Below are 58,131 nucleotides of genomic sequence, written 5' to 3'. Positions count from 1 at the left end.
GCAATATCAAACATGATCTTCTTCGTCTTTTCGGTGAAATGGCGTCTGGCATTAACAAACCGTGACCTTTGAAGTCTCGAGGGATTTTGTGAACTTGTGAGTCCAGTGAGGAGGATGGCAGAGAAACTCCCCTGGTGTGGATTGACATTCCATGGAGCATGGGAATAAATCATCCCGTTGTTATTCAGCGCCACCCCCACCCACCATGAGCAACCTAACGGAACAAACGTATAGATAATGACTAATAGAAGTATCCATATCCACCTTATTCCTAGCCCCCAAGATCCTTTGCATGAAATATGTACCTATGTACAGCATTTGTTTACATTGACACCATAGTTGGGTGATGCGATTTGAACTTAAGCTCCAAAGCTTATCAGTACCTACATAGTAATAGGGTTGGCTGTGTTTTATTGAAATAGGTGGGATACATTCTCCTTTTCTTAAAAGCAGACATTCGTCTTCGGTCCCTCGTCATTACCAAGCCTGAGTTCTAGTTTCTACATCAGATGAAATAAAAACAGCAGGTTGTTTTGTATTTTACGATAATTAGAATATGTATAATGTTAAACACTGAGTTCTACTTTAACCATCTGCCTGCGTGTTAAAAGCATAATTCAGTCTTATTTTTAGACTGGGTCTTCAACCACTGATGTACAGCGAAAGTAGAATGTCCACGGCGCTCTTGGCTCCACAAATTTAACTTTCGCCGGATGCTAGTGCAAATGTGAAGAATGCAACATGCTCTCGAGCCACGCGAGTACATTTATCAGGGGCAAATGGTTTTTAAAATCTTGAAATGTTCAAATGCACTGCTGCAAGAAACGAAACCTCACCATGCAAACCAGTGGCTATGCGCTACAGAGGTTGCACCCAAAATCGTTTCTACTTGAGCCGGCCCAGGAAAAAGGTGAGGTGTGTGTGTGCGTGTGTGTGTGTGTGTGTGATGGCAACAGTCCAGGCCACACTGGTTCCAGAGCATGGGGGCCATGCGTACTCCTGCAGCCGACAGGCCCCAGAAGACCTATAGAAACCTGTGATACTAGGAGATGGACATGAGCCCATGAAAGAACACCAGTCTCCAGCCAGAGGGAACCGACTTGGAGCCACTGAGCCAGGATCCCCCAGTCCAGCACATTATTCCTGTAATTTATGCAGACCATCCAGGAGCAAGGCCATGCTGGCCCTAACAGCCCACAACATGCAATGTTTTGTGTTTTTGGTGGAGCCAAAAGCAGCTAGATATCATCGTAATCACACTAGGATTTGATTGGAGAACATCAGTCGTTTGCATCATTACAGCATAAAGTTCAGCCTTTATAAACAGGAGTTGCATTCTTTGGAACAAGAAGATAAGTTTTGTGAATACAATAGTTTTATTTAATAATGAGTGATTACATGCATCTAATTTCATTAGTTGTGATTATATTGGGAACTTTTGGAGCAGAGGGTGAAGATTTTTCTTGTGAGATGCTGGGCAGCCCAGATTTTCCTCTGCTGTCTAAGAAAGGAGATGTTGCTATAGGAGGAACATTTTCCCTCTTCTCCCAAATCTCAAAACCTTCACTCTCCATGAATGAACCGCCAGAGCTTCTAAAGTGCACCAGGTAAAAAACCCTTTTATCATTTTAAAGCTTTTAACCTTTCCTACAGAAAAAAAACAATAAAAACTTTACTTTTTTTTTACTTTTCACCAGGTTGAATTTAAGAGAATTTCGTTTTGCTCAGACAATGATATTTGCCATTGAGGAGATCAACAATAGCAGCTCTCTACTGCCAAATATAACAGTCGGTTATAAAATATTTGACAGCTGTGGTTCAACGCTTCCTTCCACACGTTCCGTCATGGATCTGATGAGTGGAGATGAGAAGAACTTTGCAAAAAATTGCTCTAGTCAATCATCTGTTCATGCAATTATTGGGGCATCTGAATCATCCTCAACTATAGCAATGCTGCAAATTTTGGGAGTCTTTCAAATACCAGTGGTAAAAACGTTAGATATTTGTTATATTTAGAAATACTCTGTCGCATAAAACAATATTTTACAGTTCTAGCGTCACTTTTGCTGAAAAGTTTATGATAAAGATGTCAACTTGTGAGCTAGTTGAGTTCAAACATGCATGCTTGTCTGTTTTTCTTTCTTTTCTGACAGATCAGCCACTTTGCCACATGTGCTTGTCTCAGTAACAGAAAGGAGTACCCCTCCTTCTTCAGAACCATTCCCAGTGACTACTACCAAAGCAGAGCACTGGCTAAACTGGTGAAGCACTTCGGATGGACGTGGGTCGGTGCAGTGAGAAGTAACAACGACTACGGTAACAATGGGATGGCAACATTTATTACAGCCGCGGGTCAGGAGGGGATCTGTGTTGAGTACTCTGAGGCCATCTCAAGGACTGGTTCTACGGAGCAGCTTCAGAAGACGGTCAGAGTGATCCGTGGAGGAACATCACATGTTTTAGTCGCCTTTCTAGCTCAAGGAGAGATGGATGTTCTGCTTGAGGAAGCTCTGAGGCAGAACCTGACTGGGCTGCAGTGGGTGGGCAGTGAATCCTGGATTACTTCGAGTCACTTGGCTGACCAGAGATACTCCGGTCTCCTAACAGGGTCGTTGGGCTTTGCAATAAGAAAGGCTAAAATCGAAGGCCTGAAAGAGTTTCTTTTACAGGTTAAACCAAGCCAGGACCCCCAGAGCAACATGTTGAAAGACTTCTGGGAAACAACCTTTGGTTGTAGTTTTCAGTCCGGTTTACGTGGAACAGAACAGTGTTCTGGTTCTGAGAGACTCCAGGACATAAACAACGTTTTCACTGACGTTTCAGCACTCCGGATATCTAACAATGTGTATAAGGCTGTGTACGCTGTTGCTCATGCCATGCACAGCATGTTCAAATGTGGGCAAAATGGTGAATCAATGAATCACTCTCGCATTTTAGCCGATGACATGGAGCCAACACAGGTAGGAGGAAACTTAAAAAATGTACAGATTTTTTGTTTCATTTCAGAATCAAGTGATTTACCAGTGGTTTGCACTGTTAGCTTGTGAAACACCTCCAGGATGTTAATTTCACGCTCCAGTCAGGAGAGAGAGTGCATTTTAATGAAAATGGAGACCCTGCAGCAACGTATGAGCTTGTGAACTGGCAGAGAAACCCAGCAGGAGAGACTGTGTTCATGACTGTAGGGAGCTACGATGCTTCACTACCAAATGGAAAACAGTTTACCATGAATGGAGTTAATATAACATGGGCAGGGACATCTTGGGAGGTAACACTTCAAATGTGTAAAATATTATCTCTGGTGGTTCAGATTCAGTGGATGCCAAAATGCAGATAAATTTACGACATAATAAAAAAATCCATGAATTTTATTTATTAAACAATGAAAAAGGTTCATGTAAACAATTAATTGTACATTTTTATATTTAGTAGATAAAATAATTTATTGATTGACCTTTTTGTCCTCTGAAGCAGTTAAACCAATGACGATTGATCTTAAATAAAAAATAAAACACTTCCTAATAGTTAAATATTTATTCACACAGAGAATCAGCTAACTGACTGAACTTTGTTCATGTTGCAGAGGCCGTTGTCTGTCTGCAGTGAGAGTTGTCTGCCAGGCTTCCGACAGGCGACGATTAAAGGCAAACCGATCTGCTGCTTCTCCTGTGTCACCTGCACTGCTGGAGAGATCAGCAACTCCACCAGTCAGTAGACCAATTAGTGCCATTAATCCTGTTATTGGTTAAGAATGAAACAAGCATTCCAATCTTGATTTAAAATTCAAGCAAACCTCTGCACAACACAAACACACAATTTTCCTGTTTTTCCATCAGATTCTGCAGAATGTTCACGGTGTCCATCAGACTTCTGGTCCAACGATGACCACAGCAAATGTGTCCCAAAGGCGGTCGAGTTCCTTTCCTACGGAGAGACGATGGGGGATCTTCTCGCTGCTTTCTCCTTGTTTGGAGCCAGTTTAACACTGGTGGTCTCTTTGGTTTTCTTATGGTTTCGCCACACTCCTCTAGTCAAAGCCAATAACTCTGAGCTGAGCTTCCTGCTACTCTTCTCCTTGACTCTGTGTTTCCTGTGCTCTTTAGCTTTCATTGGACAGCCCACTGAGTGGTCCTGCATGCTGCGCCACACAGCTTTCGGCATCACGTTTGCTTTATGTATTTCATGTATTTTAGCTAAAACCATAACCGTAGTGATGGCCTTTAGAGCTAAAAGGCCAGCAAACCCCGTTCCTCAGTGTTCTGCTCCTCTCCAGAGAACAAGCGTTCTTGTTTGTACTTCACTTCAGGTTCTGATTTGTGTGTTATGGTTAGTGCACGCTCCACCATTTCCCCTCAGAAACGCACTTCACACTAACAAAAGGATCATTCTAGAGTGTGATTTAGGCTCACCTGTAGCATTTTGGGTAGTGTTGGGATATATAGGATTCCTGGCTTTTCTTTGCTTTATTCTTGCTTTTCTGGCTCGAAAGCTGCCTGATAATTTTAATGAAGCTAAATGCATCACCTTCAGCATGCTGATATTCAGTGCAGTCTGGGTGACGTTTATCCCAGCTTATATAAGCTCTCCTGGGAAATTTACTACAGCTGTAGAAGTGTTTGCTATTCTGGCCTCAAGCTTTGGGTTGCTTTTCTGTATTTTTGCCCCAAAGTGTTACATTCTACTACTGAAACCTGACAGGAATACTAGAAACTACATAATGAGAAGAAACCAGTCAAAAGCATCATAAACCTACACTGTCCCTAGGAATTTGGGGTTATTAATTTAAGTTTAAAGCCTAATATAAACTACACGTCAAAACTGGACATGAAACCTTTTCTGTCAGTTCTGAATCATCGAAACGGTAGTCAGAGTTGAGTGGAGGAGTCAGTGTTAAGTAAGGGACAGAGAACTACTATGTTCTAAACAATGGCCTAAATTAAGATGGACAAAGCCTCCTTGAATTTTTTTTTAAGATAGGCTATAGGTACGGAAGCATAGAACTGCCAGTGCGGGGGAAAATACAAGAGTAGTATCTCGTAATAACAAAGAAGTTTCTCGTTATAATGTAACAAAAAACTAAGAAATGTTTTTGTGAAAATGAGAAATAGTTTTGTACTGTGTTGTAATGTAGCCAACAGGTCATTTATCTTTTATTTATTTTTATTTTTTTGCTAAGCCTGTCCCGTAGGCCAAATGCTAAATGAACTGAGCGCTGTTCAGCACCAACAGATAGGCTGGACATTTGTCTCCGTAAGTTCTTGAGGACGTACCTTGACAGATGAAGGGTTGGTGAACTTTCTCATGTAAATGTCTTTAAAAAAACACATAAAAAACATAAATAAATATATATATATATATATATAAATTATATATATATATATATATATATATATATATATAAACAACATGAAATAAGAATAATACTAATAAAAGAATGTGTTTTAGCTCTGTTTGCCAGCTAGAGGTGCACATTCATGAACGAGAGGCGTGGTTTTTATATGGAAAAATGGAAAAGTTGCTGCTTAAGCTTTTATAACAGCAATTTGGAAATACTCTAGAATGTTATGAAGCATGATCAGATGGATTGCATAGTCCTTCTTTGCCATGGAAATGAACTTCATCCCCCCAAAAACTTTCCACTGCATTTTATTGCTGTCGTTAAAGGACCTGCTGAGTTCAATTCAGTAATCATCTTGGTGAGAATGTTGACGAGCACAAGGCTGGAGATCATTATGTCAGGCTGATTGGGTTAGAATGGCAGACTTGACTTGCTAAAAGGAGGGTGATGCTTGAAATCACTGTTCTTCCATTGGTAACCACGGTGAGCTGCAAAGAAACACATGCAGCCATCATTGCGTTGCATAAAAATAGCTTCACAGGCAAGGATATTGTGGCTACTAACATTACATTTAAATCAGCAAATTATAGGATGGTCAAGAACATCAAAGAAAGAGGTTCAATTGTTAAGAAGGCTTCAAGGCGTCCAAGAATGTCCAGCAAGCACCAGGATCGTCTCCTAACGAGGATCGGAGTGCCACCAGTGCAGAGCCTGCTCAGGAATGGCAGCAGGCAGGTGCGAGCGCATCTGCATGCACAGTGAGACAAAGACTTTTGGAAGATAGCCTGGTGTCAAGAAGGGCAGCAAATAAGCCAATTCTCTCCAAAAACACATCAGGGACAGATTGATCTACTGCAAAAAGTATGGCGAATGGATTGCTGAGGATAGGGAAAAGTCATATTCTTTGATGAAGCTCCTTTCCGATTGTTTGGGGCATCTAGAAAAAAGCTTATCCGGAGAAGACAAGGTGAGCGCTACCATCAGTCCTGTGTCATGCCAACAGTAAGCATCCTGAGACCATTCATGGGTGGGGTTGCTTCTCATCCAAGGGAGTGGGTTCACTCACAATTTTGCCCAAAAACACAGCCACGAATAAAGAATGGTACCAAAACACCCTCCGACAGCAACTTCTTCCAACAATCCGACAGCAGTTTGGTGAAGAATTATGCATTTACCAGCATGATGGAGCACCGTGCCATAAGGCAAAAGTGATAACTCAGTGGCTCGGGGACCAAAATGTTGAAATTTTGGGTCCATGGCCTGGAAACTCTCCAGATCTTAATCCCATTGAGAACTTGTCGTCAATTCTCAAGAGGCGGGTGGACAAGCAAAAACCCACTAATTCTGACAAACTCCGAGAAGTGATTATGAAAGAATGGGTTGCTATCAGTGAGGATTTGGCCCAGACGTTGATTGAGCGCATGCCCAGTTGAATTGCAGAGGTCCTGAAAAAGAAGGGCAAACACTGCAAATACTGACTCTTTGCATAGAGTAAATGTCATGTCATTGTTGATAAAAGCTGTTGAACGATGTGAAGGGCTTTCATTTCAGTAGATCACAGAAAGAAAGATCTAAAACCAGTTTAGCAACACACTTTGTGAAAACTAATATTTGTGTAATTCTCAAAACTTTGGCCACGACTGTAGATGTGTTGGGTTTCAGGTTGTTGCTGTTGTAGCAGAATGCATACACACTTAAAATGTGCAATTCATGTGCTGCTTCTTTGAAATTTGGTTTAATTTTTAAACATTCAAGAATAAAGATTGAAGATCTTTTATTGTCATTGCACAGGTGAACGACAAAACGGACTTAAACATAACCTCAGAATTAAAAGTGAGTGAACTTGGTAGTAGATGCAGTAATAATAAAAATTGACAACCACCTGTTTAATAGAGCAACATTTTTAATATATTAAAATATACCTCTGTTATATGAAAGAAATAGTGTCACCAGAGTATGACTTTTTTAGACATTGCATTTATTACATTGAACTGATGCCGAATTTCAGCTGCAAAAATTCAACATGAGAAATTCAACAGCAAAATTCAACAAATGAAATGACCTCCTGGTGACCCCAGCCAAAGTAATCATCACTCGATGGAGTTGAGTGGCTTTAAGCCAGTCAAATCACATCTTCTTGATCCCATGACACCAATGAGGTGTCAACTCGAGTGATGACTGCATGGCTTGGGTCGCCAGGAGGTCACTCTGTTTTTTCTGAGAACTTAAATTCTGCAGTAAAATTCTTGCTGATGAAATTTTTACATTAAATCTGTCGTAACACTTTACAATAAAGTACGCACAGTTGTGCTTTGTTACTAGGGAATGCCTTGGGGGCTAATGAGTAATGAAGCAGGGAAGAATAAGTAGTTTTAGGGTGTTTTTACATGTTGATATCAAGGTTTATAAATGTAAAAGTAAATGTTTGTGTATTTTTTTTTTGATTATTTAAAAAAGTACCCTAAACATTGAACATTTTGTTAGTGATTGATTTGAGCCAGGTAATACTGTAACCTGCAGGATTTTGGTCACCCATCTCTGGAGTGTTAAAACACACAAGATGAAAGAAAATGATGTGTGAATAAGCTCAATGTCTTTATGGTTAATGGCCATGTAAAAACATAAGTAATGGTTAAGTACTGAGTAAGTACAGATTAGTTCCTGGGTAGGTACTTGGGAGGAGCCTTAACTTTCCATCATCTCCAGACAAATGGACGCCAACGATGGACAACGAAGTGACAGACGAGTGAAATCAAAATGAAACAGGGATGTTAAATCACTGTGATGTTGCAAATTATCTGCATCCTTCATGAAGTTTACAAAAGAGAGTCTACAGGCACTTCATTCATCTGGGATTCATTCCTTATTGCTTTAATAGATAACCACCTATTAGTCCCTGAAAAAACTCCTGGGTGTTTACCAGTAAGTACTGGTTAACTATCTATTAGTCTCTAGAAAGACTGATGAGCATTTTCACCAGTAATTACTCGTTAACTATTCTTCCCTGCTTCATTACTCATTACCCCCTAAAGCCGGGCGGACACTGTGCGACCTTTTCACTCGTAGCACTCAGCTTCAGCTCAAACTGTACGACTTCCTCGCAGGGCAGATCTCACGAGTCATGTGCTCACACTGTACGACCCAGTTCTCAGACGCGACCTGACTGCTCACACTGTACGTCTGGTAGCAACACATCGGACCTATGCTAAAAATAGCAGTTTTTACACAACACGTCAGTCTTTTTTGTCTTGCCTGTTGTCCTTCAGGAGTGCTGCAGGGGGACACACAGGGATTTATGGGGGTTGGATGAGGAAAACGAAATAAAGAAAGTAAATCTGTGTTTTGTGATCAGCTTAATTTGACAAGAACACGACAAACACGCTTTCTTGACAATCTTTGTGAGTAAAAAAACGTGTAGAAATTAAAACGAACAACGTGTTATTAGGGAAATAGCGGGCGAGCGGCGTTGATGCAGGATTGCGCATGCGCCGTGAGCGTTTCTGGTACTTTTTGGGTCGCAGCTGCTCGCAGCGCCGCTTCAACGGTGGGATACCCTCACGAGGGACGAGCGAAATATCAAACACGCCAGAAGTCCGTGCGAGCTCACGATTGCTGATTGGTAGCTGGTCGCGTGGTGTTAATCGCTTCTCGTAACCCCCTGTACACTACACGATGCTCAGCGGAAAACTCGCCCCGATCTTGTGGATTCTCACACGGGTAGATTATCGGCTCAAAAAAGTGTAAAAGTCGCACAGTGTACGCCCGGCTTAAGCCGTTCCCTAGTAACGAAGCACAATTTTGCATAGTAAAGTGTTACCTACAGGGTAACAATTCAATGTCATAAATCCAATGTCTAAATAAAACCATATTCTGGTGAGACTGTATTTCTTCCAAATATAGTTTAATTGTTTACATGAAATTATGATTAGATCACGTCTTTAAATGCCCAACTGTAAACTTTAAATGGAATATTTGTGCTTTTCATATATTTATAAAAAGCCTTTTGCTGCATTAAAAATAATCAAATTGATACATTTGTAATAAAAGCTCATTTTGCACTTGTAGCTATTGCATCCAGTTGAAAGTTATTGATGTGATGGAGTGAAGGGAGATTGCAACGTAACAAGTATGCGATTAGATGAACTGCATCATCATCACATGCTGAAGTATAAAGCCTGAGAGCAGACATGTTTTAGTCAGAGCAGAAAATTATAGATTTGAGTTCATGTGTGCCTTAAAAACAATGTGTGACTGGATCTGTGTTATTTTGTTGTTTGTGGTTATTTTGGGGGAATCAGAACAGGATGATGTTGTCTGTGAGATGCTGGGGAGCCCAGAGTTCCCTCTCATGTCTAAGAAAGGAGATGTTGTCATTGGAGGAGCTTTTTCTATTCACAGTCACATTTCAGAGCCTTCACTCTCCTCAGCGGACGCGCCAGGTCTTCCCATATGTTCCAGGTATTTATCTCTTCTGTTCACAGTGTAATAACATTTGAAATTGAAGATTGTATTCATAAAATTAGGAATTGCTTCCATTTTCAGGCTAAACTTAAGAGAATTTCGTTTTGCTCAAACATTGATATTTGCCACCGAGGAGATCAACAATAGCAGCTCTCTGCTACCAAATATCTCGGTGGGTTATAAGATTTTTGACAACTGTGCATCATCATTACCCACAACACGTTCAGCAATGGGGCTCATAAATGGACACAAGAAGAAACTGGGCCAAACTTGCTCGGGCCAGTCATCTGTTCATGCCATCATTGGAACGTCTGAGTCATCCACAACGATTGCAATGCTAAAAATGTTATCCGTTTTCAAAATACCACTGGTAAGTTGAAGTAGAATTGTAAATTGGCGTTCACACTGTCAGCAGATGAACTGCATGATAAATTATTAGCTCAAATTCTGATAATACAAATGTTGGTTACGTGCATGATGTCATTTCTGTGCAAAGGTCTGTGCTCTTCATGTCTGCTTTTCTTTTCTGACAGATCAGCCACTTTGCCACATGTGCTTGTCTCAGTAACAGAAAGGAGTACCCCTCCTTCTTCAGAACCATTCCCAGTGACTACTACCAAAGCAGAGCACTGGCTAAACTGGTGAAGCACTTTGGATGGACGTGGGTCGGTGCAGTGAGAAGTAACAACGACTACGGTAACAATGGGATGGCAACATTTATTACAGCCGCGGGTCAGGAGGGGATCTGTGTTGAGTACTCTGAGGCCATCTCAAGGACTGGTTCTACGGAGCAGCTTCAGAAGACGGTCAGAGTGATCCGTGGAGGAACATCACATGTTTTAGTCGCCTTTCTTGCTTATGATGAGATGGATGTTCTGCTTGAGGAAGCTCTGAGGCAGAACCTGACTGGGCTGCAGTGGGTGGGCAGTGAATCCTGGATTACTTCGAGTCATTTGGCTGACCAGAGATACTCCGGTCTCCTAACAGGGTCGTTGGGCTTTGCAATAAGAAAGGCTAAAATCGAAGGCCTGAAAGAGTTTCTTTTACAGGTTAAACCAAGCCAGGACCCCCAGAGCAACGTGTTGAAAGACTTCTGGGAAACAACCTTTGGTTGTAGTTTTCAGTCCGGTTTACGTGGAACAGAACAGTGTTCTGGTTCTGAGAGACTCCAGGACATAAACAACGTTTTCACTGACGTTTCAGCACTCCGGATATCTAACAATGTGTATAAGGCTGTGTACGCTGTTGCTCATGCCATGCACAGCATGTTCAAATGTGGGCAAAATGGTGAATCAATGAATCACTCTCGCATTTTAGCCGATGACATGGAGCCAACACAGGTAGGAGGAAACTTAGAAAATGTACAGATTTTTAGTTTCATTTCAGAATCAAGTGATTTACCAGTGGTTTGCACTGTTAGCTTGTGAAACACCTCCAGGATGTTAATTTCACGCTCCAGTCAGGAGAGAGAGTGCATTTTAATGAAAATGGAGACCCTGCAGCAACGTATGAGCTTGTGAACTGGCAGAGAAACCCAGCAGGAGAGACTGTGTTCATGACTGTAGGGAGCTACGATGCTTCACTACCAAATGGAAAACAGTTTACCATGAATGGAGTAAATATAACATGGGCAGGGACATCTTGGGAGGTAACACTGGATTTGTGAATTAAAACATTATTTCGGTGCAATGATACATTTCTGGGAGAACCTTTACTCTAAAATCATCTGTTATACGATCTCAGTCTGATAAGCGTAACAGAATGACTGTTTGGACTGTATTCATTTTAACTGTATTTGCTGAAATTGTTTGTCATCTTCACATTGAATGTGATTTTCTACGATGGACGTAATTTTGGGGGGGGGGGGGGGGGTGCACATGTCCCCCCCACTTTTTCCAAAGTCAAGTTTTGACCCCTGCATTTTTTACCATGCCAAAACAATATTACGCTATATTAAATTGACACTGGTTGAGCTCTAGGACCAAGTGGAAAACAACCGCTTGTGTTGAAGCCTGTTTCCCATTAGAGCATACTCTAAAGATACCCCCCCACCCCCACCCCTCCACTTCTAAAGTGAAAATTACGTCCATGTTTTCTACAGATTCCAGTCATGTTTGTTGAAAGCTCCAATTCTGCAATAGCTCATTGAAAAACACATTTCACTTGAATGTGTCATATTGATTCATACAATTAAGCTTTGTTCATGTTGCAGAGGCCGTTGTCTGTCTGCAGTGAGAGTTGTCTGCCAGGCTTCCGACAGGCGACGATTAAAGGCAAACCGATCTGCTGCTTCTCCTGTGTCACCTGCACTGCTGGAGAGATCAGCAACTCCACCAGTCAGTAGACCAAATAGTGCCATTAATCCTGTTATTGGTTAAGAATGAAACAAGCATTCCAATCCTGATTTAAAATTCAAGCAAACCTCTGCACAACACAAACACACAATTTTCCTGTTTTTCCTTCAGATTCTGCAGAATGTTCACGGTGTCCATCAGACTTCTGGTCCAACGATGACCACAGCAAATGTGTCCCAAAGGCGGTCGAGTTCCTTTCCTACGGAGAGACGATGGGGGATCATCTCGCTGCTTTCTCCTTGTTTGGAGCCAGTTTAACACTGGTGGTCTCTTTGGTTTTCTTATGGTTTCGCCACACTCCTCTAGTCAAAGCCAGTAACTCTGAGCTGAGCTTCCTGCTACTCTTCTCCTTGACTCTGTGTTTCCTGTGCTCTTTAGCTTTCATTGGACAGCCCACTGAGTGGTCCTGCATGCTGCGCCACACAGCTTTTGGCATCACGTTTGCTTTATGTATTTCATGTATTTTAGCTAAAACCATAACCGTAGTGATGGCCTTTAGAGCTAAAACGCCAGCAAACACCGTTCCTCAGTGTTCTGCTCCTCTCCAGAGAACAAGCGTTCTTGTCTGTACTTTACTTCAGGTTCTGATTTGTGTGTTATGGTTAGTGCACGCTCCACCGTTTCCCCTCAGAAACGCACTTCACACTAACAAAAGGATCATTCTAGAGTGTGATTTAGGCTCACCTGTAGCATTTTGGGTAGCGTTGGGATATATAGGATTCCTGGCTTTTCTTTGCTTTATTCTTGCTTTTCTGGCTCGAAAGCTGCCTGATAATTTTAATGAAGCTAAATGCATCACCTTCAGCATGCTGATATTCAGTGCAGTCTGGGTGACGTTTATCCCAGCTTATATAAGCTCTCCTGGGAAATTTACTACAGCTGTAGAAGTGTTTGCTATTCTGGCCTCAAGCTTTGGGTTGCTTTTCTGTATTTTTGCCCCAAAGTGTTACATTCTACTACTGAAACCTGAGAGGAATACTAGAAACTACATTATGGGAAGAAACCACATAAATACTCCACAATGAATTTTATTCCTTAAAACTCCAGGTCACATGAATGTGTTTTGTTCTATGGGCAAGATGTTGCAAAATTTTATTTTCTGCAGCGTTTCTATTTGCACCAATATACAGGAAGTTTGACCTAAAATGATTTGTTTCAAACGCATTGTTTATTTATTTATTTGTTTATTTGTTTATGATGTGACATGGAAGCATTTTATGTTGTGGGCTACATAGCTAGGTTGTAACATAAATGGGGGCTCATCCGGGATAATCTTTTGAACCATTGACTGAACCTTGAATTTTTAAGAGCAGGTTCGTTGAAAAAAACATTTTACCTAGTTTATATTTTTTTGAATGATCAGTTGAGTTTGTCAATACAGGCTAAACATGAAAAGAGTAATTTACCCCAATTTCCTGTGTTAGCTTCTCTTTGAAAACCGACAAAAATACGTTCCGTTGACAAAAGTCTGACAGATCTACGTCACACTGTCATTCAGCGTTCATAGACTTACCCACCTTGACTTGCGACAGAAGCTAACTGTTATCATTAGCAACTCCACCACATGGCAGAATTCCTTCAGACTTGTGTTATTTGTGGAGATAAAACATCAGCGTTGCAGAGCAAGCACAGTTAGAGGTGGAGTTGCGTTGCTGTTAACCAATCAGAGGTGACATGTCCAAATATCAGGAAATACGACTAAAATCCTTTTGTCTGAAGCTACTTTCTCCTCCAGATGACTTTTACGACCTGAAACAAGAGCATGTGAACTTTTCCCCAGAGATTGACTTACAAGGCATACATTCTTACAAGAAACCACTGCCAATGCATTACAAAAATGAGTTGACCTATAATTTAATTTTCATCAAGATTGAAACATGTATTTTTGTATCTGTTAGATAAAATAATTGACATTTTATTAAATTAATCAAACATATGTTTAGACACACAATCAGAAATTTCATAAAGCAAGTAAATCACATTCAAGTACCTTCTGTTTTTGGTAAAAGCAGAGATTAAACAAACACAATGAGCCTCATAGGCCTATTCACCTGTCAGTCATGCCATGAGCAATATCACTGGTAGAGGAGAAAAAATAATTAAAAAAAATACTAATGAGCCCCTCTGGCTTGGTTGAGGTAACTGTTATATACTGCAGGGAGTTTAGGGATATTACAGTTAGGATTTACATAGTGAACAATAAGGTCAGAAACTATGCTGCTTGTATGCCATCTACTGTTATTTTTGCTTTCAAATATGAAAGGAGGGAAATCTGTGTGTCAAACATATGGAACTGAAAAATTATCTCAGTTTTCTAAGGAGGGCGACATCATCATTGGAGGCATTTTGCCCTTCCACCAATATCCAGTCATGCTTAATCAAACCTTCAGAGTCAACCCAGGAGCAATCCAGTGTGATGGGTAAGAAAAGGATGAAAAATTTTGCATGCAAAAAGTGTTGTTTTTTCCACATGTGAACTGTAGCTCAAAGTGTTTGTAATATTTCATAATTTTTACAGACTGGAAATAAGTGAGCTTCAGTATGCCCACACGATGATGTTTGTGATAGAGGAAATCAACAACAGCTCGGAGCTGCTTCCCAACGTGACGCTCGGATACAGGATCTTTGATTCATGCCCCAACACCCCTCTTTCCATCAAAGCGTCGTTAAATCTGATGAATGCCTTTCGAAGCACAGATGGGTTTTGTGACAAACTCTCCAGTGTGCATGCTGTCATTGGGGAAACGACTTCCACCTCAACGATAGGTATTGCACGAACAATGGGGCCCTTTCATATACCTGTGGTGAGTGCTATAGGCATGCTCTAAATACAAACAAAAGGAAATCCATGTTGGTGAAATTACATATGCAAACATTTATCTCATACAACTTATTTTTTCCTCAAGATCAGTCATTCAGCCACGTGTGCATGCCTCAGCAACAGACAAGAGTACCCTTCGTTCTTCAGAACCATACCTAGCGACGTATATCAAAGCACAGCACTAGCAAAGCTTGTGAAACATTTTGGCTGGACCTGGGTGGGAGCTGTCAGGTCTAACAGTGATTACGGAAATGATGGCATGGCTGTTTTCTTGGAAGCAGCAAAAAAAGAAGGTGTATGTGTCGAATATTCAGTGGCTGTTGACCGAACCAATTCCAAAAAGTGGTTTCTAGAAGTGGTGGATGTTATAAAACAGTCCACTTCTAAGGTAATAGTTGCGTTTGCTGATGGCCCAGACCTTGATATACTCATCAAAGAGCTTCATGCTCAGAACGTTACGGGCCTGCAGTGGGTAGGAAGTGAGGGGTGGATAACATATCGTTACTTTGCCACTGACGTTCACTATGCCATTGTTAAAGGAGCTGTGTGCTTTGCATCCATGAATGCCCACATCCCTGGGCTGAAGGAGTTTCTAGCTAACAGCAGGCCTTCCACCACACCGGGTAATCAGGGACTTGTCAAGCTATGGGAGACTCTATTTCGATGCACGTTCCCTCCCCAAACAAACATGAATGTGAAGGATCGTGTTGCAGCCTGCAGTGGGAAAGAGACTCTGTGGGATGTAAACACACAATTTACTGATGTATCAGATGCCAGCTTGATGAATAATGTCTACAAGGCCACATATGCTGTCGCTCACGCTCTGGAGATGCTGTTTAGTTGTGAAGATGGACAGGGGCCTTTTGAGAACAGTACATGTGCTGATAAGGAAAAAGTGCAGCCATGGGAGGTAAAAGTAGAAAACGTTGTTCTTGAAATGCCACAATAAATTCTATAGTCCAATAAAACCATTATTTCCTTGCAGGTGCTCCATTACCTAACACAAGTAAATTTTACCACAAAAACTGGTGAAAGGGTGTTCTTTGATGAGTCTGGTGGTCCAGTGGCACACTATGCACTCATTAACTGCCGGAAGGATCAAACTGGGTACATACAATTCAAAACTATAGGTCACTATGATGCTTCTCAGCCAGAAGGTCACCAGTTTCAGATGAATGAAGAGGTACAGCCTGTCTGGGCCGATGAAAATACTGAGGTGAGTCATCTCAAAATGTTGTAATTTCATTGCCAGTTGTCTTTTTTGTTTAACCATGAAACAATATTTTACTATTCTAATGTTTTTAATTTATGATTGTGCAATAACTGTTACCTCTGTGACTTAGGTGCCAAGATCTGTTTGCAGTGAGAGCTGTTTACCAGGGACTCGCCGGGCTTTCATTAAGGGAAAACCTATCTGCTGCTTTGATTGCATTACCTGTGCTGATGGGGAGTTCAGCAACAGCACAAGTGAGACAGCAGGATTCCTAGTCTTTGGCCTTGTGCTCATTGTGTTTCTGCTGGGTAGAATCACTGCCAGCAGTTTACTGGTTTATCTGAAGATGTCCACCATGTGCAGCTTAAATGTATTTATGCTTTCAGATGCAGTGAAATGTGACACATGTCCTCCTGATTACAAATCCAATTTGGAGAGGACTGATTGTGAAATGAAAGCTATTGAGTTCCTCACCTTCACAGAATTCATGGGAATGCTGTTTGTGAGCCTCTCTGTCTTTGGTGCTTGCTTGGCGGCGGCCGTGGCCTTGATATTTTTCCTCTTCAGACAAACTCCGATAGTCAGAGCAAACAACTCAGAACTGAGTTTCCTGCTGCTGTTCTCCCTGAGTCTCTGTTTTCTCTGCTCCCTGACCTTCATCGGTCGACCTTCTGAGTGGTCCTGCAAGCTGCGACACACAGCTTTTGGCATCATCTTCGTCCTCTGCATGTCCTGTGTTCTGGGGAAGACAACAGTGGTTTTGATGGCCTTCAGGGCTACATTACCTGGCAGTAATGTGATGAAGTGGTTTGGACCCACAAAGCAGAGACTCAGTGTTGTAGCTTTCACTCTTGTGCAGCTTTTAATTTGCACACTTTGGCTAACAGTCAGCCCTCCATTTCCATACAAAAATTCTAAATATTACACAGAAAAGATTATTCTAGAATGTGCTCTGGGATCAGCTGCAGGGTTCTGGGCTGTGCTGGGATACATCGGGGTTTTAGCTCTGTTGTGTTTTGGACTTGCGTTTTTGGCACGAAAGCTCCCGGACAACTTTAACGAGGCGAAGTTTATCACTTTCAGCATGTTGATATTCTGTGCCGTGTGGATCTCCTTCATCCCAGCTTATGTCAGCTCTCCTGGAAAATTCAGTGTGGCTGTGGAGATTTTTGCTATTCTGGCTTCCAGTTATGGACTGCTGTGTTGCATATTTTTTCCCAAGTGCTACATCATCTTAGTAAAACCTGAGAAAAATACAAAAAAATATATGATGAGCAGAGGGACCATGAGAGCGATCTGAAAATGTTCATAAAACACCATCATACATTTTTATTAATGGGTTATTTAGCCATGAATCAATTTGTTATGTATTAAAATCTATTTACAGTGTCAGTTTGTCAAATATTTGGCTGATGTCACATTGTCATGTTTGTCCTAATTTTTATGAATAAGTGCATGTAATCTTCTCTCATCTACGTTTGAGAAGTGATATTTTAATAAAAGTCTGAAGTTGTACTTTTTGTTGAAGTCATTTTTTGTGAGTGCGCGATGAATCCCAAACATAAAGAATAAGGTTTAAATAAATAACTGAAAGCCAGAAACTAAGTACAATAAAAATGGCTACATACACAGAATAAAAATGGAATTAAAAGCATCATGTAAGTAATAAATACGATACTCAAAACAGGGTCACTAATGGGCATTAACAGAAGTGACAAGAGGTGCAAAAAATGTCTATCTTAGAATTGTTGTATTGAGGGAGCCAGTTTAACCTCGAGAGGACGTTGGTTCCTGGGTTAAGGGGCAAAACTCGAAAAGGCACATCATCACCCCTGGCTTTCTCTTTTTTCCTCGAATACCAAGAAATCATGATTGACTAATCGAAGAGGTCTTGAGAGACATGCTTGGAAAGAAAATTGAGAAGTATGCAAGAGCGGTCCTAGCAAGAGCCTTCTAGACCTGAACCAGGGTCTGGCCATGGATCCAAAGCTCCATGGGAAGCCAGTGCAGAGATCAGAATAGATGTGATCCCATCTCTTTGATCCAGAAAAAATCTAGCTGCTGATTTTTAAACCAATTGCAGCCTCATCACAGATTCACTAGGTCCGGCATATAGAGTTGCAATAGTCCAGTACTGACAAAACGCAGACATGCATTACAGATTGTAGATTAACTATGGACACGGACACTGACTTAATCACTGACAAGCGCCAGAGCTGGACGTAACAAGACCTAGTCACTGCATTAATTAGAGCATTCATCTTTAGTGTTGTGTCCAGTTTTACCATCCAAATCAGTAACATCTGATTTTTCACAAAGAGTCAATGACTAGGTCTTTGGGCACTATAAGCATACAACAGCTGCATATTTAAAGGGACTATATTATGCAAAATCCACCCTTTAGAGCTTTTTTCATATTTCCTCATGAAAACACACACCCAAAGACGTTTTGGCTTCACATGTGCATTTCCCTGTCTCAGTTGCTTCTTCCCTTCAACTCTACATTTTTTGCTAGGCTACTGCATGCTGTTGGATGTAGTTGTTTCTATGTCACAATGGCCCACTCCTCCCAAGCCAAGTAGTCTCAAATCTACATCCCTCTTTCCCGGGACTGTAAACACTAACACCTAGTCTCTCTATGTAGCAAGCAGAGAGTCTTCCTCACAGTTAGGGTGCCACCTTTTAGAAATGAAAATCAAGGGATGCCCCCCCACAGCTTCTCAGGGCCATGTCCATCATGGCCCAAGTCTCCGGATTCTCGTGTAGTGGGAGACTGTGTTGGTTTTGACAAGAAATGTTAATTTATTTTTAGTCTTTGTCTTTTTTGACAAAAATAATTTAATTTTAGTCACAATTTTGTTGTCTAATTTGTTTTAATTTTAGTCTTATTTTAGTCTTCTAAAATATACAGTATGTCATTTCTTCTGATGCATAAATTTTAATTTTCTGTAAAGGAAATGTTAACTGCACTTGAGACTGTGAAACATTATGAAAAAAAATCACAATTCACACTTTGGACTAATAAAACTCTATTTATAATGGTTATAAAGGTGTGGCTAACTGAGAACCCAATTTTAATGATTGATGGTGATCTGATAGCAAATAGATGGTGAAAATTTAGGATTTGAAAAGCCTGACAGATCCACGAGACGGCGGTGACACAGGAGTTAAGCACTCACCCCGTAATTGGAAGGTTGCAGGTTTGAGTTTCCCTCAGTCTGGTGCTGTTGTTGTGTCTTTGGGCAAGACACTTAACCCACCTTGCCTGCTGGTGGTGGTCGGAGGGACCGGTGTACGGCAGACTCACCTCTGCCAGTGTGCCCCAGGGCAGCTGTGGCTACAATGTAGCTCATCTCCACCAGGGTGTGAATGTGTATGTAAATGGGTGAATGACTGATTATATTGAAAAGTGCCTTGGGGGTTCCAGGGCTCTAGAAGGCGCTTTATCAAAATACAGACCATTTACCATTTACCTACATCACATAACATTCATGGACTCACTGACCTTGACTTCACGGGGAAGGCTGTTTTAGCATTAGAGATGGCAGTGAATGTCCAGACTAGGTTATGGTTAGCATTAGCAACTTAACCACATGCCAGAAGCTCCTCCAGGTTTGAGTTATTTGTGGAGATAAAACATCTCAGATTTTCAGATTTCAGATTGATTGGCCAAGTAAAAGTACATTTACAAGGAATTTGTCTTCGGTAGATGTTCGCTCTCTAAAACATACAACAACCACAATAAATGAGAATAAAAATACCTAAAAACACATAAGAACATGTATACCCGCACACATGTTCATTTACACACACATATATACATATATACACACCCAAGTATTGCAAGTCAATGTTAGTTGCGCTGCTGCTATTCAATCCAAGGCGAGATGTCCAAATATCAGGAAATGAAACTTCAAATCCTGTCATCTGAAGGTCAGCTGTGATGTGGGTGACTGTAGATCCTAGAAAGGGTGCACCGGTGTACACAAAGGGTGTCGTAGACTCAACAGATTGCGTTGGATGGATTTATAAACAAATATCTAGCTTACCAAACATACAGTCAAATTAATTTTACAACCCAGACTCCACAAACTTTTTCAGATACTTAAAAAAGGCTTTGCTAAAACATCTAGCTTCCATTCCAGCATTCCACACATCACAATAAATCACTTCATATCTGTAGAGACATGAATGGCCTCATATTTGTGACCCAAAGGTCACACTTCCCCTGCTAGGTCGAGCTGGGTCAAGCTGTAACTTTTGTTCCACAGATTATCCATCACAGGAGCCGTGCAGTCTGCTGAACACCATCTTTTATCTGTGCTGTTCCTTCGCAAGATGAAGGACACTTCAAGATTTAAAAATAATCATTTTTAATAAACTCTTTTTACTGTTTATTACAAGGTTTATTATAATCATCATAAATAATCATCATGGTTCAGTATAAATGTATTTAATTACTGAAATGACTAATTATTCTTTGGGTTAATAATAATTATTATTTATGATAATCAGTATTGTTTGACAGTGTGAAGGATGTCATTTGCACGTGTACACATCATGCAGAACTGAATCCAGGGTAAAGGTAACCACCTCACATGTCTTTGCTCCAAAACAACAAGCTTTCTGATGCTGAGAGGGCGTGTTCTGAGGTTTTGTTAAAATCAAAAACTCTTCAGTTCAACTCCAGTTCTTGAACCAAGCAGATAATCTCCATGGTGACGAGAGTACCAGAGGACGAGGGTCGGCCTCCTGAACTCCTCAGACTTACGGTTGGTAACTCTGAGCAAGTGGGAACACCGTGTTCACCACCTAGTTCAGAACTTTTGCCACCACAGAAACTCAGCTTTGAAACTCGACTTCCGCCAGAGAACTTCCTTAACGGCCATCTCGACAACTTGACAGACCCACTTGCCGCTCAGGGTGAGAAGGTGGACGCATCATGGGCCCTAAAACCCTTGTGGCCACCTGACGCGTACAGCTTTCAGCCACCTGATGGGTTTGTGTCGGTTCAATTTGCCTTTTCTCTAAATGACCTTGTCAGTCTTCAGGTCCAGCATCCTGCTGTCAGCAGGATGATCTTGCACCCTTCTGAGCCAAAAGCCTCACTAAGCTGTTCTGTCACGCCGATAGAATTGCTCCGAATAAACACACCTGTAACCAGCTGACCAAAACTCCTTCAGAGTTATTGATTTTGAGATGCAGCTAGTTTCATCAGTCGTTGTGACCCGGAGACATCTCAGGACCGATTTGAGTCGCACCGAGGTCCTTCTACCAACCTCCTGCCAGGAGGACACCATCTCCACCTGACATCTCGGATCCACCAGAGGGTCTCCTGAACTGGGTGAGGTAGACACTTTCCGACAGATGGCGTCTGTATGCTGTTAGCTCTAAGAAACAACTCAGTTAGTTGCAAAACAACTTTTTCCACCCAGAACGCATTTCTCTCTCTGAAAGAAATCTTCTGAGATTCATCCACGCATCCAAACATTGCATTTAATTTTACTTTTCCATTCAGACACAGGTTTGCTTTTAATAACAAGTTTTAATATCAAGCTGTTACAAATTGCCATTTTTAAATAGTCATTTCTAAAATTGTCATCTTTAAATTGTTAGTAATAAATTCTTAACTTTTTAAACTTGACTCTTCTTTGAAATGAAACACAGAATGGTATATATTTGGTTATTGAATAAGCAAAGATTCCTTTAAGCTTCTGATTCAATAAATAAACTTTTGATATTAATTTTAATATCTTAAATAAAAAAAAGAATCTTTGGATTAAATATAGACCAAGCCGGTTGGTGTATGAACTTCTATCGATTACATAAATATCCTAGATATTTATATATGATAGAAGCTTCATTTGTTAACTTGTTTGATCTTTCTCAGAATCTAACAAAGCTGATAGCAAACAGCGTTAATTCTAGTATGTAGATTGTCTACGATACATATCCATTACATTACATATCATCATTCAAACTTTGTCATGTATAATCATTAGTTTAGGGAAATAGAAATAAATTCATTTTTATAAACTATATAAGTGACTCTGTCTGAATTAATATGAAGTGTTTATGGTCCCTGAATAAGTAAAAGTAACTATAATCTTCTGATTAAACATTCAAATATAAATCAGGTCAATATTTCATATTTATGTGGAATTATCACATCTGATTAATCATTTGTTACATATGTAGCCACTCCTTAAAAGGAACCCAGGTTACAAAATCTTGTGGTTCTTAAAAAATGAATGTTAGTATTAGTTATATTAAAATGGTGTAAAAAGCCTTGTTCAATTTTATAAAATTTGTTAAAAATTGTTTAACTCGTAGGTCGACATTGTTGTTAGCATCGCACTGCACTCTGGGTAGTGCCGTCATATGGTTGTATCTTGATTGCACCAGCCGGCTTTGCGACCCTATAGTGACTGTTCAGTGACATCAACATGTCATCTGTTCAACCTTGTCAATTTGAACCAGAGCGAAACATTAATGAGGACATCACTGACCATGTTTCACAAAACAAGCATCAAAATGAAGAGCAAGAAAGACGGGATTAAGCGAGTGCAGGACAAAACCGGTAGTGTGTGTGGCAAATGCATCTCCATAGTAACCGAGAGGGTGAGTGCTCACATTTTTGTCAGCAGAAGTTAACGGTAAGCTATCGTGTGATCAGACTTATTCAATTATGAATGATTTAGGAGAATTTTAGCATCCAGAGCTTTCGTGCGCTTTATAGATTATTAGGATATTCAGTGAAACGACTTGAATCATTTTTGCAGATATTGGATAATTGGAGAACACTGTGTTGCTACACTTACTGCTTGTTTTACTGACGGGAGAAATTAATTTTCAGCTTCATCCGTGACGAATGGTGTGTCCGATGGTTCGCTGAACGTGACAGCTGCAGGAGCGGGTGTCGGCTCAAGAAAGCGTCCAGCACCTCTTGTATTGCCGAGGGCGTTTGGGCTCCTTGTGTGAGAAAATAGCCGGTAAAGCATTTAGTTTCCACCTTCTCTTATACCCAGACGCTCTGGTGAGCTCTTTAAGTTGTTGTGGTCGACTGTTAGCCTCAAACGCATCAGGAGAAAAGTGTCAGGAACACAGCCGCAGATCTATGGGAAGTTGTGTCCATCCACAAGCATCTTCCCACTGCTTTCTCCTCTTCTTGCCAGTGGGAAAGCTGTGGCCATTTCCTCACTTTAGACATAAACTGTTAAACTGTTACCGGTGTAGACATCAATATATGATGTCTGTGGTTACATCATCCGGCTCCGGACTCTGATTATTCTCTCATCTAATCCCGCCTGTTCTATTTGCTGATTGGTTTTTATTTCTGTTCTCCCATCTTTTCCATGTTTGATTGGATTTTTATTACTGTCAATTATCGTTGTCGTTTTAATTGTTAATCAATACTCGTTATAATTCAGTCTTTATAGAAGTATAAATAGAAGTTTTAGTTTTGTTTACATTTGCAAAAATTATATTCATCACAAAAAACCCTAAATATTTTGTCAATGATTTTGACACTGCTGGAGGGCTGCAGCAGAGGTGTTTTTATTTTACGCTGAAATTTCTTCGTGTGTGTCACCATTAACAGGCTTGCCCTTGTCTTTTTTAACCCAGCTTTCCATGTACAGTGGGGACTGATGACAAAATTTGTCCAATCAATTCAAAAGTGAGCCATCCAAAAGAAACATTGGTAAATGGTAAATGGCCTGTATTTGATATAGCGCCTTCTAGAGTCCTGGAACCCCCCAAGGTGCTTTGCAACATAATCAGTCATTCACCCATTCACACACACATTCACACACTGGTGGGGATGAGCTACGATGTAGCCACAGCTGCCCTGGGGTGCTGCCCTGGGGTGCTGCCCTGGGGCGCTGCCCTGGGGCGCACTGACAGAGGCGAGACTGCAGAGCACTGGCGCCACCGGTCCCTCCGACCACCACCAGCAGGGAACGTGAGCTAAGTGTCTTGCCCAAGGACACAATGAAAATGACAGACTGAGCGGGGCTCGAACCTGCAACCTTCCGATTACAGGGCAAGCTCTTAACTCCTGTGCCACCGTCGCCCCACACATTCTATAAATAAAAGAGTGATCTTTTTAATCATTTATTGTCTTTTTTTTATGGTAACACTTCCATCCCCGCTGGAGGAAAAAAACATTTGATATAAATCATGATTATTTTAACCTCACACAAGTCAAAACTTTATTACACTTCATAAGCAAAAAGAAACATCCTGCAGATTCCTTTCTGCATTTATTCCTGTAACCATGGGGTCATGGGCCAAAGCAAAGGTGGTAACGCCTACAGGTCTTTGTACTTGTCAGTCACACAAGAAGCAATATCATTGGCATGGCCATGTTAAAAGACTGTAGCTGACTGGTTTAGATCTCTGGACTCCTCAATTACTAAATTCCTTTGGCAGGATAAACCTCCACGAATTAGCTTAAAAACGCTTCAGAAGACTAAAGACAGAGGAGGACTGGATTTACCCAATTTTATTATTATTTCTTAGCCAACAGGCTGCAATATATACCAAAATGGTTGCAAGATAACCCACTAGGTGAGTCCTGGTTAGATATAGAACAGACACTTTGCAATACGATAGAGCTTTCAGACTTACCATTTATTAGCTCAAGCATAAGAAAACATGAAAGCTTTAAAAGTATTAGTATCAGCACTTCTCTGACAGCATGGTGGGAGTATCTTAAAATGACCGAGTCTTCACTAGTACCATGCAGACGCACACCTATCTGGAACAATCCTGACATTTTGCAAAACAACAAAATGATGAACCTTCCGGACTGGAAAAATAAAGGAATCCTATACCTGGAACACATATATGAAGGATTGGACTTCATCCCATTTAATCAAATAGTCTTCCAATTTGGAATGGATAAGAATAGCTTTTTAGAATATCACCAAATTAAATCTGTAGTCAAACAAAAATTTAAGCTCAATAAAATAGAATTACAAACACCACCAAGGGTATTTGACTTTTATAATCTCAAACCCCCCAAACTACTGTCTAAAGCATATAAGACACTGTCCAAAATAGACGATAAAATTGCAATCCCCATTGAAAAATGGGAGGTGGATCTATCAGTTAGCTTTGACCAGGGCTTCTGGTCCCAAACTTGTTTAAAAACTTTTAAAATGATCAGACACCCCAATTTACAATTAATTCAGTACAAAATTCTACACAGAGTACACTATACAGGTCATTGGATGTTCAAGATGGGGTTTGTGTCGTCTGACACCTGTACACACTGCACAAACAACATTCCTGACAATTACATTCATGCACTGTGGTCCTGCCCACCTGTCCAGGAATTTTGGGGTAGAGTATGTGAGGATCTGTCAAAATGTCTGAAATGTCATATCCCAACTTCCCCCTCTCTTTGTTTACTGGGACAGCTGCACAATGTCCCGATTGCAACATCTTTGGTTCACGTGGTTCTGACTGCCATGTGCATCGCTAAGAAAACTATCCTCTTGAATTGGAAAAATAGAGAAACTCTCTGCATTAACCAGTATAGAAATCTTTTGTTAGATCATATTGCACTTGATATAGCCTCTGCTTCCACTTCAGATGAATCTCTCTGGGCTCCTTTGATCGGTTCCATCACATAGCGAGGGTGAGGGGCCATTGATGTTGTCCTGCGGGATGGTGTGGGTGGGGGGGTGTGGAGTCTGAGTTTGGAGTATCCGGATGTTCCCTGGAGGTGGGTTCACTGGGGGTGTCTGGGACTGGGGGGCTGTTGCCCCCCCTCTGGAGGTGCTTGGGTTGCCTCGGGGGGGTGGACTACTGGCGGTTGTGAGTGGGGCCCCTTGGGGATCTTGGGCGGCGGCCATGGGTCACTGGCTGGCGGCTGCAATACCCCGGGGCGGGTCTGGGTGGGGGCCTGGGGGCTCGGGGTTTGGGGGTGGCCGGCCCCGTGTGGGGATCTGGGCGGGGCCTTGGGGGTCAGGTCCTGACATGTATGCTGCCGGGAAGAAGGCAGGAACACACAGCAGTGCTTGGCCCGGGTTCGGGGGCATCAGGAAGACCTTGGCTCCTCTGCCGTTCCATCACAGGGGAGGGGGAGGTCCAGGACGGGGAGGACCAAACCTTACCTGGATGTCCCATGTCTTATATATTCTGGAAGTTGTGCAAATGCAGGGGTGGGCATAGATATTCTGCTGGGATGGGGCTGGGTTGGTGCCCTCGGACTCCGTGAGGCTCTGTAATGCTGCTGCTTTGGGCCCTGGCAGGATGGGCTGGGGTCTCATGCCCTGGGTGGCAGTTTGACAACAGAGGTGCCTATTGGGGCCAGTAGGGGAGCTGGCTCCCTGGAGGGCTAAGCCCAACCAGCCATTCCTCCCCATCCCCGCATATTTCTCTCCTCCTGCTCCCTCACATCATCACACAAACATAGACATAGGACCTTGGGGGGTGGGCAAGTCAGGGAGTGTGGGTATGGACCCCATTTCCGCATTCCTGTGACAACCTGCCCCCCAATTTTATTTGCACCTTATACACTTCCACTGACAACATTCCACACAAACACACACTTAGGGCCTTGGAAGTGAGCACATTCAATGGCATTTGGCAGGGGGATATTTCAGCCTCCTCCCGAGTGCCGGTGCCCACTTCCATTTTTAAACCGCACTTAGACACTGATGGCTGAGGGTGTAAGTGGGGTGGTGCGGTGGCATCAGCTGGCATATGCCGGATGATGCCCGCACTGCCCACTCACCACAGCCATGGAATACACCTCATGATCACACAACACTATATTGGAGCAGGTGGAGGGAGACTAGGGGTCTTAGCCACCTCTGTTGTTGCTAGGCTTCCTGGGGCTGGAGGCTAGGAGGGAGATCTGGCCGTCTGGTTGGGGTCTGGGGTGGTGGGTTGCTGTGCTCAGCGTTGGGCGGGGAAGCCTGCTCATCAGCACCCCAGCAGAAAGGGTCAAACTCTGGTTACCGGTGATGGTTGTACCCCATGTGCAGCAGTACCGGGACCAGAGTTAATAGGGTGTGTATGGGGAACATGAGTGAGTGTCCGGCGTGCATTTTTGTAAGTCTTGGGTTGTATGTGCATGTGTGAGCATGAGGGAGGGAGTGTATGACTGTGTTTGTGTATGACTGTATATGTCAGGTGGGGCCTTTGGGTCCTCCCCTCTCCTGGAACTTCTCTTGATGATATAGATCTTTGTCCCCCCTCCCCCTGCCACACCTGGTGTGGGGGCTTGTGCCATGGTCTGCCTGAGTGTTCGTGGCAACCGGGTCTGGGGGTTTAAGATTTTGGCATCTGCCTGATAGATCCCGGTGGCTGCCTGTTGGGGTCTGCGTCCCTGGGCTCTGCTGGGTCCCCGGCGGGGGTGGTCACCCCTGGGTCCCGGGTCGCTGGGTCCCGGGCTCGGCCGGCTAGGGGGTGGGAGGCTGCGGGCGGGCCTGTGGGCTTGCCGCTGATATCTCCAGGGACTCTGCCGGCTGCTGGTTGTGGCCCCCCGGGGCGATCCTCTGTGCCTCTCGAGGGGGGCGGGGGCCTTTCTGGTGTCAGTCTCCTTGGGGTTCCTGCATTCTGGGGCAACGCCTGGATCTCTGGGACTTGGAGCTCCCCCCGTCTCCTACGCATCTTTGGGGGGCGGATCTGTGGTCCCTCACACTCTCTGTTGGACTCTCCTATAGAGAAACCTTAAATAAACAAGCTCGTGTACACACACAGGTGCTCACATGGTGCTCTCAAAAGTATGGGCTTGGGCACGTTCAACACATGTCTTAAGACTATGGGGGCACTTAATGCATTGTGATTTATTATCGTGATTCTTCAGTTAAGCAATGTTGATTTTATATATATATATATATATATTGTTTTTTTTTTGTTTTTTTTTTCATCAAGTTGACGCAGTGATAGGTAGATCTTGTTGTATTGTTGTTGTGTCCCTTTTTTGTGTCCTTTTGTTTTGTTTTTTTTGTCTTTTTCTGCAGGTCTAGAAGCAGACTCTTGTTCATTGTTTATTTTTGTGGAACCCGCCCCCCCTTCTCTCTCTCCACCTTCTCTTCCTTTCTCTTTCACCTCTGTCTCCGTGTCTGGTCGGAATTACAAAGCATTCAACAACAATAACAATAAAGTTTTAAGTATCAGGCGTGACATTAAAAGCAAACGCTTTGAGGCTCCACCTGAGAGTAAATCTGTAAGGCTTGTCACCAGCATTCAGACATCAATTCTGCTTGCTTCACAGCCAGACAGGACACGGTAAAAAAAAAAAAAAAAAAAAAACATGGGGTTATGGGCCAAAGCAAAGGTGGTAACGCCTACAGGTCTTTGTACTTGTCAGTCACACAAGAAGCAATATCATTGGCATGGCCATGTTAAAAGACTGTAGAAAAACCCTTGTAGCATTGTGACAGGGGCAGGTATAAGAGTTAGAGTCCAGGGTGCTTAATGTTGTTTATGCATGCTAGATGCTTGTGTGAGTAACTATGCTGCTTTTACACCATCTGGTGTTAATTTTGCTTTTAAAGGCAAGAGAAGGAAAGTCCCTGTGTCAGACATATGGAACTGAAGAACTGGCTCAGTTTTCGAAAGAGGGAGATGTCATCATCGGGGGAATTTTCCCCTTCCACCAATATCCAGTCACGCTTAATCAAACCTTCAGAGTCAACCCAGGAGCAATCCAGTGTGAAGAGTAAGAGACATTTGGAAAACATGCATGATCTTTGTGTTTTACTCTTTCTGTGTTAACTGTATATATATCTAATTTTGACAATATGTACAATTTTACTTGTTTTTCCTCCAGACTGGAAATTGGTGAGCTTCAGTATGCCCACACGATGATGTTTGTGATAGAGGAAATTAACAACAGCTCTGAGCTGCTTCCCAACGTGACGCTCGGATACAGGATCTTTGATTCATGTCCCAACACCCCTCTTTCCATCAAAGCGTCGTTAAATCTCATAAATGCATTTCGAAGCACAGATGGGTTTTGTGACAAACTCTCCAGTGTTCATGTTGTCATTGGGGAAACAACTTCCACCTCAACGATAGGTATTGCACGAACAATGGGGCCCTTTCATATCCCTGTGGTGAGTGCTATAGGCATGCTCAGAATGTGTCTAAAAACTAAAGAAAACTAAAATTGGGTTAATTTGATAGATTAGATTTGTTAACATTCTTTGTCATGGCATTTCTTCTTTTCCTTAAGATCAGTCACTCAGCCACGTGTGCATGCCTCAGCAACAGACAAGAGTACCCTTCCTTCTTCAGAACCATACCTAGTGACGTATATCAAAGCACAGCACTAGCAAAGCTTGTGAAACATTTTGGCTGGACCTGGGTGGGAGCTGTCAGGTCTAACAGTGATTACGGAAATGATGGCATGGCTGTTTTCTTGGAAGCAGCAACAAAGGAAGGTGTGTGTGTCGAATATTCAGTGGCTGTTGACCGAACCAATTTGAAAATGGACTATCTAGAAGTGGTGGATGTAATAAAACGGTCCACTTCCAAGGTAATAGTTGCATTTGCTGACGGCCCAGACCTGGACATACTCGTCAAAGAGCTTCATGCTCAGAACGTTACGGGCCTGCAGTGGGTAGGAAGTGAGGGGTGGATAACATATCGTTACTTTGCCTCTGAAATAAACTATGCTGTTGTTCAGGGGGCTGTGGGCTTTGCAGCAACGAATGCCCACATCCCTGGGCTGAAGGAGTTTCTAGCTAACAGCAGGCCTTCCACCACACCGGGTAATCAGGGACTTGTCAAGCTATGGGAGACTCTATTTCGATGCACGTTCCCTCCCCAAACAAACATGAATGTGAAGGATCATGTTGCAGCCTGCAGTGGGAAAGAGACTCTGTGGGATGTAAACACACAATTTACTGATGTATCAGATGCCAGCTTGATGAATAATGTTTACAAGGCCACATATGCTGTCGCCCATGCTCTGGAGATGCTGTTTAGCTGTGAAGATGGACAGGGGCCTTTTGAGAACAGTACATGTGCTGATAAGGAAAAAGTACAGCCATGGCAGGTAAAAGTAGACAACACCATAGTGTTGGGATGAACACAAAACTGAATCTTTATTCAAATGATGGCATGGTTGTTTTCCTGCAGGTGCTCCATTACTTGACACAAGTAAATTTTACCACTAAAGTTGGTGACAAAGTGTTCTTTGATGAGTCTGGTGACCCTGTGGCACATTATTCACTCATAAACTGGCAGAAAGATCAATCAGGGCATGTGCAGTTCGAAACAATTGGTCACTATGATGCTTCTCAACCAGAAGGTCACCAGTTTAGGAAGAATCAAGAGTTACAAGTTATTTGGGCAGGTGGGAATCTTCAGGTGAGGTAATCCAAGTAAAATATTTAAATATGTGTTTATTTTAATATTTATTTAACAAAAGTTTTGATTAGTGTCTTGTATTTATGATTGTGCATTGCGCATTTCCACCTGTAACTTAGGTGCCAAGATCTGTTTGCAGTGAGAGCTGTTTACCAGGGACTCGCCGGGCTTTCATTAAGGGAAAACCTATCTGCTGCTTTGATTGCATTACCTGTGCTGATGGGGAGTTCAGCAACAGCACAAGTGAGACAGCAGGATTCCTAGTCTTTGGCCTTGTGCTCATTGTGTTTCTGCTGGGTAGAATCACTGCCAGCAGTTTACTGGTTTATCTGAAGATGTCCACCATGTGCAGCTTAAATGTATTTATGCTTTCAGATGCAGTGAAATGTGACACATGTCCTCCTGATTTCAAATCCAATTTGGAGAGGACTGATTGTGAAATGAAAGCTATTGAGTTCCTCACCTTCACAGAATTCATGGGAATGCTGTTTGTGAGCCTCTCTGTCTTTGGTGCTTGCTTGGCGGCGGCCGTGGCCTTGATATTTTTCCTCTTCAGACAAACTCCGATAGTCAGAGCAAACAACTCAGAACTGAGTTTCCTGCTGCTGTTCTCCCTGAGTCTCTGTTTTCTCTGCTCCCTGACCTTCATCGGTCGACCTTCTGAGTGGTCCTGCAAGCTGCGACACACAGCTTTTGGCATCATCTTCGTCCTCTGCATGTCCTGTGTTCTGGGGAAGACAACAGTGGTTTTGATGGCCTTCAGGGCTACATTACCTGGCAGTAATGTGATGAAGTGGTTTGGACCTACACAGCAGAGACTCAGTGTTGTAGCTTTCACTCTTGTGCAGCTTTTAATTTGCACACTTTGGCTAACAGTCAGCCCTCCGTTTCCATACAAAAATTCTAAATATTACACAGAAAAGATAATTCTAGAATGTGCTCTGGGATCAGCTACAGGGTTCTGGGCTGTGCTGGGATACATCGGGGTTTTAGCTCTGTTGTGTTTTGGACTTGCGTTTTTGGCACGAAAGCTCCCGGACAACTTTAACGAGGCAAAGTTTATCACTTTCAGCATGTTGATATTCTGTGCCGTGTGGATCTCCTTCATCCCAGCTTATGTCAGCTCTCCTGGAAAATTCAGTGTGGCTGTGGAGATTTTTGCTATTCTGGCTTCCAGTTATGGACTGCTGTGTTGCATATTTTTTCCCAAGTGCTACATCATCTTAGTAAAACCTGAGAAAAATACAAAAAAATATATGATGAGCAGAGGGACCATGAGAGCTATCTGAAATATTTGGCAATTGCTCCTAACTTTTTATTAATAGGTTATTTGTTTAAATTCAGGCATTAAAAAGCAATTTAAAGTTCTATTTAGAAAATTTACAGTTGTTAGTTCATCAAGTACTTGGGTAACTTCAAATGTTATACCTAAATATGTATAATAAATATGTGAAACAGCAAGATGTTTTTACATCACATTGTCATGTTTTTATTTTTTATTTTATTTTAATAAATAATTTAATCCAACCAACCCTGACATACATAGCCATTTTTTGTGATTTCTTAATGAATCACACATACAACATGAGGTATGCATTTCCACCTGTAATAGAATAAATGTGAAAAGCATGCAACATCTGTGGGCAGTGACAGTGAGACCTGTGGAGGTGTGGTTGAGTGGCTCCCCCAGTCTGAGGCCTAGTCCACACGTAGCCGTTTTTTTTTTAAATGAATATCCGCCCCTCAAAAACTTGCATCCACACCACCTCGTTTAAAAAAAAAACTGTCCACACGTACCCGGATAAATACGTTGTTAAGGACATGCCAGACCTGTAGGTGGCAGTACTTCCCCCGTTCTTAACCTCGTCCTTCGTCTGTGGTCTTCCGCAAGGAGCAGTAATTCCGCTTGCAAAAACAAACAAGCAAAAAGCGCTTGGACAACTGATAAAGCGAGCGCAGCTCTGAGGGTATCCATGCTGTCGGCTAGTGTAAACACATGTCGCACATGTGATGTCACCATTTTTTGTCGCGGAAAGTGACGTTGCGGACCTCAAAACTCTGGATTTGTCTGTCCACACGCAGACACCCAAAACGGAGAAAACGCAGATCTTCACTTTGGCCGGAGTTTTTCAAAAGATCCGTTTTCATGTGAAAAAACAGTTTTTGTGTGGATGACAGGCCAAAACGTAGAAAAATATCTACGTCTTGGCAGATCCCCGGCTACGTGTGGACAGGGCCTGAATCAGAGTGGTGATTTGTTTTTGGACTTCTGTGCTCATCATGGATTGTCCATATTGAACACCATTTTAAGCATAAGGGTGTTCATATGTGCTTTTGGGATCAGGGTTAGGATTTGGGGTAGTTGGTGTCCAATGGTGGGGGAGCATGCCAATCCCAAATGTATTGTAAAGGTCTGCTGGGAATGTCTGGCGGAGTCTCCCGTCCTTCTGACGGTTATGCTACATATCCCTGGTTTGACGCTTCCTGACTTTTTAGCCAGCTCATTCACTTCCAGGTTAATGTGTACTGCTTGTATTCTTTAATGTTTTTTTAAGCGATTGTTGCAGAACCTGCCACGGATAATAGTCAACAGCATAATCCAGGCTTTATTTAAGATGCCACATTCAAATAAATACAAAGGTTTTAAATAGGTTGTGTCCACCAACATTCGTTATAATAGTAAGTTAAGAAACTTTAGATTTTCCTTTGCTAAATGAGAATACATGCTAGCTCTTTGCTAGCCAGTTGTGTTGAGGCAACTCTAACAACTTTATCAGAGAGTATCAAAAGTCTTTTTGTTTCTTAAATACTAACTCTCTATTAACGTTGTTAGCGTTGCTTCCCCACTGTGCTAGTAAAGAGCTTGTATGTATCATTTAACAACCCAAGGCAGAAGCTTGTTTACTTACCTTAAAAGTTATGAATGTAGGCAGACATATGAAATTTAAAACCTTTGTCTTTATTTGATTGTGGCAGCTTAGATATGACCTATATTATCTGGTGTTTGTTGTTGATCGTTATCCTTGGCAGGTCCTGCAGCAACAAATGCCATGGAGAGCACTAATGTTATGTGACCCAGAAACTACTAAAAGGAAGTGTCAAACAGGTGTTCGTGGCATATAGCTCATTCCCACCTCCAACAGAACTTTGAATACATTCTGGGGGAGGCGGGACACATTGAGCTCAAGTGGGCCATGTTCCATGCCTCCTTTGTCGAGGCAAATGACCAGAGCTGTGGTCAGTAGGGATGAGCGAGTACACCACTATCTGTATCTCTATCTGTTTAACCATCTAAATTACCTGTATCTGTACTCGGAGTGGGCGTGGCCTAACCCGGAAGTGGGTGTAGTTTAACCGGAAGTGGGTGTGGTTTACAATAAAACATTATTTTAAGTCTGATCAGAAGTTGCTATGTGTATTGTTTATTTTAAAACTATTTACAGAGCAGCCTCAGAGTTGAGATTAAATGTTTTTGATCAGAATAGTAAAGGAACTATTACAGAACAAGTTTTTCAATAAAATCAGAACATTAATATTTAAGTGCATGAATTAATAGAGAGAGAGAGAGAGAGAGAGCAAGAGCGAGAGAGAGCAAGAGCGAGAGAGAGAGCGAGAGAGCAAGAGCGAGAGAGAGAGCGAGAGAGCGAGAGAGCGAGAGCGAGAGAGCGAGAGAGAGAGAGAGAGCGAGAGAGCGAGAGAGCGAGAGAGAGAGAGAGATCTAGTTTGCACTTTATAGAAATAAACCAAATGTAAAATATAAAAAAGAATTTAGAAAGCGATTAGAATATATTTAAAATGAGCAAAAAATGGATAATTGTGATTAAAAATGTAAAGAAAGAAAGAGAGTGAATAGGAAAGAGGGAGAGGGAAAAAAATAACCCGACCGGAGCGGAGGCAGTGACTGACGCATGCACGAGCCATTTTCAGCTCTGTCTTGTCAAATGCACCACGTACGTTACGAAAAAGTTACTTTAAAAAGAGGCGAACTGAAGAAAACCTAGGGAGTACTGAAGAAACGTGAGCAACAGTGAAGCAAGCACAGAGAGATCCATTACTGTGTGTGTGTGTGTGCGTGTGTGTGTGTGTGTGTGTGTGTGTGTGTGTGTGTGTGTGTGTGTGGATGGAAAGGACACGGACAGAGCTCCCGGTGCAGAGTTTTGTGTGTAGGGAGGGGCGGGCGCTCTATTTGACTGAGTCAGTTACCCAATGAGGATTTTCCTTCAGCACGATTACAGATATTTACGAGTTTTACTCGTTTCATGCTCGTACTCATCAAAAATGCTTTATCTGTACCAGATACTCATCTGAAACGAGTTTCCGGCTCATTCCTAGTGGTCAGTGCCTGTCTAAGCAGCGACACCCCCCCCCCCCCCCCCCCCCCCCCAAAAAAAATCTGCTGGGGGACATTTGCAGTTGGGGATGTTGTCAAGCTGAAGTAAGTAAGTAAGTAAAAGTTTATTTATATAGCGCCTTTCACAGACATAAATCACAAAGCGCTGTACAACATGATAAAGATCAGGGCAAATACCTCTAACGAATAAAAACATCAGAAAAACAATAGCAGTGATAAACGTAGAAAATAAAATCATGAGTATAAACAAAGTGAAGGTGTGAACCCAAACAAAGCCATCATTCTGAAACATTTAGGGAGGGAATGCCTGGATGAAAAGGTGAGTTTTTAGATGATTTTTAAAGACCTCTACAGTGTTAGAGTGACAGAGATTTGAAGGTAGACTGTTCCAAAGTCTGGATGCAATAGTCTGAAAGGCCCTGTCCCCTTTGGTTTTCAGTCTGGTTCGAGGAACAGCCAGGAGGTTTTCAGATGTGGATCTAAGGTTCCGAGAGGTGGTGTGTGGGGATAAAAGCTCAGATAGGTAGCTTGGAGCCTAGTTGTTAAGAGCTCTATAGGTCAGGACTAAAACTTTAAACTGAATTCTATATTCTACCGGGAGCCAGTGGAGGGACTGTAAAACTGGAGTGATGTGAGTGCGTCTGCTGGATTTGGTTAGGAGTCTGGCTGCTGCATTTTGGATGGCTTGAAGGCGTGAGAGGGAGGTTTTGCTGAGACCAGTAAAAAGAGCGTTACAGTAGTCTAAGCGTGATGACACAAAGGCATGGATAATTTTTTCCAGAACTGCAGTAGAGACCAGTTTACGGACTTTTGAAATGTTTCTCAGTTGAAAGAAACAAGAGCGGGAGATGGTTTTGACATGTGAGTCTAAACTTAAAGCTGGATCAAAAATAACTCCTAGGTTTCTAATGTTGGCCTTGGCTGATGGGCAAAAAGATGCAATTTCTTGCTCGATTTTTGTTTGAAGTTCCGGGGGTGCAGCAATCAGGGTCTCTGTCTTGTTAGCATTTAGGACAAGAAAGTTGCTGGACAGCCAGTTACTGATCTGGGTCAGGCAGAGTACAAGTGTGGCCAGCCTGTCCAACTGGTGTGGCATAAAGGACATATAGAGCTGAATATCATCAGCGTAGATGTGGTAGGAGATGTCTGGGAAAGACTGAATGATGCCAGCTAGGGGAAGAATATAGAATGTGAATGAGGCCCTAGAACTGAACCTTGTGGGACCCCGCATGTTAGAGAGGCAGTATCTGAAGAGAAGGTTTCGGACTTCACTGTGAATGTTCTGTTTGTGAGATAAGAAGAGAGCCAGTCTAGAGCAGAACCTGAAATCCCAGCCAGGGCCTTTAACCTGTTTAGTAGAACGTTGTGGTCTACAGTGTCAAAAGCTGCACTGAGGTCTAGCAGGACCATGACAGAGCATTTCCCTGCATCAGCAGCCATCAGGAGGTCATTATGCCCCCTTACTAGAGCAGTCTCAGTTGAGTGCTGCTTCAGAAAGCCAGACTGGAAGGGGTCAGAGATCCTTGACTTAGAAAACCAGGATCTGAGTTGGGTTTCAACAACCTTCTCAAGTACTTTGCTGATGAAAGGTAGCTTAGAAATGGGCCTAAAGTTACTGGTGGAGCTGGCGTCAAGGTTGGGTTTCTTTAAGAGAGGAGTCACTACTGCATTTTTAAAGTAAGATGGAAGGAGTCTTATCAGGTTCTATTTGGCCTGTGGGTCTCCAGAGGCAGCTGATGGATACCAGTAGTCAAAGCAAAATACAGCTTGGGTGGTCGCTAAAGAAAAAATGAGGGTGTGGAAGAAGTTTAGTGAGGCAATAAACAAAGACTTTCATATGATTTGGAGATTCTGGTCTACCATCTGGCAACTCAGGAGGGGAAAGCAGTGCACTGCCAACACGTTATAGTGGGAACGGCGTGCTGCTGACCTCCACTAGGGCTGTTGTGGATCGGTTGGTGGAGTACTTCGATGACCTCCTTAATCCAACAACTACATCTTCCAGCAAGGAAGCGGGGTCTGGGGACTTTGGAACAGGCCCTCCAATCTTTGATGCTGAGGTCACAAAGATGGTCAAAAGGCTCCTAGGTGGCAGGGACCCAGGGATGAATGTCTACTACTAGATCACCTGTTGAATTAATTATATGTAGCAACATGAATGGCCTCATTTGTGACCCAAAGGTCACACTTCCTCAGCTGGGTCAAGCTGTCCTGGCTGTACTTCTATCTACAGATTATCCATCACAGGAGACGCGAAGTCTGCTGTAAACCATCTTTAATCTGACTGCCTTTATCTGACTGCTGTTCCATCCCCAAGACGAAGGACACTTCAAGATTTAAAAGAATCATTTTTAATAAACTCTTTTCACTGTCCAATTTCAGTGTTCATAAATAATCATCAAAGGTCCATTATAAATGTATTTAATTACTGAAATGAATTATTATTCTTTGGTTAATAATAATTTTTATTTATGATAATCAGTAATGTTTAACAGTGACAAGAAGATCATGTGCACTTATACACACCATGCAGGACACAGTAATCAGGTTAAAGGTAACTGCACTCACATGTCTTTGTCCTGTAACACCAGAGCTTTCTATCTTGGGAGGGCGTGTTCTGAGGTATGTTAAGTCCCACCCTCTAACATGTCAAAATCTAATTCGATAGAATAAGGTTACCGGCCGTCTCTTAAAACCTAACTCCTCAGTTTAAGTTCAGTTCTTGAGCTCACCAAAATTCTCTCCATGGCAACGAGAGTCCAGAGGATCGGGGCGGCCGCTCGAAATCTCGACTAAAGCTTTTCTGTCACGCCGATAGAATTGCTTCAACAGAAACGCCATCTGCAACAAGCTGACGCAAAACTCCTTCAGAGTTAATTTTATAACGCAAACCATCATCCTGTGTACCTGCGGCAACTCTAGGACTAGAGAGTCGGTACCACTGGTCTACCCTACCGGACCGAGTACCCAGAGGCTGATCAACGTCCTCCCTTGACCTCCGGATCCAAATAGAGGGTCGTCTGATTGGTGAGGTAGCACACAGATTGCGTCTGAATACCTGTTCTTTTAAGAAATGATTTAGCTTCGCTGCAAACCAAATTCTACCACCCGGAACGCATTTTTTCTCTCTCTAAGATAAGAAACCTTCTGAGACCTACATTCACACATCCAAACACACACACTTCATTTTTAGTTTCATCCAGACACAGGTTGCTTTAATACCAAGTTTTAATACCAAAGCTTTTATAAATTGTCATTTATGAAATGTCTTTTAAATTGTCATTTTAAAATTGTTAGTAATAAATTCTTAACTTTTTTTTTAATCTGACTCTTCTTTGAATAAAACACAGGGTGGTGTATATTTGGTCACTGAATGAGCAAAGATCCCTTTAGATCTTCTGAATTAATAAACTTTTGCTATTAATTTAAATCTCTTAAATTAAATATTAATCTTTTGATTAAATATAGACCAAGCCAGTTGGTGTATGAACTTCTATCGATTATATATGATATAAGTTTCATTACCAATCCGTTTGATCTTTCTCAGAATTTAACAAAGCTGAATAGCAGCAGCTCAAATTCTAGTTATGTAGATTAACAACGCTAAATATTGATTCACTAAGATAAAGACAATCAAGTTTATCTCTTACTAAATAGAATATTTACTAAGAAATCACAATGTAGCCATAGAAACACTACTCTGTATATATGGTGTGGGTGTTTGTGTGTAAGTGTGTGTGCGTGTGTCTGCTCTGTCTTCTCGATCCCCAGTGAGTCGTGGAGGATGGCTGCTTATACTGAGCCAGGATTCTTCGGAGGTTTCTTCCTGTTAAAAGGGAGTTTTCCTCTCCACTGTCGCTATATGCTTGCTTAGTATGAGGATTGCTGTAAAGTCACTGACACTAGTCAGTGACTTGATGCAATTTGCTGGGTTCCTTATATAGGAAACATTATTTCTGATTGGCTTAGTGAACTGACCTGTAGTGGATTGTTTACTGTGTGAAGTGCCTTAAGATGACTCTTGTCGTGATTTGGTGCTATATAAATAAACTTGAATTGAATTGAATGTCCAGAGTTCCTTAGGGCTCTGGATGTTGTGGGGCTGTATTGGGTGACGCAGCTCTGCAATATTGTTTGAAGTTCTGGTTGATTGGAAGACTGGGGTGGCGGTTCCCCTATTTAAAAAGGGGGGACCGCAGGGTGTGTTCAAACTACAGGGGAATCACACTCCTGAGCTTCCCTGGCAAGGTCTATTCAGGGGTTCTGGAGAGGAGGGTGCGCAGGATCCAGGAGGAAGACTGGACCACTATTAGGTCTTCGAGGCTGTGTGGGAATTAGCCCAACAAATTCATATGTGTTTAAGAGACTTGGCTAAGGCTTTCCTCTGTGTCCCTCGGGGAGGCCTGTAGGGGATACTCTGGGAGTATGGGGTACCAGGTCTCTTGATACAAGCTGTTATGTTGATCGAGGCCAGAGCTTGGTAAATGATGCCGACAGTAAGTCGGACATGTTGCCAGTGAGAATCTAGGTGTGACCTTTGACCCAGATCTCACCCTGGATTCTCGTGTCAGTTCTCTTGTTCCCTCTTCCTTCTTCCATCTCAGGAACATTGCTAATCTGAGTCCCAATCTGTCCCGCTATGAACTTGAAACAGTTCTCCACACCTTCATCTCCTCACGCTTAGACTACTGTAACTCTCTTTTCATGTGTCTGAGCAGAACCTCCCTGAACCGTCTACAGGCGGTTCAGAATGCCTGTACTCGACTTCTGACCAAGTCCTTCAAACACACCCACATCACCCCGCTTCTCCTCCAGCTTCAGTGGCTGCCAGTCAACTCCAGAGTTCATTTCAAAATCCTGGTTCTGGTCTTTAGGGCCTTACATGGACAAGCACCATTATATAGTGGTGGTCTTCTCAGTTGCTACACCCCCAGCAGGTCTCTGAGGTCCAGTGATCAAAGCCTACTGGGTATGCAGCACCAGGCTAAAGACCAGAGGTGACAGATCATTTGCTGCTGCAGTCCCCAGACTCTGGACCTCTCTCCCCCTGAGCCTGAGATCAGTGGACTCAGTGGTCTCCTTTAAAAAGCAGCTGAAGACTCACCTGTTCAAGCTGTCTTTGGTGTGGCTTTCATCACCACCCACTCCTTATTCTGTTCTTATTCCGCCTTTCCCGGGATCCACTGATTTCCCTCTATCAGTTTTCTCTCTCCCTTTACTTACATTGTAAAAACATTTATTTTGTCATTTAAAATGTAATTATAATCAGTTTTTGAATTTTTTTCTGTATTTAAATTTTGCGTATTTGTGAAGCACCTCGTGATTTTTATCTTGAGAAGCGCAATTTAACAGATGGTTTTCTTTCTTTTACTTGCGTTGACTTGAATCGTTGTTTGTGCACGTCCCCGAAATGAACGCAACACATCCGAACGCTGCAATATACAAGTAACCAGTAAGTGGACTCGACAAAACGAGCAATACACAGTCACCACGGTGACTCCGTCTCTGGTTTAGAGGTCTTTCATACCAGCTTGTTGTGGTTGTACCCAAAAACCCGGCTCTCTGTCTGGTCTGACTAGTCTAGTGCACCCCCTAGTGGAACACTCCAGTACTGAGTACAGCGCAGTGCTGTGCAGCTGCAAGTCTGTGAACAAAAACGGAGCCTGCTGTCTGCGACATCGCAAGGTCAAACAGCAAGTATATCACGGCCCTAAGTATCATAGGCAGCCACCTATATGGCCCAATGGTAAGGACTACCACTGGGTATGGTAAAAGAACAGCTGAAACAAATGTGGCGGAGCTTACAGGTCTTTGCATGTGTCAATCACACAAGAAGCAATATCATTGGCATGGACAAGGAAGACATTACAGAAACACCCTTGTAGCTTTGTGTCAGAAAAGGGTATAAAGGTTTGAGTTGAAGAGATTTGAGGTTGTTTAACCTTGTGAGGAATTATGCTGCTTACACACAAACTGGTTTTATTTATGCTTTTAAATGTGAGAGGGGGGAAATCCGTGTGTCGAACGTATGGAACTGAACAGTTGTCTCAGTTTTCCAAGGAGGGAGATGTCATCATCGGAGGAATTTTCCCTTTCCACCAATATCCAGTCATGCTTAATCAAACCTTCAGAGTCAAGCCGGGAGCAATCCAGTGTGACGGGTAAGAGAAAATAAAAAAAAATGGATGGGCTCTGTGTTTTTAAAATGTCTTGGTAGTATTTCCCTTTATTTGTGTATTTAACAGTTTTTATTAAAACGGTGTATACAATTTTACGTTAATTTCACAGACTGGAAATATGTGAGCTTCAGTATGCCTACACAGTGATGTTTGTGATAGAGGAAATCAACAACAGTTCAACGCTGCTTCCAAATGTGACACTTGGTTACAGGATCTTTGATTCCTGTCCCAACAGCCCTCTTTCCATTAAAGCATCATTAAATTTGATGAACAAGTATGAGAGCACAGAAGGGTTTTGTGACAAACTCTCCAGTGTTCATGCTGTCATTGGGGAAACAACTTCCACCTCAACGATAGGCATTGCACAAACACTGGGATGCTTCCATATCCCTGTGGTGAGTGCTATAGCCATGCTCAGAGTGTGTCCAAAAACAAAAGAAAAACATAATTGGGTTAATTTGATCATTTACATTTGCAAACATTCTTTCTCATTGCATTTCTCTTTTCCTCAAGATCAGTCATTCAGCCACGTGTGCATGCCTCAGCAACAGACGAGAGTACCCTTCCTTCTTCAGAACCATAACTAGTGACGTATATCAAAGCACAGCACTAGCAAAGCTTGCGAAACATTTTGGCTGGACCTGGGTGGGAGCTGTCAGGTCTAACAGTAAATATGGAAATGATGGAATAGCTGCTTTCCTGGAAGCAGCAAATAAGGAGGGTGTGTGTGTTGAATATTCAGTGGCTGTTGACCGAACCTTTTCCAGAAAGTACTATCTAGAAGTGGTTGAAATGATAAAAAAATCCACTTCTAAGGTAATAGTTGCATTTGCTGACGGCCCAGACCTTGACATACTCGTCAAAGAGCTTCATGCTCAGAACGTTACGGGCCTGCAGTGGGTAGGAAGTGAGGGGTGGATAACATATCGTTACTTTGCCTCTGAAATAAACTATGCTGTTGTTCAGGGGGCTGTGGGCTTTGCAGCAACAAACATCCATGTCCCTGGCCTGCAGGAGTTTCTGTTTAATAGTAAGCCCTCCACCACACCAGGTAATGCAGGACTTGTGAAGTTTTGGGAGACTCTATTTCAATGCACTTTGACTCCCCAAACAAACACGAATGTGCAAGATCCCGTTGAAGCCTGCAGTGGGAAAGAGACCCTGTGGGATGCAAAAACACCATTAACCGATGTGTCAGATGCCGACTTTATGAATAATGTTTACAAGGCCACATATGCTGTGGCTCACGCTCTGGAGATGCTGTTTAATTGTGAAGATGGACGGGGGCCTTTTGAGAACAGTACATGTGCTGATAAAGAGAATATACAGCCATGGCAGGTAAAAGTAAACAAAATAGTGTTTGGGTCAACAATATCCTGAGTTTGTTGTCAGTAACAACATATTTGTTTTCCTGCAGGTGCTCCATTACCTAACACAAGTAAATTTCACCACAAAGACTGGTGAAAGGGTGTTTTTCGATGAGTCTGGTGACCCTGTGGCACATTATGCACTTAAAAACTGGCAGAAAGATCAATCAGGGCATGTGCAGTTCGAAACAATCGGTTACTATGATGCTTCTCAACCAGAAGGTCACCAGTTTAGGATGAATGAAGAGTTACAAGCCATTTGGGCAGGTGGGAATCTTCAGGTGAGGCAATCCAAATAAAATATTCATATATTTGTTTATTTTAATATTTCTTTAACAAAAGTTTTTATTAGTGTCTTGTATTTATGATTGTGCAATAACTGTTGCATCTGTAACTTAGGTGCCAAGATCTGTTTGCAGTGAGAGCTGTTTACCAGGGACTCGCCGGGCTTTCATTAAGGGAAAACCTATCTGCTGCTTTGATTGCATTACCTGTGCTGATGGGGAGTTCAGCAACAGCACAAGTGAGACAGCAGGATTCCTAGTCTTTGGCCTTGTGCTCATTGTGTTTCTGCTGGGTAGAATCACTGCCAGCAGTTTACTGGTTTATCTGAAGATGTCCACCATGTGCAGCTTAAATGTATTTATGCTTTCAGATGCAGTCAAATGTGACACATGTCCTCCTGATTTCAAATCCAATTTGGAGAGGACTGATTGTGAAATGAAAGCTATTGAGTTCCTCACCTTCACAGAATTCATGGGAATGCTGTTTGTGAGCCTCTCTGTCTTTGGTGCTTGCTTGGCGGCGGCCGTGGCCTTGATATTTTTCCTCTTCAGACAAACTCCGATAGTCAGAGCAAACAACTCAGAACTGAGTTTCCTGCTGCTGTTCTCCCTGAGTCTCTGTTTTCTCTGCTCCCTGACCTTCATCGGTCGACCTTCTGAGTGGTCCTGCAAGCTGCGACACACAGCTTTTGGCATCATCTTCGTCCTCTGCATGTCCTGTGTTCTGGGGAAGACAACAGTGGTTTTGATGGCCTTCAGGGCTACATTACCTGGCAGTAATGTGATGAAGTGGTTTGGACCTACACAGCAGAGACTCAGTGTTGTAGCTTTCACGCTTGTGCAGTTTTTAATTTGCACACTTTGGCTAACAGTCAGCCCTCCATTTCCATACAAAAATTCTAAATATTACACAGAAAAGATTATTCTAGAATGTGCTCTGGGATCAGCTGCAGGGTTCTGGGCTGCGCTGGGATACATCGGGGTTTTAGCTCTGTTGTGTTTTGGACTTGCGTTTTTAGCACGAAAGCTCCCGGACAACTTTAACGAGGCGAAGTTTATCACTTTCAGCATGTTGATATTCTGTGCCGTGTGGATCACCTTCATCCCAGCTTACGTCAGCTCTCCTGGAAAATTCAGTGTGGCTGTGGAGATTTTTGCTATTCTGGCTTCCAGTTATGGACTGCTGTGTTGCATATTTTTTCCCAAGTGCTACATCATCTTAGTAAAACCTGAGAAAAATACAAAAAAATTCATGATGAATAAAGGGAGCTAGAGCTACCTCTTAAATATTCTGGTAAAATAAAATAGAGTTAAAAATCTGGTGTGTATTTTTGTGTGAATACATCTTACAACATCGTGGAGAACTTTACAACAGAACATCACAATGCGGAACAACTTTACGGCACAAACCCAAGTCCCGGAACAAACCCAGCTGCGGTTTTGATGACTTTAAAGTACTATTGCTCTTAAAATATTCTAATAAATATCGTACTTACCCATTTTTAATGAGTTTGAGACTCACAATACTTGATGGCAAGTCTGATCACCTATAAACAATAAAGTTGCTTCCTGCTTTCTGTTCTGAAGTCCCGCGTGATGTTGTGAGTATCACACGACTTCCCAAGAAGCGCTCATCAGTGAGGCGCGTCCTGTGTGACCACTTCTCGGGCATGACTTGGCGCGCCCGCTCCCGGTGTGCCCCAGGCTTTAGACTTCCAGGATTTTGATCTGATCAGATAATCAGCAGTTTGGTGGTAACGCACAAAATGCCAACATTGACAACATTCTTCTTAGTTACTGACATTTTGTGAAACTGTTCCTGTAAAAATGGTGCGGGCAGCTAAGCATCAGATGGAAAACTCTTTTAGCAGTTAATTACTCCATCCTCTAGCCCAGGGGGTCTCAATCCTGGTACTGGAGGGTCGCTATTTTCAGCATGTTTTTGTTGTTTCTCTGTTCCAACACACTTGATTCAGTGGTCGAATCAATTGTTCAGCATCTCATCAAACTCTGCAGAAGTTTGTTAATCACCTGCTGCTACGACTCCTGCATCCTGGCTCCCTGCCTCCTGATTTACCGGTGCCTTGTGTCCGCACAATACAGCCTTCAGGACCGGGGACAGCTCCAGATTGGCCTTCACCCTCACTCCAGGACCTTGGAGAGAGGCACGCCGGCCGCAGCAGCAGCTTCAGTAGCTGACTCCAATCCGCCATCTTCCTCTCCTAAAGACTTTTAAACCAGACGCCAGCATTCGCTCGAGGTGACACAGACCTAGTCTGCGATCCTCCTCGGCAGTGTGTGGTTTTGCTAATGTTAAAGCTGCTGGTTTTGGAAAAGACTCTGATTGTATCGAATCTCCAGTCTTTCGGTTTAGATTTGTCAGGTGTTCCTCCTGAGGACTTTGAATTTAGAGATTTGTGCCTGTTTATGGTGCTAATCTTTAAGTGGACTGATCAGTAGGCCTTTGAAGCAACTTAGCTTAAGTTAATATTTTTTTTAACTTCTGGTTTTATTCTCCCTGTTTAAGGGAGTCGCTTTCAGTTAGTTTCTTACTGCCGTCATGTTTAATTAGTAAATATTTGACTGAGACACCTTTGTTTAATAAAGCGTTTTAATTTGACCTCCTTTCCACTCCTTCATTTAACCTTATTACGGACCTCGCTTTAAGTTTCACTGCGTTTGTCCCCTCATCCTCCTGGACGGTCAGAGGGGACATAACACCTGCTGATTAAAATCAAGTGTGTTGAAGTGGGGAAACAACTAAAACATGCTGATATTGACCCTCCAGGAACAGGATTGAGAACCTCTGCCTTAGCCAATCAATGGCCGAGGATCTCTGACGTTGCATTTTCGGCCCGGCTTGGTATGCTTGGAGCTCCATAAAGTGACCTTCAGTAGGCCACTCTTGTTTGTCTGACTAAATCATTAAAAACAGACTTTATGAGAGTGGCCTGACGACATAACTAATCTACTGAGCTATGTGCTCACTCGTCACCACCGAGCTTGAGAACGCTAGAATCCACAGGTGCGACACTGCAGGTACTTGTTTAAACTACCGAATAGTTCCCGAGCGAGGCCGTGTCTGCAGCTCAAGGTTCCCCACTGGAATGGATCAAACGCAGAGGACAATTTTCACGACACCAGTGTGTCTGACAGCTATGGGACTTTATTCTTTACTTACACTGGTGCACTGTGATTTCACAGACAAGAGCAAGCTCACACTGAGCTCATGTGACAGACGTGAAAAGGCCTGTCACATGAGCTACACATTTTTAAAATCACCCACCTGATCTTATCTTCATACTAAACCACAGGCACTACCTCAGGTTACATTTTCACTTTTCCTCAATACACTTCGTTTAACACACTTAAATTTACTGAGTGGCCTTGAATTTAGTTTTTTTTTGTTTCCTTGTTCATGTTATTCTCAAATTTTTGTTCACACCAATACAGAATTTCTTAACTTTGCTACTAAATGTACATTTTCTAAGGACAGCTTTTCCTTTCAGTTTATAAACTCTTTCTTTTATTCAAACACTGCTTGAATAATTCTTGGTAAGGTATTTTTGTTAGTTTTGCACATTATTATATAATTTTTAAAATATTGTGTAAACAAATCATGAATATAATATATTTAGCAAAATAATGTTTATATAAAAATGTTGTTTATAATTAATTGTTTATGGTATTCGGTTATCAGCAAGTATTTCTGTCCCCTAATTAATAAACAATTTGTTTTCAAAATATTTCCATATTTTTTTTCAAATAATGACTTAATGTTTTTTAGCTGGACAAATAAATAAATGAATAAGTTAATTAATCAAAACATGGATATGTACAAAAGCCACCTTAACAGACTCCTCTAATTATCTAATTATCAAAAATAGGTCTGTGTACATTTAATGATGATCCAATTGATTTGAATAAATCATCATACTGTAGGTGAAATTTAAACTTCTATCTTCTAAAAGTATTTTAATATCTTTACTTCATCTGTATTTAACATCTAAGTCAGAAAAACATCTGAGTAAATATGAAAACAATAAAATACAATAACTCAGTTTTTGTGTTCATGAAAAATACTTCTGCACATTAATTTATGCATTAAAGCCTGAAATGTGAAACAAAAACAACCATGAACCATTTATTGGCTAATGTTAATAAAATGAATGTATATCAATGGTTTTTATTTTATTATTTATGATTTCCACAGCAATGACTTTTAATGATAGCCATTGCCACCTTTTGATGCTCCACTTGAGGGCAGTATAAATGTTTAGACAAGGCAATCTGAAGTTTTAAGATGAAAGGATCCTAATTTTACATATGGCTGCTACGCCTGAGTCCATATGTAAAACTACATGTTGAAAAATTATAATTTCATAGGCCAGACTTTATTTAAATGAGAAGATCCCTGGAAGTGTGTCTTCAGGTGTAGCGGATGGACTGGATATTTCCATCCATCTATTTTCTGTGCCTGCTTATCCACGCGGGGTCGTGGAGCGGCTGGTGCCTATCTCAGGTGAAGCCCGGTCTAGACACTTGACATTCTGAAATGAATAAAACCAATAAAAATATCGTTCAGCAAAACATGATTGACGAAATGTGACTTTGGGAAGAGTTTTAGCCGATTTAAAGCATTTTTACCATTAACTAATAAAAATACAAAATGAAAAAAACACAAAGAAATTTCACAAAGTAGATTTTTTTTACAGCTGTTTGGGTTTCTCTTATTTCTTTTTTCTCTTCTGGGAGAATCCTAAGATTTACATTCTTAGTTTTCAATTAAAAGAACATTCACTTAACTCTAATTCAAAAGATTATCCACTCATTTACCCATTTTCCTTCGTTCATCCAGGGTCGGGTCAAGGGGGCAGCAGTCTAAGCAGAGAGGTCCAGACTTTCCTCTCCCCAGCCTCTTGGGCCAGCTCCTCAGGGGGAATCCCAAGGTGTTCCCTGGCCAGCCGAGAGACATAGTCCCTCCAGAGCGTCCTGAGTTTTCCTGTATGTCTTCTCCTGGTGGGACGTGCCCGAAAAACCTCACCAGGGAGGTGTCAAGGAGGCTTCCTGACTAGATGCCTGAGCCACCTCAACTGTCTTCTCTTGATGGGGAGGAGCAGCGGATCTACTCTGAGCCCCTCCCGGATGACCGAGCTTCTCACCCTATCCCTTAGGGAGAACCCAGAGACCCTGTGGACAAGATACATTTTGGCTGCTTGTATCCAGGACCTCATCTTTTCTGTCACTGCCCAAAGTTCGTGACCTTCACAATCTCCTCTGTAAAGCAGTGGTGAATTAGTTCCGGTGGTGCTCATAGGGCTTTTCACCTGTCACTCAATTTAAGACAAGCCCTCGTAGCTGTGGGATAGGATCAGTTAAATAGTGTTGAGGGTTTAAAGAAGATGGCATTTGCATGGTGGCTACTCAGGTGAGGAATTACATTGATGTTCTCTTGTTTTTTCTTCTGAATGTGAGTTTTGTTAAAGGCAAACACAACATTTGAGATATCTTTTTGGTTGTATGTGCATGACAGGGGTGAGGAACTATGCTGCTTTTACACCATCTGCTGTCAGCTTTGCTTCTCAATGTGAGAGAAGGAAAGTGTCTGTGTCAAACATATAGAACTGATGAACTGTCTCAGTTTTCTAAGGAGGGGGATATCATCATCGGAGGCATCTTCCCCTTCCACCAGTATCCAGTCACGCTTGATCGAACCTTCAGAGTCGACCCAGGATCAATCCAGTGTGAAGAGTAAGAGACGGATGAAAAGGAATGCATGGGATTTGCACATTTCCTACTTTAAGATGGCCTTTTATTTTCTTTTTAAATACAGCATTTCAGAATATTTGTAAATGTGATGTTTTGCCATTTCATTTTTACAGACTGGAAGTAAGTGAGCTTCAGTACGCATACACAATGATGTTTGTGATAGAGAAGATCAACAACAGTTCAGCGCTGCTTCCTAATGTGACGCTTGGATACAGGATCTTTGATTCTTGCCCTAGTGTCCCTCTGTCTATCAGGGCATCGTTAAATCTCATGAACGGGTATGAAAGCACAAATGGACTCTGTGATAAACTCTCCAGTGTGCATGCTGTCATAGGGGATACAACTTCCACATCAACTATTAGTATTGCCCGAACACTGGGACCGTTCCTTATACCTGTGGTGAGAGCTGAAATCTGACGTTGAATTGATGAATAATTACGTGCTGCAAATTATATTTAAAAATGTGCAAACATTTATCAACCATACCTTTTGTTTTGTCATTTAGATCAGTCATTCAGCCACGTGTGCATGCCTCAGCAACAGACCAGAGTACCCTTCCTTCTTCAGAACCATCCCTAGCGACGTTTATCAAAGCAAAGCACTAGCAAAGCTTGTGAAACACTTTGGTTGGAACTGGGTTGCAGCCATTCGATCAAACAATGAGTATGGAATTGGAGGAATGGCAGCTTTCCTGGAAGCAGCAGAAAGGGAAGGTGTGTGTGTTGAGTATTCAGTGGCTGTTGACCGAACCTTTTCCAGAAAATGGTTTCTAGAGTTGGTGGAAGTTATAAAACAATCAACATCTAAGGTAATAGTTGCATTTGCTGATGGTCTCGACCTTGACATGCTCGTCAAAGAGCTTCATGCTCAGAACGTTACGGGCCTGCAGTGGGTAGGAAGTGAGGGGTGGATAACATATCGTTACTTTGCCTCTGAAATAAACTATGCTGTTGTTCAGGGGGCTGTGGGCTTTGCAGCAACGAATGCTCACATCCCTGGGCTGAAGGAGTTCATAGCTAACAGCAGGCCTTCCACCACACCAGGTAATCAGGGACTTGTCAAGCTATGGGAGACTCTATTTCACTGTAGAGTGTATCCCCAAAAGAATGAGCATGTGCAGGACAGAGTTGCAACCTGCTCTGGGAAAGAGACTCTGTGGGATGTAAACACACAATTTACTGATGTATCAGATGCCAGCTTGATGAATAATGTTTACAAGGCCACATATGCTGTCGCTCATGCTCTGGAGATGCTGTTTAGTTGTGAAGATGGACAGGGGCCTTTTGAGAACAGTACATGTGCTGATAAGGAGAGAGTACAGCCATGGCAGGTACAATGAATAAATCTTAAACACATAGATGATGTATGTGATAACTCAATATTTATTTTTCCTGTAGTCAAATAAAATCTAAATGTTCTCTTTGCAGGTGTTGCATTACCTAACACGGGTTAATTTTACTACAGCAACTGGTGAAAGGGTGTTCTTTGATGAGTCTGGTGACCCAGTGGCACGCTATGCACTCATTAACTGGCAGAAAGATAAAACGGGGCATGTGCAGTTTGAAACCATTGGTCACTACGATGCTTCTCGACCACAAGGTCAGCAGTTTGTGATGTATGAAGGCGTACAAGCGATCTGGGCAGGTGCAAATAACGAGGTGAGTGAGTAACCATGCTAAAATTGAAATCCTATCAACAAAAGGGATGCATGTATGTACAGAACTTCTATGTACTCATATTTATGATTGTAACTTAGGTGCCAAGATCTGTTTGCAGTGAGAGCTGTTTACCAGGGACTCGTCGGGCTTTCATTAAGGGAAAACCTATCTGCTGCTTTGATTGCATTACCTGTGCTGATGGGGAGTTCAGCAACAGCACAAGTGAGACAGCAGGATTCCTAGTCTTTGGCCTTGTGCTCATTGTGTTTCTGCTGGGTAGAATCACTGCCAGCAGTTTACTGGTTTATCTGAAGATGTCCACCATGTGCAGCTTAAATGTATTTATGCTTTCAGATGCAGTGAAATGTGACACATGTCCTCCTGATTTCAAATCCAATGAGGAGAGGACTGATTGTGAAATGAAAGCTATTGAGTTCCTCACCTTCACAGAATTCATGGGAATGCTGTTTGTGAGCCTCTCTGTCTTTGGTGCTTGCTTGGCGGCGGCCGTGGCCTTGATATTTTTCCTCTTCAGACAAACTCCGATAGTCAGAGCAAACAACTCAGAACTGAGTTTCCTGCTGCTGTTCTCCCTGAGTCTCTGTTTTCTTTGCTCCCTGACCTTCATCGGTCGACCTTCTGAGTGGTCCTGCAAGCTGCGACACACAGCTTTTGGCATCATCTTCGTCCTCTGCATGTCCTGTGTTCTGGGGAAGACAACAGTGGTTTTGATGGCCTTCAGGGCTACATTACCTGGCAGTAATGTGATGAAGTGGTTTGGACCCACACAGCAGAGACTCAGTGTTGTAGCTTTCACTCTTGTGCAGCTTTTAATTTGCACACTTTGGCTAACAGTCAGCCCTCCATTTCCATACAAAAATTCTAAATATTACACAGAAAAGATAATTCTAGAATGTGCTCTGGGATCAGCTGCCGGGTTCTGGGCTGCGCTGGGATACATCGGGGTTTTAGCTCTGTTGTGTTTTGGACTTGCGTTTTTGGCACGAAAGCTCCCGGACAACTTTAACGAGGCGAAGTTTATCACTTTCAGCATGTTGATATTCTGTGCCGTGTGGATCTCCTTCATCCCAGCTTATGTCAGCTCTCCTGGAAAATTCAGTGTGGCTGTGGAGATTTTTGCTATTCTGGCTTCCAGTTATGGACTGCTGTGTTGCATATTTCTTCCCAAGTGCTACATCATCTTAGTAAAACCTGAGAAAAACACAAAAAAAAATATAATGAGCAGAGGGTCAGAGAGAGTATTCTGATTCTTATTTTGAACGTAATAATATCATAAATTACTTCATGTCATTCATGCCCTGAAGGTTGGGCGCGACTGAAACACGTTGGCTCATCCTTGTTTATTAAAACACTCTTACACCAATCAAAGTGCGTCAAATCCTTCTTTCTCCCAACTCCATATTAAAAATCATAAAATTGTTGTCTTTTATGATTTTAATATTTATTACTTAACACAAAATAAACTGTTAAAATAAGGTTGTGGGCAACAATATTGATTGACATATTATTTTTTTAAATACAGCCCAACAGATTGGTAATCCACACATTTGTTTGTTATAAATGATACAGTGTAAAGACGGATTCAACTAATTTTGAATTTGTCTAAATAAATTGATAAATCATAGATAAACCTGCAAGTGGGCTGTGTGATGTTAATGGTAAGAATGGCCTGTGTTTGTATAGGGCCTTCTTAAGCTGGGCGTACACTGTGCGACTTTTTCACTCGTAGCACTCAGCTTCAGCTCAAACTGTACGACTTCCTCGCGGGGCAGATCTCACGAGTCATGTGCTCACACCGTACGACCCAGTTCTCGGATGCGACCTGACTGCTCACACTGTACGTCTGGTAGCAACACGTCGGCCCTAAAAATATGCTAAAAATAGCAGTTTTTACACAACACGTCAGACTTTTTTGTCTTGTTTTGCCTGTTGTCCTTCGGGAGTGCTGCAGGAGGACACACAGGGATTTATGGGGTTGGATGAGGAAAACGAAATAAAGACAGTAAATCTGTGTTTTGTGATCAGTTTAATTTGACATGAACACGACAAACACGCTTTCTTGACAATCTTTGTGAGTAAAAAAAAGAGTAGAAACAAAAACGAACAGCGTGTGTTATTAGGGAAATAGCGAGCGGTGTTGATGCAGGATTGTGCATGCGCCGTGAGCGGTTCTGATACATTTTGGGTCGCAGCGGCTCGCAGCGCCGCTTCAACAGAGCGATACCCTCATGAGGGATGAGCAAAATATCAAACACGCCAGAAGTCCGTGCGAGCTAACGACTGCTGATCGGTAGCTTTTCACGTGGTGTTAATCGCCTCTCGTAACCCCCTGTACACTACATGACCGCTCGGCGCAAAACTCGCCCCGATCTTGTGGATTCTCGCACAACTGGAAAATCGGCTCAATAAAGTGAAAAAGTCGCACAGTGTACGCCCGGCTTAGGGTTCTAGAACCCCCCAAGTCTCTTGACAACACGATCAATCATTAGCATACAATTTCACACGCTGGTGGGGATGAGCTACAGTGTAGCCACAGCTGCCCTGGGGCGCACTGACAGAGGCGAGGCCTGATGAGCACAGCTGCCACTGACCCCTCTGGCCACCACCAGCAGGGAAGGCGGTTAAAGTGTCTTATGGCAGAAGGATTTATTCCTCACAGAGAACGTATTCCCTCCAGTGTGCACTCTCTGTTAAATATTCAAATAACACAGACTAGTCATGATATAATGTCAGGTTCCCGACAGTCACGTTGGTTTGAGCACCAATAATGCGCTAAAGCCGTTTTTCCACCGACATAATTACATACTGAGTGTATAAAAAGTTAATGGATGAGGAACACGCGTGGATAACTGAGACCTTCAGTACTGCTATCACCCCGTTCTACCACTAGATGCTGTTGCTACACATGGTTACAGCTGTTCTCATATTTAGGAACGTGTTCACACACAAGTACAAATTGTAAAATACCGCACTATGTGTAAATGTGTGCGCAAGCACAGTTGATACATGAGGCCCTAGATGTGTTGGAGCAGGGAAACAGCTAAAACATGCTGGGATGGAGCCCTTAAGGACCAGGGCTGGGCAAACCTGTTGTGGACTTAGCATCTTCTCCCCATGCATAAGTGTGTCTGTTGCACATAATCCAATTTTCTCACATGATCCAATATCATGCAACTGAGGCTAACTGGCAATTCCAAAGTACTATAAGTGTGTGTGAATGTGCGTCTATCTCTTTGCATGTGTGTCCCTGTGCTAGACATGAAACCTGTCCAGGGTGTGCCCTGCCTCTCGCCTAGTGACTTATGAACAAAACCTGTGAGTTGTTTTAATGCCCGTTTCATGTGTGTTTTTTTCAACATTGGGAATAATTGTAATTAATCACATAAGCACTAACCTTTAGTATAACATTTTCATTTAAGCATTATAATTGTGTATTTTTTGAGTTAGAAATCAAACTTTCGACACAAATTCAAACCTAAACACCGATATCTGCTGGATGTAAAAAATAATGAGTTAAATCAAGCAGCCAGATCTATCGGACTGATTTCCTGTTTCATTCGGAGGGACAACACGATCAAGATTTACGAAAACTAAAATTACAACCCTACCGTTAACAGCAACAATTTGATGTAATACCTTGTTAAATAAACACAATAAGAATCCGCACACTTCAATCTGCGATGTAGGAATTTATTGGTCAAGCTTTCGGTCAGAGAACTTAATCAGGAATTGTCTCTGACCGAAAGCTTGACCAATAAACTCCTACATTGCAGATTGAAGTGTGCGGATTCTTATTTTGTTTATTCGACTTTCTGATCCAGCACGTTTCCCAGATGAGCGGTGACTCCTTCTACTCTATGTAATACCTTGTTAAAAGATAATGGAGCATACGATTTGTTCAATTAAGGCACATCATTCTTTGAAAGACTATGATGTTAGTCGCAATAATTTTTTAAATAAATTCAAACATCGTAGAGTTGTAAAGACATATTAGTTATTACAATATTAAAGCTGCGAATGTAAAAATGAAATAAGAATGACATCCTGTGGTCAAATGTGGCTACTGCAGTCCATTAGTGAAAACAAAAAGTGACTCTCTCACTGCTGTGTAAGTTTCATGGATGTTGCCAGTTACGGATGAGCACCAGCAGATTACAGCTGACAAGCAAAGATGAGTCATACACAGTAAGTTGATAAGTACATAAATACATTGCCACATCTGGTGTTGGCACTCTTAGGTGTTTTACGGTAGGGAGCACTTACTACGCTTATTATGGTAAGATTTCTCTTGTATTTGAGGAAGTGTTGTTGTTTGCCGTCTTGCTGCTAGCTTACTGTTATAGTTCTGAACGATTCATTAAAGAAAGTAAAACACCACGATTGACTCATTTTTCACTTCACACACACTGAGTTGTTGGTAATTGAAAAAAGTTGAATTTTGTAGAGCCAACCTTTTTTTTTTTCCCAAATCACCTTTAGCATTGTTAGCTCAACATTAGACTCTAGCCTTCTTCACCCAATATTAGAATCAAACTACAAGATATAGTGGCTTCTTAGGAGCACAAGCAATAACTTCTGGGTCGCTCCTGTTTACTGGCTTTGGTTCCAACAACTCTGAAGCTTTTTACCCGCTGATCTCAAAGTAGACTCGGCAACCCAGCTAGCTTACAGATTGTAAATGACTACATTCTTATTTGACCGATTTGAAAGGAGAATAACTGACAACGTCCCAGTCGACTGAGAGGGAAATTTGTTTCATTGTACCCTGCCCTCATATCCCTCCCCTCATCCAACCTTGTATTTCCATAGAGATTTAATATGCTTATCATTTATATGTTGGTCCCAAACTCATGAATACCAGTTCAAGTGTTTGAGTTCTATATTTGCATATCAGATGTGATGAATGGGTTTAGCTATTCGGATGGCATAATGTCTACACAGAGGTGGCCAGAGCAGGGTTTTACCCTCTTACAGCTGCTGTTAGTAGTGTCTTACTCCCAGTCTGAGGAGTCACTGTGCAGAAGAAGAGGAGATCCTGAGATCCCTCAGCTGTCTAAGGATGGAGACATCATGTTAGGGGGCATCTTCTATTTTCACAGCAGCTGGAAGAACAAGCCGAACAATTACACACAAAAACCCCCGCCACTGGAGTGCATCAGGTAAACTACATAACACAACTGTATTTTAATATGCTTTTGAATGTTATAAAACCAAGTTAAAAACGTTTTCAGCACATTGCCGTTTCTGTTTCCAAATGACTCGCTGATGTTTATCATTGTCTGATTCAAGCTTGAATTTCAGAGAGTTCCAGTTTGCCCAGACTATGTTTTTTGCCATTGAGGAGATTAACAACAGCACAGAGCTACTTCCTGGTGTTTCTCTGGGATATCATGTTTATGATACTTGTGGTTCTGTTGTCAGAAGCCTGAAAGTAGCACTTGCTTTAAACAATGGTAATGACAATGTGCCACTGTTGTCAGATGGGTCATGTTCTAGACCGGTGCAGTTGCAAGCCATAGTTGGGGAAACGTCTTCCTCTCCCAGTACAGCAATAGCTACTGTTATTGGACCTTTTCATATCCCACTGGTGAGCAGATTTGGTCAAACATTTAAAATATGATATTATATACAACTCAGCAGCAGTATGTGAAGGAAATACATTTTACATATGTGTCCATTGTTTGTTTTTGACAGATTTGTCGTTTTCTTGTAGATCAGCCACTTTGCTACATGCGCCTGTCTTAGTGACAAATCCAAGTATCAGTCCTTTCTCAGAACCATACCCAGTGACTACTATCAGAGCAGAGCTCTGGCTCACTTGGTCAAACACTTTGGTTGGACTTGGGTTGGAGCTGTTAGAACCAATGACGACTATGGCAACAACGGCATGGCAACGTTCTCGGAAGCCGCACAGCAGCTCGGCATCTGTCTGGAATATTCTGTTGCTTTCTTCAGGACGGACCCAACAGAAAAAATACAAAAGATTATTGATGTTGTCAAAGCTTCAACTTCAAAAGTGATTGTTGCTTTTGTCTCACACTTGGACATGGATGTGCTGATACATGAGATGTCCCTTTACAACCTGACAGGGTACCAGTGGGTCGGCAGTGAGTCGTGGATCTTTGATTCTCAAATTGCAGCAAAGGATAAGAATCGCATGCTGGATGGTGCTTTAGGCCTTTCTATCCCCAAAGCACAAGTCAGCGGCCTTAGAGAGTTCATGATGGATGTGAAACTGTTCAATTCATCAAATGATGGCTTATTCACAGACTTCTGGGAGGCGTTATTCGGCTGCAAGTTCAAACAGTCACAGTCAGAAAAGATACAGAGAGAATGTACCGGACACGAGGATCTGACTGGAGTGGAAAACGGCTTTACTGACATGTCACTGATGCCCATATTTAACAACGTCTATAAAGGAGTGTACGCAGTGGCCCACGCTCTGCACGATATCCTCACATGTAATAAAACATGCAACACCAGCGTGAAGCTGGATCCATTAACGGTGAGGTTAACACTGATATCAAGCAAAATATTTAAATACAATAACAATATTTTAAAATGTATTAAGAACATGCAAAATAAATTTTAGACATCAGTCGCTAAAATGATCTAACTCTTTTTAAAGATTTTGCAGCATATTAAAACAATTCGCTTTAAAACTAAAGAAGGAGAAGTTGTTCATTTCAATGAAAATGGAGATCCAGCTGCAAAGTATGAGATTATTAACTGGCAGCCAAGACAAACTGGCACGGTGGATTTTGTGTCCGTTGGTCTTTATGATGCATCGTTACCTGCAGGCAAGCAGCTGGATTTATACAACACGTCCTTAATTTGGTCACAGAGTCTAACGCAGGTAAAATCTGCAGTATCTTTTTTTGTAGTATTTTATAACATTGGAGTTATTTTTATTTCACAAAAAAAAAAAAAAAAACTAAAAGTTAAATGTTCTGCTTTTGTTGAAACAGGTTCCTGTTTCTGTTTGCAGTGAGAAGTGTCCTCCAGGAACACAGAAGGTTCTGCAGAAGGGAAGACCTGTTTGCTGCCACGACTGCCTAAAGTGTGCAGAAGGAGAAATGAGCAACATTACAGGTTCTGTACAGTTTAATGCAAGTGTTAGAACTTCATTGTAAAACAAAATGAACTCATCTTTATCATTTGATAATCTGATGAAAATAAAGAATAGAGTTGGTTCTTTGTTGCGATGGGGTTATAAGGATTTTAGGCATGTCAAATATTTTTCCACACGCAGCTCATTTCTATATGAAATGTCCAATCCTGGTCCTTGAGGGCCACCATTCTGCACACACCATTCTGTTTCTCAGCTTTTTATCGTCAGTGGTGATTAAGATGTTTCTACAGAGCTTGACACCATGCTGAACTATTAATATGACCTCTGACCTTTCATGTGAAGCTGCAGGGTTGTCCCCATAGAGCAGTAGGTCTCTGGTCCTGGGGAGCCAGTTATCCAGTATGTTTTAGTTGTTTCTCTGCTTCAGCACACCTGATCTAATCTTAACCACTAGGTCTAACACTCACTTTGATTTTAAAATGTACAGATTCCATCACCTGTGTGAGATGCCCCACAGAATCCTGGTCAAATGACAGAAGAGATGCCTGTGTAACAAAGGAAATCGTTTTTCTGTCATACGAAGACATTATGGGAATGCTCCTGACTGCTGCAGCTTTATTTGGGACGTCTCTGACGGCTGCAGTAGCTTTTATTTTCTTCAGGCACAGGAAAACTCCTCTGGTCAGAGCAAACAACTCTGAGCTGAGCTTCCTGCTGCTCTTCTCACTGTCCATGTGTTTCCTCTGCTCTCTGACCTTCATCGGCCAGCCGTCAGAGTGGTCCTGCGTGCTTCGTCACACAGCTTTTGGCATCACCTTCGTCCTCTGTCTGTCTTGTGTTCTGGGCAAAACCATGGTGGTCCTGATGGCTTTTAGGGCCACTCTTCCAGGGAGAAATGTGATGAAA

The 58,131-nt window shown here is 42.2% G+C and overlaps 6 protein-coding genes and 1 pseudogene across 6 annotated transcripts in view; all 7 read left to right on the top strand.

Moving 5' to 3' along the window:
• The first annotated feature begins 1,470 nt into the window (after positions 1 to 1,470).
• LOC107380564 (extracellular calcium-sensing receptor-like) lies at positions 1,471 to 4,747 on the top strand. Its single transcript, XM_054742496.2, has 6 exons — positions 1,471 to 1,607; positions 1,698 to 1,986; positions 2,154 to 2,960; positions 3,041 to 3,268; positions 3,584 to 3,707; positions 3,837 to 4,747. Exons 1-6 carry the CDS (start codon positions 1,471 to 1,473, stop codon positions 4,745 to 4,747), a joined length of 2,496 nt encoding a protein of 831 aa, XP_054598471.2.
• Positions 4,748 to 9,203: 4,456 nt separating this feature from the next.
• LOC107380565 (extracellular calcium-sensing receptor-like) lies at positions 9,204 to 13,178 on the top strand. Its single transcript, XM_054742223.2, has 6 exons — positions 9,204 to 9,796; positions 9,881 to 10,169; positions 10,333 to 11,139; positions 11,220 to 11,447; positions 12,012 to 12,135; positions 12,265 to 13,178. Exons 1-6 carry the CDS (start codon positions 9,564 to 9,566, stop codon positions 13,176 to 13,178), a joined length of 2,595 nt encoding a protein of 864 aa, XP_054598198.2. The 5' UTR covers positions 9,204 to 9,563.
• Positions 13,179 to 14,367: 1,189 nt separating this feature from the next.
• Positions 14,368 to 17,557, top strand: LOC107380566 (extracellular calcium-sensing receptor-like). Its single transcript, XM_054742497.2, has 5 exons — positions 14,368 to 14,573; positions 14,672 to 14,957; positions 15,060 to 15,884; positions 15,960 to 16,190; positions 16,318 to 17,557. The coding sequence occupies exons 1-5, from the start codon at positions 14,368 to 14,370 to the stop codon at positions 17,485 to 17,487; spliced, it is 2,718 nt and encodes a 905-aa protein (XP_054598472.1). The 3' UTR covers positions 17,488 to 17,557.
• An 11,068-nt stretch (positions 17,558 to 28,625) lies between these two features.
• On the top strand, positions 28,626 to 31,845 carry LOC107380568 (extracellular calcium-sensing receptor-like). The gene is made up of 6 exons (XM_070543843.1): positions 28,626 to 28,869; positions 28,981 to 29,266; positions 29,386 to 30,210; positions 30,294 to 30,524; positions 30,644 to 30,767; positions 30,900 to 31,845. The coding sequence occupies exons 1-6, from the start codon at positions 28,664 to 28,666 to the stop codon at positions 31,811 to 31,813; spliced, it is 2,586 nt and encodes an 861-aa protein (XP_070399944.1). The 5' UTR covers positions 28,626 to 28,663; the 3' UTR covers positions 31,814 to 31,845.
• Positions 31,846 to 40,860: 9,015 nt separating this feature from the next.
• On the top strand, positions 40,861 to 43,978 carry LOC107380569 (extracellular calcium-sensing receptor-like; annotated as a pseudogene).
• Positions 43,979 to 48,250: 4,272 nt separating this feature from the next.
• On the top strand, positions 48,251 to 51,400 carry LOC107380646 (extracellular calcium-sensing receptor-like). Its single transcript, XM_015951943.2, has 6 exons — positions 48,251 to 48,456; positions 48,588 to 48,873; positions 48,980 to 49,804; positions 49,902 to 50,132; positions 50,231 to 50,354; positions 50,487 to 51,400. Exons 1-6 carry the CDS (start codon positions 48,251 to 48,253, stop codon positions 51,398 to 51,400), a joined length of 2,586 nt encoding a protein of 861 aa, XP_015807429.1.
• A 3,682-nt stretch (positions 51,401 to 55,082) lies between these two features.
• LOC107380570 (extracellular calcium-sensing receptor-like) overlaps positions 55,083 to 58,131 on the top strand; it is a 3,544-nt gene continuing 495 nt past the window's right edge. The window contains exons 1-6 of the mRNA XM_070543263.1: positions 55,083 to 55,312; positions 55,443 to 55,740; positions 55,867 to 56,658; positions 56,782 to 57,009; positions 57,122 to 57,245; positions 57,713 to 58,131. The exon at positions 57,713 to 58,131 is cut by the window's right edge and continues 495 nt beyond it. Of these exons, the coding sequence (XP_070399364.1) occupies positions 55,083 to 55,312; positions 55,443 to 55,740; positions 55,867 to 56,658; positions 56,782 to 57,009; positions 57,122 to 57,245; positions 57,713 to 58,131 (2,091 nt within the window). The remainder of the gene's footprint in view (positions 55,313 to 55,442; positions 55,741 to 55,866; positions 56,659 to 56,781; positions 57,010 to 57,121; positions 57,246 to 57,712) is intronic.

Source organism: Nothobranchius furzeri, chromosome 13 (genome assembly GCF_043380555.1).
Source record: "Nothobranchius furzeri strain GRZ-AD chromosome 13, NfurGRZ-RIMD1, whole genome shotgun sequence".
Lineage (NCBI taxonomy): Eukaryota > Metazoa > Chordata > Actinopteri > Cyprinodontiformes > Nothobranchiidae > Nothobranchius > Nothobranchius furzeri.
The sequence above is the reverse complement of the archived record's forward strand: the minus strand, read 5'-3'. Positions and strand labels throughout refer to the sequence as shown.

Excerpts from the sequence above, each read along its gene's own strand:
- LOC107380646 (XM_015951943.2), top strand. The coding sequence starts at position 48,251 with ATGCTGCTTTTACACCATCTGCTGTCAGCTTTGCTTCTCAATGTGAGA. Across the intron at positions 49,805-49,901 it reads AGAGAGTACAGCCATGGCAG|GTGTTGCATTACCTAACACG; the intron begins GTACAATGAATA and ends TTCTCTTTGCAG. Across the intron at positions 50,355-50,486 it reads GGAGTTCAGCAACAGCACAA|ATGCAGTGAAATGTGACACA; the intron begins GTGAGACAGCAG and ends TTATGCTTTCAG.
- LOC107380568 (XM_070543843.1), top strand. The coding sequence starts at position 28,664 with ATGCTGCTTTTACACCATCTGGTGTTAATTTTGCTTTTAAAGGCAAGA. Across the intron at positions 30,211-30,293 it reads AAAAAGTACAGCCATGGCAG|GTGCTCCATTACTTGACACA; the intron begins GTAAAAGTAGAC and ends GTTTTCCTGCAG. Across the intron at positions 30,525-30,643 it reads GGGCAGGTGGGAATCTTCAG|GTGCCAAGATCTGTTTGCAG; the intron begins GTGAGGTAATCC and ends CCTGTAACTTAG.
- LOC107380564 (XM_054742496.2), top strand. The coding sequence starts at position 1,471 with ATGCTGGGCAGCCCAGATTTTCCTCTGCTGTCTAAGAAAGGAGATGTT. Across the intron at positions 1,608-1,697 it reads GAGCTTCTAAAGTGCACCAG|GTTGAATTTAAGAGAATTTC; the intron begins GTAAAAAACCCT and ends ACTTTTCACCAG. Across the intron at positions 3,708-3,836 it reads AGAGATCAGCAACTCCACCA|ATTCTGCAGAATGTTCACGG; the intron begins GTCAGTAGACCA and ends TTTTTCCATCAG.
- LOC107380565 (XM_054742223.2), top strand. The coding sequence starts at position 9,564 with ATGTGTGCCTTAAAAACAATGTGTGACTGGATCTGTGTTATTTTGTTG. Across the intron at positions 10,170-10,332 it reads CCGTTTTCAAAATACCACTG|ATCAGCCACTTTGCCACATG; the intron begins GTAAGTTGAAGT and ends CTTTTCTGACAG. Across the intron at positions 12,136-12,264 it reads AGAGATCAGCAACTCCACCA|ATTCTGCAGAATGTTCACGG; the intron begins GTCAGTAGACCA and ends TTTTTCCTTCAG.
- LOC107380566 (XM_054742497.2), top strand. The coding sequence starts at position 14,368 with ATGCTGCTTGTATGCCATCTACTGTTATTTTTGCTTTCAAATATGAAA. Across the intron at positions 14,574-14,671 it reads GGAGCAATCCAGTGTGATGG|ACTGGAAATAAGTGAGCTTC; the intron begins GTAAGAAAAGGA and ends TAATTTTTACAG. Across the intron at positions 16,191-16,317 it reads GGGCCGATGAAAATACTGAG|GTGCCAAGATCTGTTTGCAG; the intron begins GTGAGTCATCTC and ends TCTGTGACTTAG.